Raw genomic sequence first — 70616 nt, 5'->3', positions numbered from 1 at the left:
GTTTTACAGTTACCTTTGAGAAGGACCCTTTACATCCGTGAATGCCTGCCTGAGGTGGCCTCTGCTTTAGGACTTTAAAGCTTAAAGAAATCCTATATACAGAAGAAATTCGTCCCTGTTACGGTGGCGAGGCCCTAGCAGAGGTTGCCCAGAGAAGCTGAGGCAGCCCCACCCGTGGAATTGTCCAAGGCCAGGTTGGATGGGGTTTGGAACAACCTGCTCTAGTGGAAGGTGTCCCTGCAGGGGATGGGATGAGAAAAGCTTTGGGGTCCCTTCCAACCCAAACCATTCTCTGATTCTACGATTGTACATGTTGAAAAAGGAGGCTGTGGCCTTATGTGCTTAGGTACAAACCTCCCACCGATTCTTCTGAACATACCTGTTTAGTCATTTATTCTTTCCTTTGTGCTTTCACAAGAAGCCCTTGTGCCCTTCAAAATCTCCGTAGGAGTTTGTGGTCAGTTTCCAGAATAAACAGGGATGGAAACCCGAGCAGTTTGGTGCATCCCTACTTGCTGCTGGAATGATTGTGCATTTGACTGACGGGGTTTTGTTCCTGAACAGAAGAAAAGTTTTATTCCAGTGCCACACTCAAGCGTAGCAGTGGGGCCGTGTGCGTGGCTGACCCAGCAGATGGGGCAGTGTCTTCATAAAGTAAATATATAGTAGCAGTCCTTAAGGATGTGGCCCTTCTGGGAGTGCTTGCATGTTTACGTATCAAAACCATTTACAGAGAGGGACCTTTTAATGCAGTCAAACTGCTACGGAAAAATTTTGGTTTCAAGACCATTTAATTAAGGTTAATGAAGTCTGGGACTTGGGCACTGTATCTCGTGCAGAAACGCACGTCTCTGTTCTTGATAGATGTCTTCCATTTGCAACAGTAGTTACATACTGGGGACTCAAATCCCCATTGTCCCCATGCCTTCAGAGTAGGGCAGGCTCTTGTCTTAATTTTACATTATAATCCTTTCCAAATGGAGACATAATGACATAATTCATTGTTGCATTTTGAAACAGTGTGGTCAGCGTGAGGATTTGATCGAGCAGTTCCACTCTTCCAAAAGTACTAAGGTGCTTGCAGATATTTGATATTGAGCTATTTTGGCTCTCAATTGCAATATGAATAGGTCAGGCAAGGCCTTTGAAAGGAACTTAATAGATACATCTCACAGTCACAGAGAAGCAGGAAACTCTTCTGCTAAAATGAGCCTGGGTTTGTGAAAGGTCGCAGTTAACCTTTTAAAGTAAGTTTTTGCAGGTCTGCAGAGCAAATACTGCATTTTTAATGGGTATGGGTAGAATCTCTGTTTTACTGATAATGCTCCAAGTTTTATTTTTTCTCCAAATTGTAACAGAGCTTCTTGTAAGCTAAGCAGCCAGCCTTAAGGCTTTTGCTTTATTGCTTCACAGTGAATTACTGAAATAGCAAGGCATTGAGCAGTAAGTACAAGAAGCAGCATAAGCTGCCAAAATAGCAGCAAAAGACTTTATTACTGTTGTTATTATTATTATTATTACTATTGGTGACTTTTAAGTGCTGTCATCATTTTTTCAGAGACTGTTGTGACACAAATAGCCACCCAAGTTGGCTTAACTTAAAAGTTCATTTTGTTTGCCTCTATAAGCACCAATCACTTAGAAATTTGGGGAAGGGTCTAAAAAGGACTTCATATAGATACCGGTGTAGGTGGGTGTACAGATGTCTGTACATATTTAGCTATCTATTTATCTATCTTTACATACAGATACATGAAACATTTATAATAACTATACTTTCCTCCATTCCTAAGCTGCTCCCAGAAGTGCTTTTCTGCTGAATTTGGTGTTGCACATGTGACAGGGGGGATGGGTTAGAAACCTCTGGTGGGGAGACAGGAGTTCAAATGCAGTCTTGGGCCTGGCATCTAAACCAAAACAAGCTTCTTCCAGGCTCCTAAAGCTTGCTCTGAGCCAACAGACACTTCTCTAGGCTACGTGGGCTGGGGTTCTCAGTAAATAAGTGACAGTGTCATTGCATCATATGGAAAGTTTAGATTGGGAAAGCTGAAATTGTCCTTGCTAAACGTTGGCATGTCCTTGTATTTGATAACATAGAGGCCCAGAGGATGTTTGTCATTGAGTGTCACAGCAGGAAGGAATGCAGGAAAAACCCCTCTTTGGTGGGGTCAGGACAGGATCTGCACCCTGTTATGCTCCTGCCCTGACAGAAGCTCAGCAAGCTCCTGTTGCTCCGTCAGGCCCCTGCAGGAAAGCTTTGAACAATGGTCAATGCAGGAGAGATGTCACAGGTGATGGAGCGTGTTTGTGCCAAGGCACAGTGCAGAAGTGAGCCCTGGCTCCAGTGAATGCCACGTATTTTATGAGTTTTCAGTGTGTTTTCAAAAGTATCCCTTGGAATGCAGAACTGAGGATTAAAACTAATAGCTGGCTGTGTCAATACTGAGTGGTTTTACTCTGTAATGGTAGAATTCAGCGGCCTCTTCACTTCAAAGGTGTCAACTGAAAGGTGTTGTGATGAAAAAGAGGTGGAGATGAACAGTGCTTTGAGAGAGCAGAAATGAAGGTTGCGGGCAATACTGAAGAAGAAGCAGATGCAGGTGGTGAGGGAGTTGGATTTTTGCGAGAAGAGAGTGTTTCTCAGGAGCAGAGAGCCAGCGGGCTCTCCGGGGACAGCAGTGCTGGGGATGAGGTGAGTCTGTGCCCTGCACAGTTCCCTGGCCCCGTGATGGAGAGTTGTCCCAGTGGCTGTAGCTTGGGGGCCGAGTCTCCATCCTCTCAGCTTACCATGGGAGCCTATCCCAGCCCAGCAGAGCTCCTGGAAATCTCCCTGTATTCCTGCTTAGACTCTGGTCTTTGGTTTGGTCTGGGCAGTGCCCGGTGCTTTGCTCAGGGACCGTCCAGGCTTGCCCTGTACTTGCACTGCTGACCCCAGCATTTGCCACACTCTTCCCCGGGCTTTGATTGTGTTTCTGGACTCAAAGCTGTGCTTCTGACACTCGGTTTCCTTTGGCCTCGCTATGTGTTAGCTCAGTCTTTTGCTACCAGCCTGCTTCCCTGCTCAAGATTTCAATTGCTGGAGAGATGTGCAGACTCCCTGTAGAGCGTAGATTGGAGAAGCTCAGAAGCCATCTGAGGGCCTCCCCCAGAAATAAGCCAAGGGTTTGGTGCCTGTTTAGCTTCTCCGTGTTTGGCAAGTTCAGCTGTGCAGCCTGCCCTACAAGCAGGCATTTAAGCTAGATCATACTCAGAAGTCTCTCTTAGGCAGAGATAAATAATTGCTTCTACACTCAAGTCTCCCACCTCAGCCTGGGAACACAAGATGTGGGGCAGAATCAGTGAGGAGGGACCCGACACCAACTGCCTGAAACGCACGATATACCCTCAGAGAATGCAGCTGCAGTGGCTGAGGGGATCTTTGAGGTCCAGGAAATGAAATGTCTTAGGAACAGGCTATCAGACTGTCCCTCTGGAATTGCAGCTAAATTTAGGTTGCAGATTATCAGAGCATCCATTTGCTCTCTCCCTGGCCATGGCAATGCCTGCACAATTCCACAGCACATTCAAGAGGATGTTAGCAACTTGCTCAGTCTGAGGATCATCTGTTTCCTACCGATGGGTCTTTGCCCACCCTCTCCTTGCTGGAGGGCATGAGGAGCCCTCAGTCTCAAGGAGCTCTTGCCTTTTTTGGCCCTGTGGAAACCACAGGAGAGAGTGGAGCTCTTGCTGAAATTGGATCCAGTATATTACAGGAGTGATGACTTCCAAAAGTGTCCTAAGGTGGTACAAGTCAGCATGCTGGCACCCTCAGTCTCTGCCCTCATTATTTCTGACAAACACTGTTCTGTTTCCTCAATTATTCTTGTATTTGGAGAAAAAGAGTGTTCACAGCCTTGTTCTAAGGACACGGTGCAGGGATAAAGATAAGTTTCAAACCATTACGTAAGAATATATAACATAACCCCAAACGTAAGAAACACAGTGGATCATATAGTGCCTCCACACACCTTCTTCCCTCAAGGAACTTTAAATGTTTTAAGAGTCATAAGCATATTTAATTACTGGGGAATGTTTAAGCACAGTTTCTTGCAAAGGAGGAAAGAAGAGGACTGCTAGGATCCTTCCCGCTGGAGGTTTTGCGTGGTTAGTGCCTTCTGCTCTGATGGAAGGCCTTGGTATAGAGGATTCCTCTGGCGGAATCCTCTGGTATGCTGGCAATTAATTAACTTTTCCTACCTTGCACACATGGAGATAGCGAACAAAAATCCTCCTCTATTTGTGTCAGAAGGTTATTGAGAGACTGGGTTCGAGAGAGTGACTGCCTAAGAGAAATTCTCCTAGCAGCCACCTCAGAAAGCCTCAAGAAGGAAGCAGCCTTGGCTTCAGTGTTCCCACTTGTCCAGCACAGGCACCTGGCGTGGGTTGGCTTCACCTTCTCACAGGCACGGTGAGGGGCACTGCCTGTCCTGGGGCGCTGGGGCACTGCAGCCCAGCACATCCAATTGGCTTTTACATTTCCAGCTCTTAGGAGTGAGTTCTTCAAAGTCACAGCTCTAGCAGCAGCAGGAGAAAAATCTCCTAGAGGCTTTCATGAGCAGCACTTAGGCTCTGCAGAAAACAGAGTCCAAGGCCACTTCACTAGGACTACTCTGGAGAAGGACAGAAAAGAGAAATTCAGCCTAGCCTCACCCCCACGACTTTGATTACCAGCTGAGGTAGGGTTAAATGAGTATTTAAAGAGGTTGGGTTCACTGACACCTGCTGGGATGCATTACCTCTTGTTAGGATGAACTAAGAGTTCTGCTGAGCTGAAGTAAAAGGCTTATATTTGTCCTCTTTGGGATGAAGGGGCTCTCAGTTGGCTTCAGTTCTTGTAAGTTGCCCTGATGATGCTGTAATGGAACAGGCTGACCTGTGGTTTAGAGCTTGCTGAATTAAATTAGTCACAGGTGACAAATGCAGTGTCCACAGAAGTCCCTCTCTGCCTGCTGAGCTGCAGCTCTACTTTGGAGGGTAATAAGTAAGGAATAAACACATTTTGACTTTCAGGGTTCGAGCTGCACTTCCAGCTTTTTTAATTAAATAAAACATTATAAACTCAGCAGGCTTGCTCTGAAGACCCTGAAAATCACAAAATCATTAAGGTTGAAAGGGACCCACCAGTGGAGTCATCTTGTACAATGTCCCTGCTCAAGCAGGAGGAAAATGTCTGAAATCAGAGTTCAGTTCCCTATTGCAACAGTGGTAGGGTGGAATTTTGTCTCTTTTTCGAGTTTATGTTAAAAGGTGTAGGCAGCTGTGATGGAAAATTGTAAAACTGGACGTCTTGCTGACCAAGCCCAGTGTTCCTTGACTTTAAATGCTGCACAGATATGAGACTACCTAAGTTTGTGATCCTCCTGCTAGTAATCCGAGTGCAAGTGTGTCAGGGATATGGAAGTCCTAGAGACCAAGCACTGAGTCATTACAAAGGAGAAATACATGTCAAAGAGAATCGTGCAGGTTCTTGCCAAAATGTATTTATTAAGAGATGGACCCTGAATTTTTCAAATCCTGCTGTAGGGCAGTGTCACTTGGGCTTTGCCCTAAGGTGGAATTCTGTGTATGCCAGGTATTCCTCTTTATTCCTCCCACTGTTAGGATAAACTGTGGCATTTTGTGTCCTAATCCAAGAATCAAAAGCTGTTCTTTCCCTGGCTGGGACGGGTTCCTCAGTCCTATGAGGGTAATACAGAGCAACAGACAGCACTCAAAGCTCCTGTCATATGGCACTGCAGGGTGCACATTGTGCAAGCAAAAGGAAGAACTGGAGACTATAGGAGATCAACCTAATGAACAGCTCCTGAGCTCTGCGGAGAAGTGATACAGCTCCCTGGAGCACTGCTGGAAGTAGCAGAATAATTGGCTGCAAATAATGCTGTCCAAATGGAGGGCTTTTCTGTCACAGAAATGGAGAAAATGACTTTCATTATTCAGTTAGCTCCTGGCACGCTGGTTTCAGTGGTGCTTTTGACGCAATCTGAGCCTCCAAGGTGTGGTACCAGAAGAGGTGTTGCCAGCTTCTCCTAAGGCCACCATACAGACATGTGAGTATGTGAAAGTAACTGATAGCTCTAGCTCTAGTTCTGGTTAGAGATGTAGGGAATGCCCCTTTACTATGATAATATGCTGTAAGAGCATCTTCAAAAGGAAGGTGTCAGAAATTCTTTAGTGTTATTTTTGTGCTGTGGTCTGCAGAGGTGTAGCTGTCATTCCAGAACTATTTTTGTTTTGATGGTTTGAGGCATTGTGGGTTTGAGTCAGGAATAATTTTTTGTTAAGTTTATTTGTGATATTTAAAAACCCAGCTCCACGTGGGCCTGGATGCTGATCCCTTTTGCTGGTCAGTGAGAGCATCTGGCAGCTCATATTTCCAAGTGCTTTATTTAACAGGAAGCTGGTTTGTTCCTTCTTGTGAGTAGGATCGTTGGCTTTGCATGGGCAAAGCCACTCCGGAATTTCAGGCTAAGAAAAGAGTTAGGGAACTCTTTTCAAACATAGTCCTGGAGAGGTAGCAAGCAGCTTGGCTTGGTGATCCTGTGGGGAAATAGAAGAATATCTGTTCTGATTTTTGTCTTCTCTTTCTTCCACAGCTGATTCTGTATCCCTGACTTCCCTTCACGTCAGGGACACGTGGCTTGGAGCACGGGAGCTGGATTTGTCACTTAGCTGCGGCAGGTTGGTGCAGGTAACGAATTACAGGTGACTTGGAAACTGGGGAACAAAGGGAAGGATCTGTTATGTCTCTTAGCAAAAAAATTGGCTCCATCAGGGCATTAATTCAGGGGACTGACACTTCACCTTTAACGTTCTGCCCTGCTCCATCCTCATTGCCGTGAGCCATGAGAGCCTCCTGAGCTGTTCTCCTATAGACCTACCTTGTCTGGTCAAAAAAAAAAAATCAGTATTTTATTACTGGGTGCAAACTCAGGGGGAAGATTTTATTCAACATCTCTCAGTGGGACGTTAAAGCTCCAATTTCCCTTTTCTGGAACACTTTGAGAGACAATATTACTTCTGTAATTTTTATTACAGGCATTTTTATCTTTTTGAAGAACCAAAAAGACTGCATGCGTGTGCCCTTCATATCCATCCTCTGCCTAATACAGGACAGGAGAAGAAGGCTGCAGAGCTTCCTACACTGGGGTGTAAGTAGCCAGTATGAATAGAAGACTGGGCTAGGGAATTAGGACGGTTTGCTTGGGTTTAAAAAGCTTGAATGGCACTTCAGGACATTTATGTCAGACATGGTTTGTTTTTATTACCCTTTTTTTAATTAAAAAAAAAAAAACAAACACACGCACACAAAAAAACCACAAACCAAACCAAAACAAAACCCTAATCCATCCCTGCTGCTGCGATGAGGGACCAAAACCCGCGTTCCCAGCGCTCGGAACAGGTGAGGGGTGGAACTAAAGCCCAAAGGATTTTCTGCTCAGTGACTGTAGCTGAGTTTTATTGGGAGCTCTCTGGGAAATCTGGCACATCGTTCGGGGATGTGGCCATGAGGGGAGCGGAGCCCAGCTGCAAACAGGCAGTGCCGGAGCGAGAACCTCTGCAATGCAAACCGGGCTTTCTTCCGTGGAATCCCGGCTGTGTGCTGCCCCAGGGCCTTTGTACAAATAGCGTCACCGGAGCTGCACGTTCCTTGTGATGTGGATGGGATTTTGCGGGGGTTCAATAAAAAGGAGATGCAAAATGAGGGAATTGCTTTTACGTGTAACTATTCTTGTCCTAGAGGAGCCATCAGCTCTGTCCCGAGAGCTGAGTTACGAGTGTGTGTGTTGAAAGAGCCGCAAGCCTTTAGGGGCTGCAGTTTGTGTGCCCTGTGCTGAGGTGCCCTGAGGAAATGTGTGAGCCGGAGGGAGCCGGGGCCGGGCGGAGGGAGCCGAGCTGTGGGAATGGGCGAATGGAGGCGGGTGCGGGCGGGACTAGGCGAGCGTGGGCGAAAGCGGCCGAAAGGGGCCGAGGAGGCGAGCGGAGCCGAGCTTTGCCGAGTTCAGCCGAGGCGAGCCGAGCTTTGCCGAAGAGCCGAATGGAGGCGAATGCGGCCGGAAATAGCCGAGCGTGGCCGACAGTAGCCGAAGCTGGCCGAGGAGCCGAGTGCAGCCGAACGGAGCCGAGCTCTGCCGAGCGCAGCAGCCCGGGCAGGGGGGGCGCCGGGGCGGAGCCGGGAGGATCCCCTCCTGTCCCTCTCTCTCCCGCTCCATCCTCCTGCCCGTATTCCCCTGAGTGTACCCTCTCTTTCCCCCGTTTCCGTGTCCCCCCCAAACCCGGCTCCTTCCTGTCCTGTCCTGTCCCTGCCCCGCTGCTCCGTTCCATTCCCCCTCTCTCCCTCCTCTGTGCCCCGTCCCTCTTGCTGCCCTGCCGGCCTTTCCCTTCCCCGCCCGCTTTCCTCCGCAGCCCGACCTCCCTCCCCGCCCTTTCGCATGTCCCGCTCTCCCTCCTCTCTTCCCGTCGCCCCTTCGCTTCTTTCCCCCGCAGCCGCGGGGCTCGGGGCGCCGGAGAATAAAGCCCCGAGGGCCGGAGCCCGGCGCCCCCCGGGCCTTGCGGGAGTCCCCGCACGGGCCCGGAGCTCTCGGCGGATCCCCCGCGCCGCTCGGACCCCGCCCCGGCGCTGCCGGACCTGCGGCTCCGCCGGCATCGCGCTGCGAGCGGCCCCCGCTCCGTGCCGTGCCGGCCGTGCCGCGTCCCCGCCGCCTCTGCCGCTCCCTCTTTCTGCCCCTGGCCCGCGACAGCGAGGCGGGGCGGGAGCTTCGAGCCTTCTGGGGGCTGCCCCCCTTTCTTGTTGCGGCGGAGTCCCTTTCTGGGGGATGGAGGTGTGGGAAGGGCTGGAAGGGAGTGCTGGGCTGCTGTCCGGGGCAGTTTGATTCGCCCTGTGCCTTCTTCGGGGGTCAGGGTTAGGGGCTGAAGACTCGGGGCTCTGATGGCATTTGGGGCACCCCAAGGTCCCCAGGAGAGGGACGCACACTGCGGTGGAGGAGCGGGTGGGTGGCGAATGAGGGGAGGGGGTCACGCTGGGTGCCGTCCCGCAGAGGGACCCAAAGCTGCCCCAAAATTCCCAGGGAGGGGTGTGTGTAGAATACCAAAACCTGGCAAGTGTTTCGTTTTTATAGCTATTGGTAAAGAACAGGAATCTATGGCTAAACTCATTTGGAAAGAAGCCCTCTCTCTATCCACTCATTTGTACCCACGAATGTAGGAAACTCTGACTGGGGACGGGCAGTAGTTTTGAAAATCATGCCCTAGCGTTTTTCTCTAGGAACGAACCAAGCGAGTGCCCTGAAACCAGCGGAGCAAGGGGCTGAAGGGAACAGAAAGGGCTCCCGGCACCTTTTGCCTCCGTTCTCAGCTATTCCCCAAAACGTGTCGCAGTCCTGGAAGAGGCGTTTGCCATGCAGCCTGCCAAAATAAAGACCTGTCAAATCCTAGCTCTGCCTTTTGTTTAACGTGTTCTTACTTCCTATTTATGTCATCACAGAAAGCAAGGAAGGAAGAAATGTGACTGGTTCCCACTATTGCTCCGTGCAGGCATTTTTAAAGGCTGCTGTACTTCTATCCTCTTTTTCCCCTCCAAGCTTGACTTTTCCCCTCCTTTTTCGAGGTCTGCTGCTTTGGGTGTCCCAAGGAGGGCTGAGTTCCTCGGCAGGGGTCTTAGGAATTGGTGCTGATTCTGCTTTTTGCGAAGGTGTATCAAAGTGTGCCAGCAAAAGGACTGTTTTCTCCAGGGGAAAGCTTTCTCTCAATGACCATCAATGCATGTACGTGCTTTAATCGTGTACCCAGATGGATTAAGAAAAGACAACACCCGTAGCAGATTTCCAATGGATCAGTGTCTGTGAGAAGTGGGCTGTGTGCTGGAGATGGAGAGACGCTGTTGGAGGGTGGCAACAGCGGCAGGTGTGAGCTGATGTGAGGATGATGAGGGCTCAGAGCAGCCCCAGGTGTGAGCTGTGAGGATGAGGAGGAGGGGCGGCTCCTGCCGGGGGGAGGTTATTTTAGGGCGAGGGTTTGTCTTTGCTGGCTTTTGCACGGAGCTGCTGGAGGAGAGGAGTTTTTGGGGGGCTCCCGGGGCTGTCTCCTGGAAGGACGGTGGGCGCTTCGGACAGGGTCCGGGGAATCCCCTGGATACACACTTGGGCACGTGAAGCATTGCTCAAAGGAGGAGCTGAGGGACAAACCTTTGTGCCGAGAAGCAGCAGCCGAGCAGGTGAGCCGGTGCGCTTTTATAACGGGGACTTTTCCCCTTTCCCTTTGAAATTTCGTCATCCTGAGGTTGAATTGGAGGGGGCAGTCCTGTTGTCCCCCCTTTTAAGGGGTTTGGACTGAGGTAAAAAGCCCCCTTTTGCCATGGTTTGAGGCAAGGCGCTTCTTTTCTTCTCTTCTAGAGGACGCGATTGAAGGGAAGCCTACGTTTCTGTGCCCTTGTTGGGGTGAGGTGAGCGCCGGAGCGTGGCGTCAGAGTCGGGGCTGCAGAGGAAGGGAGCTGCAGCCGTGGCAGCGCTGGCAGGGCGGGGGTCGGGCTGTGCCGCTGCATTCGGGGCGCTTCTTCTGCCCCCGGCCCGGCAGCGAAGGGTGCGGCGCGGAGCCCTGCCGGCAGTGCCGGGGCTGGCCGGGGCGGAAGGGGAGCTGGGCGCGGCTGGGCTGCCGCGGGCCCGCCGGAGCCGCGCCGGTGCGAGCCGTGCGGAGCCGAGCGGAGCTTTGGCCGGGCCGGCGGGCGGGGGAGGCGGCGCGGGCGGGGCCGGTGCCGGCCGGTGCCGCCGCTCCGTCCGCTCCGGGCGCGGGGCTCGGGCGCCGCCGGGGCCCCCCGGGCCCGGTGCCGGCCCCGCCGGGCCGGGGGCAGCGGGCGGGGGTCTGCCGGCGCGGCGCCGCCTCTGCCTGCCGGAGGAGCCGCTTTCCTGCCGGAGCCGCGCTGCGCCCGGGGCCGGGAGCGCGGCTCCGCATCTTCCAGCCTCCCTCGCTGCGCTGCTTTTGAGGCGCTCCTGAGGAGCTCCTGGGATCGGTGGCTTTTGATCGGCGTCGCTGTAGGAGAAGGGCCCCGGGCGCTTCTTGGTTGTTACCGTTCTTGCTTCGGCTGCTCATGGCAAGGTTTTTGTTTTTGGGTTGAGTGTTGTTGTTGGATTTATTTTTGATCGGTTCTTAGGTTTTTTAAGGATGCGTTTCTAAAGGTTTACACTGGTTTTTATGGGTCGGAGCATGGAGTAGAGGGTCGTTTTTCAATTCGGTTGTGGAGGCTTTTATTAGCGCGAGGGCGTAGTATTTGTTTTGGTGGGCTTGAGGGAGTGCCCTGGAGTTAATCGGTGAGGTTTTTTTTAATATTGATGAATGCATTCTTGTTTATTACACTATAGGGGTTTCATTCGTTTGGCTTATTTGATTGCCGTGTATGTTTCATTGTTGCAGAGAACTTGGGAGATATTGTTTGTGGTTACATATCTCTTTTGGCGACGTGTTTCTTTCTAGGTGGTATTTGTGTTTTGATGGTTTGAGGCAATTTTTGTTTCTTGAGTTAGGAATACTTATTTTGTTGTTGTTAATTTAATTTTTTTTTGTTGTTGTTTGATGTGTTTGGTTGTTGTTTTTATTGGTTTTATTTTTGGGAGCATGGGCATTTCCATGGTGGATCTCTTTAGGTGTTTATTTTATTTGGGGGGTGAATTTTTTGTTTCTTCGTGGTTCCCATATTTTTATATCTGTAATTATTTGGTGGGTTTTTTTAGTTAATTTTATAGAGCATTGTGTTCTCTTTATGAGTTAACATAGTGGTAGAGTTTTGGTTATTATTTTTTTTAGAATCGTTGGGAGTCTCTTGTATGGTTTGGAGTATGGTAAGTTAGTTGGCTTTTTTTTTTTTCCTTTAGAGTGGTTTTTGTGATTTGCTGTGTGGGTGTCTATAGGGTTTTTAAAATGTTTGTTTCGTTTTTGTGACGTGATAAGAGCTGCTAGTGAAAGGAGTGTAGTGCGGGTTTTTTTTTGCTGGTAGTTGTTTGGCTGGTGGAGCCTTTCTGAATTTTTTGGACGGTATTGGTGAGAATTTGATGCTGTTTGTTTTGGCATTTTATTTTTAGGAATTCGATTATAACTGCAGTGTTTTAACTATAACTCTGATGAAATAGAACACATGCATAAACATGATAATGGGAATATGAAACTTCAATTTTAAATGTAAATGGAAAACATATACATTAAACATGTAACATAAATAATGCTGTCCATTACAATTAGGTATAACCTTGTTTGATATGGAGTATTTTATATGTTTATATGCATATAAATATCGATTATAAACATAAATGTCCATACAGAAATGTATAATTAATACATGTGGATATATGAATATTACAAAACAATAGGAATCAATACAGTACCTAATGCGTATTTTACTGTATGTGTCTTATTATAACGCATTTCATGTCATAAATACTGTATATCGAAATATAGTACCTCAATATGTTGTGATAGAATAGATGAGTACTTGTAAAAATCAAAAATAGAAGTATAGAAATATTTAAATATAATTTAGAATAAAGGGGATTTTTATTTTCGATTTGGTAGTAGGTAGGGGTTTTATTATTAAAATTATGACTAGAAATAAAATAAAATTAGAAGTCTTTGTATAGAAATATATCCTAAATACGTTAAGATCTATATGAAAATTCAAAGGTAAGTAAATATAAGTATTAGCAGTGTGTACGAAATAGAATTTAAAAAATAATTTATCTATCTCGCTACCTTATTATATATATATATATAAAATATATTTATAAATACATCTATATAAAGTAGAAGTTCAAATGTGACTATAATGATGAAAAAAATATAAAAATATTCGAAAATCGTTTAAAGAAAGGGCTTTTTTTGTTTTTATTTGGTTGGAGGCAGGGCTTTAATGGAAAAGATATGAATATATATTTTAGTTTGATATCATTCTAAATATGGAAATATATAATCAATGTCTACAGGTGTATATATAAAAACATAAAAGTGAAATAAAAATTAGAATAGGAATAAATGTTAAGAAATTTAAAAAATACGATTATACGTCAATATCCATTACCAATCCGACTGTGAGTATAAATCTGAAAAATATAAAACCAAGCCTTGTTGAAATGCAGTTTAGGAGGAAAGCTTTTTTCTTTCGGTTCCTGTCGGGTCGCAGGCAGGCTTTTTGTTCCGTTCTTTCCCGCGCGGACGCTTTGGGGCGTTCGCTGCCGAGGCCGTGCCGGCGGGGACGGCGCGGTGCTGCCGCCGTGTGGGCAGAGAGCGGTACTGCAGCCCGCCGCCCGCGGCCGCCATCTTGGGAGTGGCGTGGCGCGGCCTCGCTTGACCTTCTCGAGAGGGCGCGAAAACGAGGACGTTGAAACTCGAGGACCCGTGTCTGTTTTTTACACTGCCTGAATTGCGCGCAACGCCGGCGCCCCCCGACGGGATTTTCCGCGGCGGTTCTGGTGCCGTGCACACGGGCTGTGGGGTCAGCAGCACCGCGAGCGTGCGGGTTTTTGGCGGGAGCCGACAGGCATGGGCGAAAAACGCCTCTCTCCGTCAAGGTCCCCACGGGCCGCCATCGTGTCGCGGACCCTCTGGACAAGTGCTGCCGCCTTGTGGGCACAGGGCGGTACTGCAGCCCCCCAGCCGGAGCCCGGCCGAAGCGGCGGGAGGGGCGAGGGGCGGGAGCGAGCGGCGAGCGGGGCGGTGTCTGTGAGTGAGGGGAGGGCTGGAGGCGGCTCCGCGGGCCGAGGGCGGCCGGGGCCGGTGCCGGCGGGCGGCGGAGGCGCGGTCGCAGCGCTCCCGGGCCGCGGCCGAGCGGCATCGGAGCAGGGCTGCGCCGCCTTTCCCGGCCCCGCGCCCCTCTCCAGACGCCGGGAGCGGCCGCGTGCCGGAAAATGCCGCCGGGGCGGCGGAGCGGGGCCCTGGCTCTGCCCGCCCCTCCTGCCGCCCTCCCTGGAATGGTTCGAGGCGTTATGGGTTTATTGAGGTAGAAACATTTATCTTGTTGTTACTAATTTAAGGGGTTTTTTTTTGTTGGTGTTTTTTTGTTGTTCTTTGGTTGGTTGGTTTTATCTTCGGTTTTGTTTTGTTTTGGGTTTTTTTGGGGGGGGAATCTAGAAAGATACCTTGTGTTCCTGGAATGTTGCATTCTACCTCTGTTGTTTTCCCAGTTAGTCTGGATCCTCTGCTTACGTTTTTCCCTTCACTTATTAGATTTCGTGGATATGCTGGCTGTTCTGATGGAGGGCAGTGATGGTTTAGATCAAGAAGTTGGGTTCTCTTTAAATGAAGATGTGATTATCCAAACAGTTCCCTGCAGTGCTGTTGCCCCTGCTGCATTAGCAGCCAGGAATATGCTGTTGCTTCAGTCTGAAAATGGAACAGGTACTGGGTTTTTTCTTATGTTTTGTGTCATTTCCAGCAATGGAGTGAAAGTAGGAGAAGGAGAAGATTTTAATTGCATTCATCCATACAGATGTCTTTTGTGGACCCATTTGGGCTAGTTGACTAAATCTGGCATAAAAGATAGCACAGAGATTTTAACTGTTGAAAAACTCTGAGCAGGAAGTGTTCCCACAGTGCAAGAATCCTTTGAGTCAGGGTGCTTTAATACTGTAATTCATAAGTTGTCTAGAGGAGGAATAGAAGAAAGTTAAACTAAGCTACCTTTTCAGGAAGAAGAACTAAACCTCATTAGAAGTCTGTATGGACACTCATTCTGCAAATTAAAGGAGCAGGAAGGAAGGCAATTGATGGTGCTTCAATTCTCCATCAGAGGCCTAAGACAAATGTCTCTTAACAGATTTCTTAATTCAGTTAGTGTATTTTCATTTCCCTGAATGACTCCAGGTAGACAAAGGCACAAGGGAATAGTGGGTTTTGAATAGCCCAGGATACTGCAGGTGGAGCTCCTCAGGAGGTGGCACGTGCTTTTTGGCTGTTGCCACAAACCATGGAGCTTTGAGCCATCCCAGGTGCCAGCAGCACCCTGAGCAGTGCTTACCAGCACCTGGCACTGGTAAACATTCCTGGCACAAAGGATTTTCTCTCTGTGGCCGAGCTGTGTCCGTGCAGGTAGCAGGGACAGCCATGCCATGGTCAGGGTTGCTGCTGCAGCACGTCCCATTGTGTCCTGGTAGGATTCGCTGAGCGCTAGTCACAAGAAGAGTGTCTAAAGTGATTTCTAAGAGAAAAGCTGCACGGGGTCAAACACGATCTTTCCTGTGGTTTTTGTAGCCAGATCACCGTCGGTTCCCAGCACTGAACCAGGGCAGGGTGTGCCGTAGCTTGGCTCGTCCCTGAACGGGTGCCACCGTGCCTCTCCCTTCTTTACTGCCCAAAGCTTTGTGTCCAGGCACAAGGGGAGTAGAGAAGCTTCCTGCCAGGAGATTGAGAGGCAGCCCGTGTGCTCATTCTTCTGTTCCATGAGCCTTTCCTGGCAGAGACGGGGCTGCATGGCGCTCCCTGCATTTGCAGCACTGGTACTTGCTGATAGCACAGCTTCTTCTCCCATCCTCTTGCTGGCTGCGAGGTCCTGTTACCTTCCCTCATGTTACCTTCTGGCTCTTTTCATCCCTAACTGAATTTAGTTTTCCCTTGGGAGTGATCCCTGGGCTTCTGGTGCTTGCCCGTTTCTCTCTGCATGCTATATAATTTTATTGTTCTGGGAAGACTTAAGTTTCCGCTTAAGCTAACAGGGTGATCAAAAAAATGTATATAAAATGTCTTAGCTTTGGCCTTCTCTGCCGCAGGTGCACTGAGAAGGGAAAGAATTGTGAAAGGTATGGAGCTGCCTTCTCTGGCGTACCACCAAGCCCCCATCCCCAGGCTTCTGCTCTCCTGCTCTCTGGTTTCCAGTGCAGAATCAGCTGCCCACGGGTGCAGCGTGGTGACAGTGCACTGGTGGCACAACTGCTCTGTGGTGTATTTCTTCCAGAAATAAAAAGGGCTAATTTCTTGTAATTTGCCAAAGAGAGGGGAATGATGGAATGAGTCTCTTGGAGGCATCTTTTCTCCCGTGGTCAGTAGACACTGTTACTTGCCTTCTGTCAGTAATTTCACAGTCTTACCCTTCATTTTGTTGCAGATGCAGAAGAAACAGCTATGTAACAAGGTGCTATGTGACGCGTGCTGTGAAATTCATTAACTTGCCGCTACCTGATTATTGCAAGCAATGGAAAGGTAAAGAGATAATGGTGTTAGTAGAGCAGGGCTCGGATCACATTATTTGATTTAAACCATTATCTGTTGTGAATCTTCTGTTACCAGTGAGCTACACGGCAGTGGCAGCAAAACTTGTGTAGCACACGGGTACGGTGATGTGCCAGATTGTGCCAGCTGTGTGGGCAGCTCTGCCCAGTGCCCCCAGTTGTGGCTTTGGCATGATCCCCAAGTGGCTGGCCATGGCTGTGCTTTGGCTGAGAATGGCCATCCACCAAGAAGAGGGTGGAAGCTGTGGCAGGTACCCAGAGAGGGAACGTGCTCTTGAGAGTGGCTCCAGAGGCCTCTGGTTTGAAGTCATTAGGCAGAGCCTTGTGCTTTGATGCTTTTCTGATCCACAGTCAAAGCAAAAAGCAAGGGTACTTCCTCTGACAAGAGGAAGAGCCATCATTTAGCCTGGCTGAAATCTGTCAGAAAAGTGCTTTGCAAAATGCGGTTGTACTTGGAGTGGCTATTGCATAAAACAGATGAAATTTTGCTTGAGGAAGAACTCAGAACTGTCAGCTGCTTGTGCTACTGGACACCAGATATCCCTAAGCCTCCTTCATTGCTAGACAAGAGTCTTCTTGCATGAGCACTGCATAAACACAGTGAAGGCATGGTCTCTGCACTACAGATTGTGCAGCCTGATACATGAGAGTAGATGTATCTGGATGGACAAACGGGGAATGGCAAGAAACAAGGAGAGAAATACCACAAAAGTGATTTTATGACTGTTAAAATAATAATATATCAATGACCTGAGTGGTCAGAAGTCCCCTAGAGGCTTCCTTGTTGTCTTGTCGGTTGATTGTTGGGCTCCAAGAAAAAAATACTTCCCTCATTCCTTCTGTATCACTCCTCAGCCTTGTTTAGGTGAAGAGAAGAAAGCCTTGGAACAAGCAGTGAGACATTTCTCTTGTTTCTCCTCTGAACACATGAGAGCAGACGTCCAGGCAGTATGAAGTTAATGCAGGTCTGCTAAAGCCCTTGTGCAGTAAAGATGGAATTGGGCAATAGTTGATGATTGGCTGTACAGCGTGTGCATCTGTCTCTTCAAAGGCAGATGGAGGACTGCAGATCTCCATCCAGAATGTGACCCACAGTGTAACCGGGAGCATATGCTGTGCCATTGGTGATGCATGTGGCAAGGACTAGTGGCCCATTTGTCTGCAGCTTGTCCCCATATGATTTCTTGCATGCCCCGTGGCAGGGCTGGTCTGTGTTACTCAGGTTCCAGAAGGCTGCGATGCAGTGAGAGTGGCATAACAAGTAGTTCTGACCTGTAAGGGCACTGGTTCCCAAATGCCTCCCAAGCAAGGCTGCTGCTCTCTCTTTGGCTATGCCAAGCAGCACATCTTGCTGCATATGTGGTCACCAGGGTGTGCAGATTGCACTGCACCAAAAGTCTCCGCCACCAGTGTTGGCTGAATAATGTATTTTCACAACAGATATTATTCTGCATCTGCCTTGTGACTTTTAATTTCCGTTTTCTCTGGCAGCTTTTGGGCAATGTTTGTTATCCAGTATGTGCCAGATTATCACCATTGCCTGAGTGTTTCTTTTTGTCAGATTGAGTTTTCCTTTTCTCCAAGGAATTTGCGGCTTTTAAGCAGAAAATAGTTACATTTCTTAGCTGTTTGCCTGTGTGGTTAAAACAGGGCAATGCATGAGGCCAGGACCTCGCTTTGCTTTCAGAACTGATCCTGTCAATGCTTCCTGGCAGTGTTTCCTTTCTCACAGCACCAGGTCAGGACTGTTTCAGCATTTTGCTGGTAGTCAAGGGTGAGTCCAGCCATCCAGGTTGCCCCTGCTGTCCCCATATGGAGGATGCTCCAGCAGACTGAGGTCAGAGTGTGTTATGTGGCCGTGAGCTGAGCCATACACAGTCACTTCTTGTCTCTGGGCAGAGGACTTTGCTCCTCTGTTCCATTAAGTTACCAAGAGTGATCGTAGCTGAAGTTAATTTGTTAAATAATCCAGAAGTTTGCCTTTTCCTCCTTTCTTTCCTGAGTTCAGAAGTTGGTAACCTAAGCACCCAGCCGTGCTGTGCATCCCTTAGTGCTGTGTCTGTTACTGGCAGGGCTTGGGGCTTGGGTCCGGAAGATCTGGTTTGTTTGTTCCCCTGGGTCTGGAGGAATACAGATTTTATTTATTTTGGTTTTTTTTTTTTTTTTTTTTCCTTTAAAAGCTATCCAGCAGTTTGTCGGTTGAAGCAGAAGACAATCCTTTGCACCGATACGTACTCATGTGCACATGCTGATCGGCTGAGGTGTTAATGCTCAAGGTGAGTGCTCCAGCATTTAATCAATGACCAGTCATTGATTTAGCACATCCACAAGTTTCAGGAAGTAGTTCCTCCATTGCATCCAGCTTTTAGAGTACCTTTAGACACTAGAGATACTTTTTAATGTGTGCCTAAAATTCTCTATCCTAATTCAGTCAGACTGCCCAATGATACGGGCCGAACTGTCAGCAGCCTAAATAGCATTTCATGGCTGTCATTGTGGTTGGGGAATTGCTTCATGTCTGGGTTTCTTGCCAGAGCCTGAGGAAAGGAAGTAGCCAAGACCAGGTGAGAAGCGGTGTAAGGTAGGCGATTAATTTCTGGATTCCTTTGCCACTCACAGAGCAGCTGCTAATGGGCTGGGCTTGGGGAGTCTGGTTTACAGGCACTTGGAAGTGCTGATACCATCTGGTGAAATGTTAGGTGTCTTTTTAAGAGAAAAAAATGAAAGTGTTTCTGTTACAACGCTGAATAAAGAGCCTGGGCGCAGCAGGGACTACCTAGTAGCAGAGGGGCAGAGGCTGCAGGCAGGTTTGTATCCTCCATGGAGTTGGAGCAATGGCAGGATTACTTGCCTGCACGTTCACTGCTTTGAGGGAGAAACAGGGTGGGAGAAATTAATGTAATAGGGAACAGAAGCACAGACTTGAGACTGTGCTTATTTCGTTGCCGTGGTGAAATAAAGCAGGGACATTTGATGATTTTTTTAAAATGTATTTATTTAAAGAAAAAAATGTGGCAAATCTTATCAGAAGAGTTTAGGTTTCTGGCAGCTTTACAAGTCTGGTACCCTGTGCCTACGTACAGTATTAATAATGGCTTTGCAGTATTTTTGGTTAAAATTTACGTTCATTAAAAATTCTTCAAAGCACTCCGTAATTGGTGGGCAGCATATGAAAGGTTTATGAACATTGAACATGTTTTACAGTTACCTTTGAGAAGGACCCTTTACATCCGTGAATGCCTGCCTGAGGTGGCCTCTGCTTTAGGACTTTAAAGCTTAAAGAAATCCTATATACAGAAGAAATTCGTCCCTGTTACGGTGGCGAGGCCCTAGCAGAGGTTGCCCAGAGAAGCTGAGGCAGCCCCACCCGTGGGATTGTCCAAGGCCAGGTTGGATGGGGTTTGGAACAACCTGCTCTAGTGGAAGGTGTCCCTGCAGGGGATGGGATGAGAAAAGCTTTGGGGTCCCTTCCAACCCAAACCATTCTCTGATTCTACGATTGTACATGTTGAAAAAGGAGGCTGTGGCCTTATGTGCTTAGGTACAAACCTCCCACCGATTCTTCTGAACATACCAGTTTAGTCATTTATTCTTTCCTTTGTGCTTTCACAAGAAGCCCTTGTGCCCTTCAAAATCTCCGTAGGAGTTTGTGGTCAGTTTCCAGAATAAACAGGGATGGAAACCCGAGCAGTTTGGTGCATCCCTACTTGCTGCTGGAATGATTGTGCATTTGACTGACGGGGTTTTGTTCCTAAACACAAGAAAAGTTTTATTCCAGTGCCACACTCAAGCGTAGCAGTGGGGCCGTGTGCGTGGCTGACCCAGCAGATGGGGCAGTGTCTTCATAAAGTAAATATATAGTAGCAGTCCTTAAGGATGTGGCCCTTCTGGGAGTGCTTGCATGTTTACGTATCAAAACCATTTACAGAGAGGGACCTTTTAATGCAGTCAAACTGCTACGGAAAAATTTTGGTTTCAAGACCATTTAATTAAGGTTAATGAAGTCTGGGACTTGGGCACTGTATCTCGTGCAGAAACGCACGTCTCTGTTCTTGATAGATGTCTTCCATTTGCAACAGTAGTTACATACTGGGGACTCAAATCCCCATTGTCCCCATGCCTTCAGAGTAGGGCAGGCTCTTGTCTTAATTTTACATTATAATCCTTTCCAAATGGAGACATAATGACATAATTCATTGTTGCATTTTGAAACAGTGTGGTCAGCGTGAGGATTTGATCGAGCAGTTCCACTCTTCCAAAAGTACTAAGGTGCTTGCAGATATTTGATATTGAGCTATTTTGGCTCTCAATTGCAATATGAATAGGTCAGGCAAGGCCTTTGAAAGGAACTTAATAGATACATCTCACAGTCACAGAGAAGCAGGAAACTCTTCTGCTAAAATGAGCCTGGGTTTGTGAAAGGTCGCAGTTAACCTTTTAAAGTAAGTTTTTGCAGGTCTGCAGAGCAAATACTGCATTTTTAATGGGTATGGGTAGAATCTCTGTTTTACTGATAATGCTCCAAGTTTTATTTTTTCTCCAAATTGTAACAGAGCTTCTTGTAAGCTAAGCAGCCAGCCTTAAGGCTTTTGCTTTATTGCTTCACAGTGAATTACTGAAATAGCAAGGCATTGAGCAGTAAGTACAAGAAGCAGCATAAGCTGCCAAAATAGCAGCAAAATACTTTATTACTGTTGTTATTATTATTATTATTATTACTATTGGTGACTTTTAAGTGCTGTCATCATTTTTTCAGAGACTGTTGTGACACAAATAGCCACCCAAGTTGGCTTAACTTAAAAGTTCATTTTGTTTGCCTCTATAAGCACCAATCACTTAGAAATTTGGGGAAGGGTCTAAAAAGGACTTCATATAGATACCGGTGTAGGTGGGTGTACAGATGTCTGTACATATTTAGCTATCTACTTATCTATCTTTACATACAGATACATGAAACATTTATAATAACTATACTTTCCTCCATTCCTAAGCTGCTCCCAGAAGTGCTTTTCTGCTGAATTTGGTGTTGCACATGTGACACGGGGGATGGGTTAGAAACCTCTGGTGGGGAGACAGGAGTTCAAATGCAGTCTTGGGCCTGGCATCTAAACCAAAACAAACTTCTTCCAGGCTCCTAAAGCTTGCTCTGAGCCAACAGACACTTCTCTAGGCTACGTGGGCTGGGGTTCTCAGTAAATAAGTGACAGTGTCATTGCATCATATGGAAAGTTTAGATTGGGAAAGCTGAAATTGTCCTCGCTAAACGTTGGCATGTCCTTGTATTTGATAACATAGAGGCCCAGAGGATGTTTGTCATTGAGTGTCACAGCAGGAAGGAATGCAGGAAAAACCCCTCTTTGGTGGGGTCAGGACAGGATCTGCACCCTGTTATGCTCCTGCCCTGACAGAAGCTCAGCAAGCTCCTGTTGCTCCGTCAGGCCCCTGCAGGAAAGCTTTGAACAATGGTCAATGCAGGAGAGATGTCACAGGTGATGGAGCGTGTTTGTGCCAAGGCACAGTGCAGAAGTGAGCCCTGGCTCCAGTGAATGCCACGTATTTTTATGAGTTTTCAGTGTGTTTTCAAAAGTATCCCTTGGAATGCAGAACTGAGGATTAAAACTAATAGCTGGCTGTGTCAATACTGAGTGGTTTTACTCTGTAATGGTAGAATTCAGCGGCCTCTTCACTTCAAAGGTGTCAACTGAAAGGTGTTGTGATGAAAAAGAGGTGGAGATGAACAGTGCTTTGAGAGAGCAGAAATGAAGGTTGCGGGCAATACTGAAGAAGAAGCAGATGCAGGTGGTGAGGGAGTTGGATTTTTGCGAGAAGAGAGTGTTTCTCAGGAGCAGAGAGCCAGCGGGCTCTCCGGGGACAGCAGTGCTGGGGATGAGGTGAGTCTGTGCCCTGCACAGCTCCCTGGCCCCGTGATGGAGAGTTGTCCCAGTGGCTGTAGCTTGGGGGCCGAGTCTCCATCCTCTCAGCTTACCATGGGAGCCTATCCCAGCCCAGCAGAGCTCCTGGAAATCTCCCTGTATTCCTGCTTAGACTCTGGTCTTTGGTTTGGTCTGGGCAGTGCCCGGTGCTTTGCTCAGGGACCGTCCAGCCTTGCCCTGTACTTGCACTGCTGACCCCAGCATTTGCCACACTCTTCCCCGGGCTTTGATTGTGTTTCTGGACTCAAAGCTGTGCTTCTGACACTCGGTTTCCTTTGGCCTCGCTATGTGTTAGCTCAGTCTTTTGCTACCAGCCTGCTTCCCTGCTCAAGATTTCAATTGCTGGAGAGATGTGCAGACTCCCTGTAGAGCGTAGATTGGAGAAGCTCAGAAGCCATCTGAGGGCCTCCCCCAGAAATAAGCCAAGGGTTTGGTGCCTGTTTAGCTTCTCCGTGTTTGGCAAGTTCAGCTGTGCAGCCTGCCCTACAAGCAGGCATTTAAGCTAGATCATACTCAGAAGTCTCTCTTAGGCAGAGATAAATAATTGCTTCTACACTCAAGTCTCCCACCTCAGCCTGGGAACACAAGATGTGGGGCAGAATCAGTGAGGAGGGACCCGACACCAACTGCCTGAAACGCACGATATACCCTCAGAGAATGCAGCTGCAGTGGCTGAGGGGATCTTTGAGGTCCAGGAAATGAAATGTCTTAGGAACAGGCTATCAGACTGTCCCTCTGGAATTGCAGCTAAATTTAGGTTGCAGATTATCAGAGCATCCATTTGCTCTCTCCCTGGCCATGGCAATGCCTGCACAATTCCACAGCACATTCAAGAGGATGTTAGCAACTTGCTCAGTCTGAGGATCATCTGTTTCCTACCGATGGGTCTTTGCCCACCCTCTCCTTGCTGGAGGGCATGAGGAGCCCTCAGTCTCAAGGAGCTCTTGCCTTTTTTGGCCCTGTGGAAACCACAGGAGAGAGTGGAGCTCTTGCTGAAATTGGATCCAGTATATTACAGGAGTGATGACTTCCAAAAGTGTCCTAAGGTGGTACAAGTCAGCATGCTGGCACCCTCAGTCTCTGCCCTCATTATTTCTGACAAACACTGTTCTGTTTCCTCAATTATTCTTGTATTTGGAGAAAAAGAGTGTTCACAGCCTTGTTCTAAGGACACGGTGCAGGGATAAAGATAAGTTTCAAACCATTACGTAAGAATATATAACATAACCCCAAACGTAAGAAACACAGTGGATCATATAGTGCCTCCACACACCTTCTTCCCTCAAGGAACTTTAAATGTTTTAAGAGTCATAAGCATATTTAATTACTGGGGAATGTTTAAGCACAGTTTCTTGCAAAGGAGGAAAGAAGAGGACTGCTAGGATCCTTCCCGCTGGAGGTTTTGCGTGGTTAGTGCCTTCTGCTCTGATGGAAGGCCTTGGTATAGAGGATTCCTCTGGCGGAATCCTCTGGTATGCTGGCAATTAATTAACTTTTCCTACCTTGCACACATGGAGATAGCGAACAAAAATCCTCCTCTATTTGTGTCAGAAGGTTATTGAGAGACTGGGTTTGAGAGAGTGACTGCCTAAGAGAAATTCTCCTAGCAGCCACCTCAGAAAGCCTCAAGAAGGAAGCAGCCTTGGCTTCAGTGTTCCCACTTGTCCAGCACAGGCACCTGGCGTGGGTTGGCTTCACCTTCTCACAGGCACGGTGAGGGGCACTGCCTGTCCTGGGGCGCTGGGGCACTGCAGCCCAGCACATCCAATTGGCTTTTACATTTCCAGCTCTTAGGAGTGAGTTCTTCAAAGTCACAGCTCTAGCAGCAGCAGGAGAAAAATCTCCTAGAGGCTTTCATGAGCAGCACTTAGGCTCTGCAGAAAACAGAGTCCAAGGCCACTTCACTAGGACTACTCTGGAGAAGGACAGAAAAGAGAAATTCAGCCTAGCCTCACCCCCACGACTTTGATTACCAGCTGAGGTAGGGTTAAATGAGTATTTAAAGAGGTTGGGTTCACTGACACCTGCTGGGATGCATTACCTCTTGTTAGGATGAACTAAGAGTTCTGCTGAGCTGAAGTAAAAGGCTTATATTTGTCCTCTTTGGGATGAAGGGGCTCTCAGTTGGCTTCAGTTCTTGTAAGTTGCCCTGATGATGCTGTAATGGAACAGGCTGACCTGTGGTTTAGAGCTTGCTGAATTAAATTAGTCACAGGTGACAAATGCAGTGTCCACAGAAGTCCCTCTCTGCCTGCTGAGCTGCAGCTCTACTTTGGAGGGTAATGAGTAAGTAAGGAATAAACGCATTTTGACTTTCAGGGTTCGAGCTGCACTTCCAGCTTTTTTAATTAAATAAAACATTATAAACTCAGCAGGCTTGCTCTGAAGACCCTGAAAATCACAAAATCATTAAGGTTGAAAGGGACCCACCAGTGGAGTCATCTTGTACAATGTCCCTGCTCAAGCAGGAGGAAAATGTCTGAAATCAGAGTTCAGTTCCCTATTGCAACAGTGGTAGGGTGGAATTTTGTCTCTTTTTCGAGTTTATGTTAAAAGGTGTAGGCAGCTGTGATGGAAAATTGTAAAACTGGACGTCTTGCTGACCAAGCCCAGTGTTCCTTGACTTTAAATGCTGCACAGATATGAGACTACCTAAGTTTGTGATCCTCCTGCTAGTAATCCGAGTGCAAGTGTGTCAGGGATATGGAAGTCCTAGAGACCAAGCACTGAGTCATTACAAAGGAGAAATACATGTCAAAGAGAATCGTGCAGGTTCTTGCCAAAATGTATTTATTAAGAGATGGACCCTGAATTTTTCAAATCCTGCTGTAGGGCAGTGTCACTTGGGCTTTGCCCTAAGGTGGAATTCTGTGTATGCCAGGTATTCCTCTTTATTCCTCCCACTGTTAGGATAAACTGTGGCATTTTGTGTCCTAATCCAAGAATCAAAAGCTGTTCTTTCCCTGGCTGGGACGGGTTCCTCAGTCCTATGAGGGTAATACAGAGCAACAGACAGCACTCAAAGCTCCTGTCATATGGCACTGCAGGGTGCACATTGTGCAAGCAAAAGGAAGAACTGGAGACTATAGGAGATCAACCTAATGAACAGCTCCTGAGCTCTGCGGAGAAGTGATACAGCTCCCTGGAGCACTGCTGGAAGTAGCAGAATAATTGGCTGCAAATAATGCTGTCCAAATGGAGGGCTTTTCTGTCACAGAAATGGAGAAAATGACTTTCATTATTCAGTTAGCTCCTGGCACGCTGGTTTCAGTGGTGCTTTTGACGCAATCTGAGCCTCCAAGGTGTGGTACCAGAAGAGGTGTTGCCAGCTTCTCCTAAGGCCACCATACAGACATGTGAGTATGTGAAAGTAACTGATAGCTCTAGCTCTAGTTCTGGTTAGAGATGTAGGGAATGCCCCTTTACTATGATAATATGCTGTAAGAGCATCTTCAAAAGGAAGGTGTCAGAAATTCTTTAGTGTTATTTTTGTGCTGTGGTCTGCAGAGGTGTAGCTGTCATTCCAGAACTATTTTTGTTTTGATGGTTTGAGGCATTGTGGGTTTGAGTCAGGAATAATTTTTTGTTAAGTTTATTTGTGATATTTAAAAACCCAGCTCCACGTGGGCCTGGATGCTGATCCCTTTTGCTGGTCAGTGAGAGCATCTGGCAGCTCATATTTCCAAGTGCTTTATTTAACAGGAAGCTGGTTTGTTCCTTCTTGTGAGTAGGATCGTTGGCTTTGCATGGGCAAAGCCACTCCGGAATTTCAGGCTAAGAAAAGAGTTAGGGAACTCTTTTCAAACATAGTCCTGGAGAGGTAGCAAGCAGCTTGGCTTGGTGATCCTGTGGGGAAATAGAAGAATATCTGTTCTGATTTTTGTCTTCTCTTTCTTCCACAGCTGATTCTGTATCCCTGACTTCCCTTCACGTCAGGGACACGTGGCTTGGAGCACAGGAGCTGGATTTGTCACTTAGCTGCGGCAGGTTGGTGCAGGTAACGAATTACAGGTGACTTGGAAACTGGGGAACAAAGGGAAGGATCTGTTATGTCTCTTAGCAAAAAAATTGGCTCCATCAGGGCATTAATTCAGGGGACTGACACTTCACCTTTAACGTTCTGTCCTGCTCCATCCTCATTGCCGTGAGCCATGAGAGCCTCCTGAGCTGTTCTCCTATAGACCTACCTTGTCTGGTCAAAAAAAAAAAATCAGTATTTTATTACTGGGTGCAAACTCAGGGGGAAGATTTTATTCAACATCTCTCAGTGGGACGTTAAAGCTCCAATTTCCCTTTTCTGGAACACTTTGAGAGACAATATTACTTCTGTAATTTTTATTACAGGCATTTTTATCTTTTTGAAGAACCAAAAAGACTGCATGCGTGTGCCCTTCATATCCATCCTCTGCCTAATACAGGACAGGAGAAGAAGGCTGCAGAGCTTCCTACACTGGGGTGTAAGTAGCCAGTATGAATAGAAGACTGGGCTAGGGAATTAGGACGGTTTGCTTGGGTTTAAAAAGCTTGAATGGCACTTCAGGACATTTATGTCAGACATGGTTTGTTTTTATTACCCTTTTTTTAATTAAAAAAAAAAAACAAACACACGCACACAAAAAAACCACAAACCAAACCAAAACAAAACCCTAATCCATCCCTGCTGCTGCGATGAGGGACCAAAACCCGCGTTCCCTGCGCTCGGAACAGGTGAGGGGTGGAACTAAAGCCCAAAGGATTTTCTGCTCAGTGACTGTAGCTGAGTTTTATTGGGAGCTCTCTGGGAAATCTGGCACATCGTTCGGGGATGTGGCCATGAGGGGAGCGGAGCCCAGCTGCAAACAGGCAGTGCCGGAGCGAGAACCTCTGCAATGCAAACCGGGCTTTCTTCCGTGGAATCCCGGCTGTGTGCTGCCCCAGGGCCTTTGTACAAATAGCGTCACCGGAGCTGCACGTTCCTTGTGATGTGGATGGGATTTTGGGGGGGGTCAATAAAAAGGAGATTTAAAATGAGGGAATTGCTTTTACGTGTAACTATTCTTGTCCTAGAGGAGCCATCAGCTCTGTCCCGAGAGCTGAGTTACGAGTGTGTGTGTTGAAAGAGCCGCAAGCCTTTAGGGGCTGCAGTTTGTGTGCCCTGTGCTGAGGTGCCCTGAGGAAATGTGTGAGCCGGAGGGAGCCGGGGCCGGGCGGAGGGAGCCGAGCTGTGGGAATGGGCGAATGGAGGCGGGCGCGGGCGGGACTAGGCGAGCGTGGGCGAAAGCGGCCGAAAGGGGCCGAGGAGGCGAGCGGAGCCGAGCTTTGCCGAGTTCAGCCGAGGCGAGCCGAGCTTTGCCGAAGAGGCGAATGGAGGCGAATGCGGCCGGAAATAGCCGAGCGTGGCCGAAAGTAGCCGAAGCTGGGCGAGGAGCCGAGTGCAGCCGAACGGAGCCGAGCTCTGCCGAGCGCAGCAGCCCGGGCAGGGGGGGCGCCGGGGCGCTGGGAGGGATCCCCCTCCTGTCCCTCTCTCTCCCGCTCCATCCTCCTACCCGTATTCCCCTGAGTGTACCCTCTCTTTCCCCCGTTTCCGTGTCCCCCCCAAACCCGGCTCCTTCCTGTCCTGTCCTGTCCCTGCCCCGCTGCTCCGTTCCATTCCCCCTCTCTCCCTCCTCTGTGCCCCGTCCCTCTTGCTGCCCTGCCGGCCTTTCCCTTCCCCGCCCGCTTTCCTCCGCAGCCCGACCTCCCTCCCCGCCCTTTCGCATGTCCCGCTCTCCCTCCTCTCTTCCCGTCGCCCCTTCGCTTCTTTCCCCCGCAGCCGCGGGGCTCGGGGCGCCGGAGAATAAAGCCCCGAGGGCCGGAGCCCGGCGCCCCCCGGGCCTTGCGGGAGTCCCCGCACGGGGCCGGAGCTCTCGGCGGATCCCCCGCGCCGCTCGGACCCCGCCCCGGCGCTGCCGGACCTGCGGCTCCGCCGGCATCGCGCTGCGAGCGGCCCCCGCTCCGTGCCGTGCCGGCCGTGCCGCGTCCCCGCCGCCTCTGCCGCTCCCTCTTTCTGCCCCTGGCCCGCGACAGCGAGGCGGGGCAGGAGCTTCGAGCCTTCTGGGGGCTGCCCCCCTTTCTTGTTGCGGCGGAGTCCCTTTCTGGGGGATGGAGGTGTGGGAAGGGCTGGAAGGGAGTGCTGGGCTGCTGTCCGGGGCAGTTTGATTCGCCCTGTGCCTTCTTCGGGGGTCAGGGTTAGGGGCTGAAGACTCGGGGCTCTGATGGCATTTGGGGCACCCCAAGGTCCCCAGGAGAGGGACGCACACTGCGGTGGAGGAGCGGGTGGGTGGCGAATGAGGGGAGGGGGTCACGCTGGGTGCCGTCCCGCAGAGGGACCCAAAGCTGCCCCAAAATTCCCAGGGAGGGGTGTGTGTAGAATACCAAAACCTGGCAAGTGTTTCGTTTTTATAGCTATTGGTAAAGAACAGGAATCTATGGCTAAACTCATTTGGAAAGAAGCCCTCTCTCTATCCACTCATTTGTACCCACGAATGTAGGAAACTCTGACTGGGGACGGGCAGTAGTTTTGAAAATCATGCCCTAGCGTTTTTCTCTAGGAACGAACCAAGCGAGTGCCCTGAAACCAGCGGAGCAAGGGGCTGAAGGGAACAGAAAGGGCTCCCGGCACCTTTTGCCTCCGTTCTCAGCTATTCCCCAAAACGTGTCGCAGTCCTGGAAGAGGCGTTTGCCATGCAGCCTGCCAAAATAAAGACCTGTCAAATCCTAGCTCTGCCTTTTGTTTAACGTGTTCTTACTTCCTATTTATGTCATCACAGAAAGCAAGGAAGGAAGAAATGTGACTGGTTCCCACTATTGCTCCGTGCAGGCATTTTTAAAGGCTGCTGTACTTCTATCCTCTTTTTCCCCTCCAAGCTTGACTTTTCCCCTCCTTTTTCGAGGTCTGCTGCTTTGGGTGTCCCAAGGAGGGCTGAGTTCCTCGGCAGGGGTCTTAGGAATTGGTGCTGATTCTGCTTTTTGCGAAGGTGTATCAAAGTGTGCCAGCAAAAGGACTGTTTTCTCCAGGGGAAAGCTTTCTCTCAATGACCATCAATGCATGTACGTGCTTTAATCGTGTACCCAGATGGATTAAGAAAAGACAACACCCGTAGCAGATTTCCAATGGATCAGTGTCTGTGAGAAGTGGGCTGTGTGCTGGAGATGGAGAGACGCTGTTGGAGGGTGGCAACAGCGGCAGGTGTGAGCTGATGTGAGGATGATGAGGGCTCAGAGCAGCCCCAGGTGTGAGCTGTGAGGATGAGGAGGAGGGGCGGCTCCTGCCGGGGGGAGGTTATTTTAGGGCGAGGGTTTGTCTTTGCTGGCTTTTGCACGGAGCTGCTGGAGGAGAGGAGTTTTTGGGGGGCTCCCGGGGCTGTCTCCTGGAAGGACGGTGGGCGCTTCGGACAGGGTCCGGGGAATCCCCTGGATACACACTTGGGCACGTGAAGCATTGCTCAAAGGAGGAGCTGAGGGACAAACCTTTGTGCCGAGAAGCAGCAGCCGAGCAGGTGAGCCGGTGCGCTTTTATAACGGGGACTTTTCCCCTTTCCCTTTGAAATTTCGTCATCCTGAGGTTGAATTGGAGGGGGCAGTCCTGTTGTCCCCCCTTTTAAGGGGTTTGGACTGAGGTAAAAAGCCCCCTTTTGCCATGGTTTGAGGCAAGGCGCTTCTTTTCTTCTCTTCTAGAGGACGCGATTGAAGGGAAGCCTACGTTTCTTTTCCCTTGTTGGGGTGAGGTGAGCGCCGGAGCGTGGCGTCAGAGTCGGGGCTGCAGAGGAAGGGAGCTGCAGCCGTGGCAGCGCTGGCAGGGCGGGGGTCGGGCTGTGCCGCTGCATTCGGGGCGCTTCTTCTGCCCCCGGCCCGGCAGCGAAGGGTGCGGCGCGGAGCCCTGCCGGCAGTGCCGGGGCTGGCCGGGGCGGAAGGGGAGCTGGGCGCGGCTGGGCTGCCGCGGGCCCGCCGGAGCCGCGCCGGTGCGAGCCGTGCGGAGCCGAGCGGAGCTTTGGCCGGGCCGGCGGGCGGGGGAGGCGGCGCGGGCGGGGCCGGTGCCGGCCGGTGCCGCCGCTCCGTCCGCTCCGGGCGCGGGGCTCGGGCGCCGCCGGGGCCCCCCGGGCCCGGTGCCGGCCCCGCCGGGCCGGGGGCAGCGGGCGGGGGTCTGCCGGCGCGGCGCCGCCTCTGCTGCCAGAGGAGCCGCTTTCCTGCCGGAGCCGCGCTGCGCCCGGGGCCGGGAGCGCGGCTCCGCATCTTCCAGCCTCCCTCGCTGCGCTGCTTTTGAGGCGCTCCTGAGGAGCTCCTGGGATCGGTGGCTTTTGATCGGCGTCGCTGTAGGAGAAGGGCCCCGGGCACTTCTTGGTTGTTACCGTTCTTGCTTCGGCTGCTCATGGCAAGGTTTTTGTTTTTGGGTTGAGTGTTGTTGTTGGATTTATTTTTGATCGGTTCTTAGGTTTTTTAAGGATGCGTTTCTAAAGGTTTACACTGGTTTTTATGGGTCGGAGCATGGAGTAGAGGGTCGTTTTTCAATTCGGTTGTGGAGGCTTTTATTAGCGCGAGGGCGTAGTATTTGTTTTGCTGGGCTTGAGGGAGTGCCCTGGAGTTAATCGGTGAGGTTTTTTTTAATATTGATGAATGCATTCTTGTTTATTACACTATAGGGGTTTCATTCGTTTGGCTTATTTGATTGCCGTGTATGTTTCATTGTTGCAGAGAACTTGGGAGATATTGTTTGTGGTTACATATCTCTTTTGGCGACGTGTTTCTTTCTAGGTGGTATTTGTGTTTTGATGGTTTGAGGCAATTTTTGTTTCTTGAGTTAGGAATACTTATTTTGTTGTTGTTAATTTAATTTTTTTTTTTGTTGTTGTTTGATGTGTTTGGTTGTTGTTTTTATTGGTTTTATTTTTGGGAGCATGGGCATTTCCATGGTGGATCTCTTTAGGTGTTTATTTTATTTGGGGGGTGAATTTTTTGTTTCTTCGTGGTTCCCATATTTTTATATCTGTAATTATTTGGTGGTTTTTTTTAGTTAATTTTATAGAGCATTGGGTTCTCTTTATGAGTTAAAGTAGTGGTAGAGTTTTGGTTATTATTTTTTTTAGAATCGTTGGGAGTCTCTTGTATGGTTTGGAGTATGGTAAGTTAGTTGGCTTTTTTTTTTTTCCTTTAGAGTGGTTTTTGTGATTTGCTGTGTGGGTGTCTATAGGGTTTTTAAAATGTTTGTTTCGTTTTTGTGACGTGATAAGAGCTGCTAGTGAAAGGAGTGTAGTGCGGGTTTTTTTTTGCTGGTAGTTGGTTGGCTGGTGGAGCCTTTCTGAATTTTTTGGACGGTATTGGTGGGAATTTGATGCTGTTTGTTTTGGCATTTTATTTTTAGGAATTCGATTATAACTGCAGTGTTTTAACTATAACTCTGATGAAATAGAACACATGCATAAACATGATAATGGGAATATGAAACTTCAATTTTAAATGTAAATGGAAAACATATACATTAAACATGTAACATAAATAATGCTGTCCATTACAATTAGGTATAACCTTGTTTGATATGGAGTATTTTATATGTTTATATGCATATAAATATCGATTATAAACATAAATGTCCATACAGAAATGTATAATTAATACATGTGGATATATGAATATTACAAAACAATAGGAATCAATACAGTACCTAATGCGTATTTTACTGTATGTGTCTTATTATAACGCATTTCATGTCATAAATACTGTATATCGAAATATAGTACCTCAATATGTTGTGATAGAATAGATGAGTACTTGTAAAAATCAAAAATAGAAGTATAGAAATATTTAAATATAATTTAGAATAAAGGGGATTTTTATTTTCGATTTGGTAGTAGGTAGGGGTTTTATTATTAAAATTATGACTAGAAATAAAATAAAATTAGAAGTCTTTGTATAGAAATATATCCTAAATACGTTAAGATCTATATGAAAATTCAAAGGTAAGTAAATATAAGTATTAGCAGTGTGTACGAAATAGAATTTAAAAAATAATTTATCTATCTCGCTACCTTATTATATATATATAAAATATATTTATAAATACATCTATATAAAGTAGAAGTTCAAATGTGACTATAATGATGAAAAAAATATAAAAATATTCGAAAATCGTTTAAAGAAAGGGCTTTTTTTGTTTTTATTTGGTTGGAGGCAGGGCTTTAATGGAAAAGATATGAATATATATTTTAGTTTGATATCATTCTAAATATGGAAATATATAATCAATGTCTACAGGTGTATATATAGAAATATAAAATAGAAATAAAAATGAGTATTAGGAAGAGAGAGACTATAGATAGCATCATACTTCAATCTACATTTAAAATATACATTTGAATATAAATGCGAAAAATAGAGATACATTTAAATGGAGTTTAAATAAAAGGTTTTGTTTAAAAGATTTTTACTTGGATAGAGGCAGGGTTTTTTTTTAAGCAATACAAACCTTTTAGAAATCTAAATCTAACTATAGAAATATGTAAGCAATCTAATAAGATATGTATAAAAAATAAAATGTAATAAAATAGAATAGGAATAAATCTAAGAAATGATAAAAATACAATTTTCCATCAGTATCCATTACCAATCCGACTGTGAGTATAAATCTGAAAAATATAAAAACAAGCTTTGTTGAAATGCAGTTTAGGAGGAAAGCTTTTTTCTTTCGGTTCCTGTCGGGTCGCAGGCAGGCTTTTTGTTCCGTTCTTTCCCGCGCGGACGCTTTGGGGCGTTCGCTGCCGAGGCCGTGCCGGCGGGGACGGCGCGGTGCTGCCGCCGTGTGGGCAGAGAGCGGTACTGCAGCCCGCCGCCCGCGGCCGCCATCGTGGGAGTGGCGTGGCGCGGCCTCGCTTGACCTTCTCGAGAGGGCGCGAAAACGAGGACGTTGAAACTCGAGGACCCGTGTCTGTTTTTTACACTGCCTGAATTGCGCGCAACGCCGGCGCCCCCCGACGGGATTTTCCGCGGCGGTTCTGGTGCCGTGCACACGGGCTGTGGGGTCAGCAGCACCGCGAGCGTGCGGGTTTTTGGCGGGAGCCGACAGGCATGGGCGAAAAACGCCTCTCTCCGTCAAGGTCCCCACGGGCCGCCATCGTGTCGCGGACCCTCTGGACAAGTGCTGCCGCCTTGTGGGCACAGGGCGGTACTGCAGCCCCCCAGCCGGAGCCCGGCCGAAGCGGCGGGAGGGGCGAGGGGCGGGAGCGAGCGGCGAGCGGGGCGGTGTCTGTGAGTGAGGGGAGGGCTGGAGGCGGCTCCGCGGGCCGAGGGCGGCCGGGGCCGGTGCCGGCCGGTGCCGCCGCTCCGTCCGCTCCGGGCGCGGGGCTCGGGCGCCGCCGGGGCCCCCCGGGCCCGGTGCCGGCCCCGCCGGGCCGGGGGCAGCGGGCGGGGGTCTGCCGGCGCGGCGCCGCCTCTGCCTGCCGGAGGAGCCGCTTTCCTGCCGGAGCCGCGCTGCGCCCGGGGCCGGGAGCGCGGCTCCGCATCTTCCAGCCTCCCTCGCTGCGCTGCTTTTGAGGCGCTCCTGAGGAGCTCCTGGGATCGGTGGCTTTTGATCGGCGTCGCTGTAGGAGAAGGGCCCCGGGCGCTTCTTGGTTGTTACGGTTCTTGCTTCGGGTGCTCGTGGCACGGTTTTTGTTTTTGGGTGGAGTGTTGTTGGATTTCTTTTTGATCGGTTCATATGTTTTTAAAGGATGTGTTTTTAAAGGCTTCCAATGTTTTTTCTGGGTCGTAGCATGTAGTAGAGGGTAGGTTTTTAATACGGTTGTGGAGGCTTTTATTCGAGCGAGTGCGTAGTATTTGTTTTGGTGGGCTTGAGGGAGTGCCCTGGAGTTAATCGGTGAGGTTTTTTTAATATTGATGATTGCATTCTTGTTTATTATATTATAGGGATTTCGTTCATTTGGCTTATTTGGTTGCCGTGTATGTTTTATTGTTGGAGAGAATTTGGGAAATATTGTTTGTGGTTACATTGCTCTTTTGGCGACATGTTTTTTTTTTCTAGGTGGTATTTGTGTTTTGATGGTTTGAGGCAATTTTTGTTTCTTGAGTTAGGAATACCTATTTTGTTGTTGTTAATTTAATTTTTTTTTTTTGTAGTTTGATGTATTTGGTTGTTGGTTTTATTGGTTTTATTTTTGGGAGCATGGGCATTTCCATGGTGGATCTCTTTAGGTATTTATTTTATTGGGTGGTGATTTTTTTGTTTCTTCGTGGTTCCGATTTTTTAATATCTGTAATGATTTGGTGGGGTTTTTTAGTTAATTTTATAGAGCATTGGGTTCTCTTTAGGAGTTAGCGTAGTGGTAGAGTTTTGGTTATTATTTTTTTTAGAAACGTTGGGGGTCTCTTGTATGGTTTTGGAGTATGGTAAGTTAGTTGGCGTTTTCTTTTCTTTTTAGTGGTTTTTGTGATTTGCTGTGTGGGTTTCTATCTGTCTTTTTTAAAATGTTTGTTTCGTTTTTGTGACGTGATAAGAGCTGCTAGTAAAAGGAGTGTAGTGCGGGTTTTTTTGCTGGTAGTTGGCTGGCTGGTGGAGCCTTTCTGAATTTGTTGGACGGTACTGGTGGGAATTTGATGCTGTTTGTTTTGGCATTTTATTTTTAGGAATTCGATTATAACTGCAGTGTTTTAACTAGAACTCTAATGAAACAAAACAAATGCATAAACATGAAAATGGGAATATAAAACTTCAATTTTAAATATAAACGGCAAACCTATAAATTAAACATGTAACATAAATAATGCTATCCATTACTATTAGGTATTATATTGTTTGCTGTAGAGTATTTTATATGTTTATATAATATAAATATCCATCTAGAAATGTATAATTAATATGTGTGGATATATGAATACTACAAAACAATAGGAATCAATACAGTACGTAATGCGTATTTTACTGTATGTGTCTTATTATAACACATTACGTGTCATAAATACTATATATCGAAATATAGTACCTCAATATGTTGTGATAGATAAGTACTTGTAAAAATCAAAAATAGAAATATAGAAATAATTAAATATAGTTTAGAATAAAGGGGATTTTTATTTTCTATTTGGTAGTAGGTAGGGGTTTTATTATAAAAATTATACTATACAAAGCAGTTAAAAGTAAGTTGTACCATATCGAAATACTTGTGCTGCAAAAAGCTGATCTATGAATGTGAACGTCAATATTATTGTCCCCTCTATAGCATCCGACGACTGTGTCGGGAGAAAGAGGGTGAGCAGCGGGCTCGCAACAGGCGGAGGGCGGGCAGGGGGACGCGGGCACTTCACTGTTTTTGCGCGCCCTCCCCACTCCCCGCCACCGAGCCGCCTCCCCGCCGCGTCGCCGCCGCTCCCCGGTCCGAGCTGCTAGCGCGGAGTCCGCCTTTGCCGCCCGGAACCAATGCCGGGCTGCGCCTCTCCCCTGCCCCGAGTGCCGACGGGCGGCTGCAGTTCGGGCTCTGCGGGGCCCTTTTCGCCGGGAGCCGGGCACGAGCACGGGCCGAGAAGGGGACAGGGGGTCTCCGAGCGGGACCCGGGGCGCCCGCGGGCCCTTCGAGCAGCGCGGGCTCCGCCCCATGCTGCCACGGGCCCGGCCGCGCAGCTCCCGAGCCCCGCCAATCCCGGCCCGCCTTTCTCCGCCCTGTCCAATCCCGGCCGCCCTTCCAATCCGGGCGCGGTTCCTGCGATTTCGGCCCGCTCAGTCGCGGCCCGACTCCTCAGCCTGGCCCCGCTCCCCCGTGCGCTTGAGGCGCCGCTCCCGGCGCCGCTTTGGGAGCCGGCGGAGCGCTATCCCTGCTGCCGCAACCTCGGCAGGCGCTGGGGCCGGGAAGGGCGGGCGGGAGCTCCCCGTCAGGCGCCGGCCGGGATTTCTCCCAGGGAAACGGGCTGACGGCGGGGAGCGGGCGGACCCGGCCCCTGCAATGGCGGCGGCGGGAGCGGCGCGTGAGGGGAGCGCGGGGTGGTCGCGAGCCGAGCGCGGCGGGAATGGGCGGGCTCGGATTGGTGGGGCCGGCGCTGCCTCGGGTTGTGATTGGCTGGCTGGCCCGGCTCTGAGGCATAAGTAGCGCGCGTGGGGGAGGCGGGGGCGTCAGTTCGGCGGCGGGGCTGGAGGCGACGGGAGCTGCGGAAGCGCGTTCCGAGGAGGAGCGCCGCTGCGCCGGGACGGGTCCCCCGCGGCTGCCGATCCGAGGAGCGCTGGTGAGCACGCACGCGACTCCCGCGTCTGCCTGCGGCGGCGTCCGGGGGCCGGCGGTGTCCAGTTGTTTGCGCCGCGCCCTGCCCGGCTCGGGCGGCCAGAGGCTGGTGCGGGGCCTGGCGTGGCGCAGGGGGGACCGGCTGCTGTCACTGGGGAGTAGCCCTTTCGCGCTTTCTGGATTTAAAGTAACATTGAGAATACTGGGAATAAAGCCGGTTGTTTGCTTTCTTACTATTTGATTTTGATTTTACTTAATAATTTTATCTATATTGCATTACTTCATTGTTTTGTTCGTTTTATTAAGTTTAATTTGTTTCTGTTTGTTTTCTTTTTCCGATTTTGATTTAGTAAGGGTTGTGCGGCTGGGGCTGAATCACGGGTTGTGAGGTCACCGGAGACATAAAGGCTCAGGGTGTGGAATAAGGACTTTGGCACGAGTCAAGCCCAAAACAATGTGGAGCAGTGGAAATGCTGGGGCTGGAGTTGGATAAATGCCCTGGGAGAGGGGCATGGAGCTGCAGTGCAGGGCCTGCAGGAGATGCCTGGGGGTTCCCAGCTCCTGCCCCGTGGTACCAAGCAGAGGCTGAGGATGTGGGGGCTCGGAGGGTTCCAGGGCCCACGCAGCAGCACAAGGGCACCTATTGGGATGTGGGAGCAGGGGCCCGGTGGCTATTCCCAGCCCCTGGGGCTGCCTGGGGGAGGTGAGGGGGCCTTTGGGGAGGTGCTCGGCTGAAACCCAGGCTGTGGGGGAAGGTAGATGTTTGGCTTCAGGGCTCAAGGGTCCCTAAAGTTGGGATCCCATTAGGGTGGGTGGGATAGCTGCAAGAGGCATTGACATTATGACAGTAACTGATTTCTGCCCTTATCAACAGCTCCAAGCAGCAGTGAGAAGCAGGAGCAGCTTTTAGATGCAGGCAGTAGGAAGCTGAGGAGCTGGAGCTGAGGCAGCAGAGCCGGAGGACACAGAAATGTGGTAGGGTTCGGGGTAAAACCCCTGTGCAGCTGGGATAGGGAATATGGAGCTGGGATGGGAATTGCATGGCTGGAGCTGAAATTGCTTCAAGGGCTCTGATAGAGAGTGTAGAGCAGTTACTGGGGGAGGGATGGTTAGGATGGGGCAGGAATATGGGCTCAAGAGCTGAACTGAAACCATACAGAGCTAAAGCAAAAGCAAAGATCCTGCCCTGAGAGCCAGAAGCAGTGTTACGTAGCACTGCTGGGAAGGTGTTGAGGAGGAAGTGAAACGGAAGAGATGGCAGTGAAATAAAGCTTGTGGGTGAAGAGCTGAAATCACTGGGGCTGGGAAAGGGGATTTGTAGGGCGGCTGCTGTAATCACTGCAGGGCTGGGAAAGGGGGCTGCACACTCCATAGGATCCGAAGGGCTGGCACAGGGACTGTGGGGTTCTTGCTGCCACATCCCTTTTATGCCTCTGACATGGATGCTGGGGCTGGGCTTGTGACTGAAACTAGAACAGGATGTGTAGTGCGCACGTGGGGGCTCTAACATTGCGCCTGAAAATCCCGGCAATGCAGTGATATGTTCTCGGTCTGCGACGGCACCTGTGGGGCTGGGGGCAAAGTCACTGTGGGGCTGGGGGCAAAGTCACTGTGGGGCTGGGATTGTGTCTGAAAATTGTAAAAGAACTCTATTGCTGAGAGCGGGGTTCTGGGCTTTGAATTGAAATAATACAGGGTAGGCACAGTGGCTGGGCATTTTTGGGTAGGAGCTGAAATCACTGCAGGACTGGGATATTGATTCTGGGGTGGGCTTAGACACCCTGGGGCACGAGCTGAAGTGTGCAGAGCTGGAGCCAAGGCCAAGATCCTGCACGCTGAAGATGGAGAAAGGCACAGCTGGAGCTAACGAAGAGAGCTGGCAGTTAAATAAAGCTTGTGGGTGAAGAGCTGAAATCACTGGGGCTGGGAAAGGGGATTTGTAGGGCGGCTGCTGTAATCACTGCAGGGCTGGGAAAGGGGGCTGCACACTCCATAGGATCCGAAGGGCTGGCACAGGGACTGTGGGGTTCTTGCTGCCACATCCCTTTTATGCCTCTGACATGGATGCTGGGGCTGGGCTTGTGACTGAAACTAGAACAGGATGTGTAGTGCGCACGTGGGGGCTCTAAGATTGCGCCTGAAAATCCCGGCAATGCAGGGATATGTTCTCGGTCTGCGACGGCACCTGTGGGGCTGGGGGCAAAGTCACTGTGAGGCTGGGATTGTGTCTGAAAATGGAAAAAGAATTCTATTGCTGAGAGCGGGGTTCTGGGCTTTGAATTGAAATAATATAGGCTAGGCACAGTGGCTGGGCATTGGTGGGTGGCAGCTGAAATCACTTCGGAACTGGGATATTGATGGTGGGGTGGGCTTAGACACCCTGGGGCACGAGCTGAAGTGTTGCAGAGGTGCAGCCAAGGCCAAGATCCTGCACGCTGAAGATGGAGAAAGGCACAGCTGGAGCTAACGAAGAGAGCTGGCAGTTAAATAAAGCTTGTGGGTGAAGAGCTGAAATCACTGGGGCTGGGAAAGGGGATTTGTAGGGTGGCTGCTGTAATCACTGCAGGGCTGGGAAAGGGGGCTGCACACTCCATAGGATCCGAAGGGCTGGCACAGGGACTGTGGGGTTCTTGCTGCCACATCCCTTTTATGCCTCTGACATGGATGCTGGGGCTGGGCTTGTGACTGAAACTAGAACAGGATGTGTAGTGCGCACGTGGGGGCTCTAACATTGCGCCTGAAAATCCTGGCAATGCAGTGATATGTTCTCGGTCTGCGACGGCACCTGTGGGGCTGGGGGCAAAGTCACTGTGGGGCTGGGGGCAAAGTCACTGTGAGGCTGGGATTGTGTCTGAAAATGGAAAAAGAATTCTATTGCTGAGAGCGGGGTTCTGGGCTTTGAATTGAAATAATACAGCGTAGGCACAGTGGGTGGGCATTTTTGGGTAGGAGCTGAAATCACTGCAGGACTGGGATATTGATTCTGGGGTGGGCTTAGACACCCTGGGGCACGAGCTGAAGTGTTGCAGAGCTGCAGCCAAGGCCAAGATCCTGCACGCTGAAGATGGAGAAAGGCACAGCTGGAGCTAACGAAGAGAGCTGGCAGTTAAATAAAGCTTGTGGGTGAAGAGCTGAAATCACTGGGGCTGGGAAAGGGGATTTGTAGGGTGGCTGCTGTAATCACTGCAGGGCTGGGAAAGGGGGCTGCACACTCCATAGGATCCGAAGGGCTGGCACAGGGACTGTGGGGTTCTTGCTGCCACATCCCTTTATGCCTGTGACATGGATGCTGGGGCTGGGCTTGTGACTGAAACTAGAACAGGATGTGTAGTGCGCACGTGGGGGCTCTAAGATTGCGCCTGAAAATCCCGGCAATGCAGTGATATGTTCTCGGTCTGCGACGGCACCTGTGGGGCTGGGGGCAAAGTCACTGTGGGGCTGGCAAATGGACTGTGGGGCTGGGATTGTGTCTGAAAATTGTAAAAGAACTCTATTGCTGAGAGCGGGGTTCTGGGCTTTGAATTGAAATAATACAGGGTAGGCACAGTGGCTGGGCATTTTTGGGTAGGAGCTGAAATCACTGCAGGACTGGGATATTGATTCTGGGGTGGGCTTAGACACCCTGGGGCACGAGCTGAAGTGTTGCAGAGCTGCAGCCAAGGCCAAGATCCTGCACGCTGAAGATGGAGAAAGGCACAGCTGGAGCTAACGAAGAGAGCTGGCAGTTAAATAAAGCTTGTGGGTGAAGAGCTGAAATCACTGGGGCTGGGAAAGGGGATTTGTAGGGCGGCTGCTGTAATCACTGCAGGGCTGCGAAAGGGGGCTGCACACTCCATAGGATCCGAAGGGCTGGCACAGGGACTGTGGGGTTCTTGCTGCCACATCCCTTTTATGCCTCTGACATGGATGCTGGGGCTGGGCTTGTGACTGAAACTAGAACAGGATGTGTAGTGCGCACGTGGGGGCTCTAAGATTGCGCCTGAAAATCCCGGCAATGCAGGGATATGTTCTCGGTCTGCGACGGCACCTGTGGGGCTGGGGGCAAAGTCACTGTGGGGCTGGCAAATGGACTGTGGGGCTGGGATTGTGTCTGAAAATTGTAAAAGAACTCTATTGCTGAGAGCAGGGTTCTGGGCTTTGAATTGAAATAATACAGGGTAGGCACAGTGGCTGGGCATTTTTGGGTAGGAGCTGAAATCACTGCAGGACTGGGATATTGATTCTGGGGTGGGCTTAGACACCCTGGGGCACGAGCTGAAGTGTTGCAGAGCTGCAGCCAAGGCCAAGATCCTGCACGCTGAAGATGGAGAAAGGCACAGCTGGAGCTAACGAAGAGAGCTGGCAGTTAAATAAAGCTTGTGGGTGAAGAGCTGAAATCACTGGGGCTGGGAAAGGGGATTTGTAGGGTGGCTGCTGTAATCACTGCAGGGCTGGGAAAGGGGGCTGCATACTCCATAGGATCCAAAGGGCTGGCACAGGGACTGTGGGGTTCTTGCTGCCACATCCCTTTATGCCTGTGACATGGATGCTGGGGCTGGGCTTGTGACTGAAACTAGAACAGGATGTGTAGTGCGCACGTGGGGGCTCTAAGATTGCGCCTGAAAATCCCGGCAATGCAGGGATATGTTCTCGGTCTGCGACGGCACCTGTGGGGCTGGGGGCAAAGTCACTGTGAGGCTGGGATTGTGTCTGAAAATGGAAAAAGAATTCTATTGCTGAGAGCGGGGTTCTGGGCTTTGAATTGAAATAATACAGCATAGGCACAGTGGCTGGGCATTGGTGGGTGGCAGCTGAAATCACTTCGGAACTGGGATATTGATGGTGGGGTGGGCTTAGACACCCTGGGGCACGAGCTGAAGTGTTGCAGAGCTGCAGCCAAGGCCAAGATCCTGCACGCTGAAGATGGAGAAAGGCACAGCTGGAGCTAACGAAGAGAGCTGGCAGTTAAATAAAGCTTGTGGGTGAAGAGCTGAAATCACTGGGGCTGGGAAAGGGGATTTGTAGGGCGGCTGCTGTAATCACTGCAGGGCTGCGAAAGGGGGCTGCACACTCCATAGGATCCGAAGGGCTGGCACAGGGACTGTGGGGTTCTTGCCGCCACATCCCTTTTATGCCTCTGACATGGATGCTGGGACTGGGCTTGTGACTGAAACTGGAACAGGATATTTGGTATATATGTTTTTTAATTGTGTAACCATATGGATTAATATAAGCGGACACCCGTAGCAGATTTCTGTTGGATCTGTGTCTGTGAGAATTGGGATGCGTGCTGGAGATGGAGAGACGCTGTTGGAGGGTGGCAACAGCGGCAGGTGTGAGCTGATGTGAGGATGATGAGGGCTCAGAGCAGCCCCAGGTGTGAGCTGTGAGGATGAGGAGGAGGGGCGGCTCCTGCCGGGGGGAGGTTATTTTAGGGCGAGGGTTTGTATTTGCTGGCTTTTGCACGGAGCTGCTGGAGGAGAGGAGTTTTTGGGGGGCTCCCGGGGCTGTCTCCTGGAAGGACGGTGGGCGCTTCGGACAGGGTCCGGGGAATCCCCTGGATACACACTTGGGCACGTGAAGCATTGCTCAAAGGAGGAGCTGAGGGACAAACCTTTGTGCCGAGAAGCAGCAGCCGAGCAGGTGAGCCGGTGCGCTTTTATAACGGGGACTTTTCCCCTTTCCCTTTGAAATTTCGTCATCCTGAGGTTGAATTGGAGGGGGCAGTCCTGTTGTCCCCCCTTTTAAGGGGTTTGGACTGAGGTAAAAAGCCCCCTTTTGCCATGGTTTGAGGCAAGGCGCTTCTTTTCTTCTCTTCTAGAGGACGCGATTGAAGGGAAGCCTACGTTTCTTTTCCCTTGTTGGGGTGAGGTGAGCGCCGGAGCGTGGCGTCAGAGTCGGGGCTGCAGAGGAAGGGAGCTGCAGCCGTGGCAGCGCTGGCAGGGCGGGGGTCGGGCTGTGCCGCTGCATTCGGGGCGCTTCTTCTGCCCCCGGCCCGGCAGCGAAGGGTGCGGCGCGGAGCCCTGCCGGCAGTGCCGGGGCTGGCCGGGGCGGAAGGGGAGCTGGGCGCGGCTGGGCTGCCGCGGGCCCGCCGGAGCCGCGCCGGTGCGAGCCGTGCGGAGCCGAGCGGAGCTTTGGCCGGGCCGGCGGGCGGGGGAGGCGGCGCGGGCGGGGCCGGTGCCGGCCGGTGCCGCCGCTCCGTCCGCTCCGGGCGCGGGGCTCGGGCGCCGCCGGGGCCCCCCGGGCCCGGTGCCGGCCCCGCCGGGCCGGGGGCAGCGGGCGGGGGTCTGCCGGCGCGGCGCCGCCTCTGCCTGCCGGAGGAGCCGCTTTCCTGCCGGAGCCGCGCTGCGCCCGGGGCCGGGAGCGCGGCTCCGCATCTTCCAGCCTCCCTCGCTGCGCTGCTTTTGAGGCGCTCCTGAGGAGCTCCTGGGATCGGTGGCTTTTGATCAGAGTCGCTGTAGCAGAAGGGCCTCGGGCACTTCTTGGTTGTTACCGTTCTTGCTTCGGCTGCTCATGGCAAGGTTTTTGTTTTTGGGTTGAGTGTTGTTGTTGGATTTATTTTTGATCGGTTCTTAGGTTTTTTAAGGATGCGTTTCTAAAGGTTTACACTGGTTTTTATGGGTCGGAGCATGGAGTAGAGGGTCGTTTTTCAATTCGGTTGTGGAGGCTTTTATTAGCGCGAGGGCGTAGTATTTGTTTTGCTGGGCTTGAGGGAGTGCCCTGGAGTTAATCGGTGAGGTTTTTTTTAATATTGATGAATGCATTCTTGTTTATTACACTATAGGGGTTTCATTCGTTTGGCTTATTTGATTGCCGTGTATGTTTCATTGTTGCAGAGAACTTGGGAGATATTGTTTGTGGTTACATATCTCTTTTGGCGACGTGTTTCTTTCTAGGTGGTATTTGTGTTTTGATGGTTTGAGGCAATTTTTGTTTCTTGAGTTAGGAATACTTATTTTGTTGTTGTTAATTTAATTTTTTTTTGTTGTTGTTTGATGTGTTTGGTTGTTGTTTTTATTGGTTTTATTTTTGGGAGCATGGGCATTTCCATGGTGGATCTCTTTAGGTGTTTATTTTATTTGGGGGGTGAATTTTTTGTTTCTTCGTGGTTCCCATATTTTTATATCTGTAATTATTTGGTGGGTTTTTTTAGTTAATTTTATAGAGCGTTGGGTTCTCTTTATGAGTTAACGTAGTGGTAGAGTTTTGGTTATTATTTTTTTTAGAATCGTTGGGAGTCTCTTGTATGGTTTGGAGTATGGTAAGTTAGTTGGCTTTTTTTTTTTTCCTTTAGAGTGGTTTTTGTGATTTGCTGTGTGGGTGTCTATAGGGTTTTTAAAATGTTTGTTTCGTTTTTGTGACGTGATAAGAGCTGCTAGTGAAAGGAGTGTAGTGCGGGTTTTTTTTTGCTGGTAGTTGGTTGGCTGGTGGAGCCTTTCTGAATTTTTTGGACGGTATTGGTGGGAATTTGATGCTGTTTGTTTTGGCATTTTATTTTTAGGAATTAGATTATAACTGCAGTGTTTTAACTATAACTCTAATGAAATAGAACACATGCATAAACATGATAATGGGAATATGAAACTTCAATTTTAAATGTAAATGGAAAACATATACATTAAACATGTAACATAAATAATGCTGTCCATTACAATTAGGTATAACCTTGTTTGATATGGAGTATTTTATATGTTTATATGCATATAAATATCGATTATAAACATAAATGTCCATACAGAAATGTATAATTAATACATGTGGATATATGAATATTACAAAACAATAGGAATCAATACAGTACCTAATGCGTATTTTACTCTATGTGTCTTATTATAACGCATTTCATGTCATAAATACTGTATATCGAAATATAGTACCTCAATATGTTGTGATAGAATAGATGAGTACTTGTAAAAATCAAAAATAGAAGTATAGAAATATTTAAATATAATTTAGAATAAAGGGGATTTTTATTTTCGATTTGGTAGTAGGTAGGGGTTTTATTATTAAAATTATGACTAGAAATAAAATAAAATTAGAAGTCTTTGTAGAGAAATATATCCTAAATACGTTAAGATCTATATGAAAATTCAAAGGTAAGTAAATATAAGTATTAGCAGTGTGTACGAAATAGAATTTAAAAAATAATTTATCTATCTCGCTACCTTATTATATATATATAAAATATATTTATAAATACGTCTATATAAAGTAGAAGTTCAAATGTGACTATAATGATGAAAAAAATATAAAAATATTCGAAAATCGTTTAAAAAAAGGGCTTTTTTTGTTTTTATTTGGTTGTTGGCAGGGCTTTAATGGAAAAGATATGAATATACATTTTAGTTTGATATCATTCTAAATATGGAAATATATAATCAATGTCTACAGGTGTATATATAAAAACATAAAAGTGAAATAAAAATTAGAATAGGAATAAATGTTAAGAAATTTAAAAAATACGATTATACGTCAATATCCATTACCAATCCGACTGTGAGTATAAATCTGAAAAATATAAAACCAAGCCTTGTTGAAATGCAGTTTAGGAGGAAAGCTTTTTTCTTTCGGTTCCTGTCGGGTCGCAGGCAGGCTTTTTGTTCCGTTCTTTCCCGCGCGGACGCTTTGGGGCGTTCGCTGCCGAGGCCGTGCCGGCGGGGACGGCGCGGTGCTGCCGCCGTGTGGGCAGAGAGCGGTACTGCAGCCCGCCGCCCGCGGCCGCCATCTTGGGAGTGGCGTGGCGCGGCCTCGCTTGACCTTCTCGAGAGGGCGCGAAAACGAGGACGTTGAAACTCGAGGACCCGTGTCTGTTTTTTACACTGCCTGAATTGCGCGCAACGCCGGCGCCCCCCGACGGGATTTTCCGCGGCGGTTCTGGTGCCGTGCACACGGGCTGTGGGGTCAGCAGCACCGCGAGCGTGCGGGTTTTTGGCGGGAGCCGACAGGCATGGGCGAAAAACGCCTCTCTCCGTCAAGGTCCCCACGGGCCGCCATCGTGTCGCGGACCCCCTGGACAAGTGCTGCCGCCTTGTGGGCACAGGGCGGTACTGCAGGCCCCCAGCCGGAGCCCGGCCGAAGCGGCGGGAGGGGCGAGGGGCGGGAGCGAGCGGCGAGCGGGGCGGTGTCTGTGAGTGAGGGGAGGGCTGGAGGCGGCTCCGCGGGCCGAGGGCGGCCGGGGCCGGTGCCGGCGGGCGGCGGAGGCGCGGTCGCAGCGCTCCCGGGCCGCGGCCGAGCGGCATCGGAGCAGGGCTGCGCCGCCTTTCCCGGCCCCGCGCCCCTCTCCAGACGCCGGGAGCGGCCGCGTGCCGGAAAATGCCGCCGGGGCGGCGGAGCGGGGCCCTGGCTCTGCCCGCCCCTCCTGCCGCCCTCCCTGGAATGGTTCGAGGCGTTATGAGTTTATTGAGGTAGAAACATTTATCTTGTTGTTACTAATTTAAGGTTTTTTTTTTTTGTTGGTGTTTTTTTGTTGTTGTTTGTTTGGTTGGTTTTATCTTCGGTTTTGTTTTGTTTTGGGTTTTTTTGGGGGGGGAATCTAGAAAGATACCTTGTGTTCCTGGAATGTTGCATTCTACCTCTGTTGTTTTCCCAGTTAGTCTGGATCCTCTGCTTACGTTTTTCCCTTCACTTATTAGATTTCGTGGATATGCTGGCTGTTCTGATGGAGGGCAGTGATGGCTTAGATCAAGAAGTTGGGTTCTCTTTAAATGAAGATGTGATTATCCAAACAGTTCCCTGCAGTGCTGTTGCCCCTGCTGCATTAGCAGCCAGGAATATGCTGTTGCTTCAGTCTGAAAATGGAACAGGTACTGGGTTTTTTCTTATGTTTTGTGTCATTTCCAGCAATGGAGTGAAAGTAGGAGAAGGAGAAGATTTTAATTGCATTCATCCATACAGATGTCTTTTGTGGACCCATTTGGGCTAGTTGACTAAATCTGGCATAAAAGATAGCACAGAGATTTTAACTGTTGAAAAACTCTGAGCAGGAAGTGTTCCCACAGTGCAAGAATCCTTTGAGTCAGGGTGCTTTAATACTGTAATTCATAAGTTGTCTAGAGGAGGAATAGAAGAAAGTTAAACTAAGCTACCTTTTCAGGAAGAAGAACTAAACCTCATTAGAAGTCTGTATGGACACTCATTCTGCAAATTAAAGGAGCAGGAAGGAAGGCAATTGATGGTGCTTCAATTCTCCATCAGAGGCCTAAGACAAATGTCTCTTAACAGATTTCTTAATTCAGTTAGTGTATTTTCATTTCCCTGAATGACTCCAGGTAGACAAAGGCACAAGGGAATAGTGGGTTTTGAATAGCCCAGGATACTGCAGGTGGAGGTCCTCAGGAGGTGGCACGTGCTTTTTGGCTGTTGCCACAAACCATGGAGCTTTGAGCCATCCCAGGTGCCAGCAGCACCCTGAGCAGTGCTTACCAGCACCTGGCACTGGTAAACATTCCTGGCACAAAGGATTTTCTCTCTGTGGCCGAGCTGTGTCCGTGCAGGTAGCAGGGACAGCCATGCCATGGTCAGGGTTGCTGCTGCAGCACGTCCCATTGTGTCCTGGTAGGATTCGCTGAGCGCTAGTCACAAGAAGAGTGTCTAAAGTGATTTCTAAGAGAAAAGCTGCACGGGGTCAAACACGATCTTTCCTGTGGTTTTTGTAGCCAGATCACCGTCGGTTCCCAGCACTGAACCAGGGCAGGGTGTGCCGTAGCTTGGCTCGTCCCTGAACGGGTGCCACCGTGCCTCTCCCTTCTTTACTGCCCAAAGCTTTGTGTCCAGGCACAAGGGGAGTAGAGAAGCTTCCTGCCAGGAGATTGAGAGGCAGCCCGTGTGCTCATTCTTCTGTTCCATGAGCCTTTCCTGGCAGAGACGGGGCTGCATGGCGCTCCCTGCATTTGCAGCACTGGTACTTGCTGATAGCACAGCTTCTTCTCCCATCCTCTTGCTGGCTGCGAGGTCCTGTTACCTTCCCTCATGTTACTTTCTGGCTCTTTTCATCCCTAACTGAATTTAGTTTTCCCTTGGGAGTGATCCCTGGGCTTCTGGTGCTTGCCCGTTTCTCTCTGCATGCTATATAATTTTATTGTTCTGGGAAGACTTAAGTTTCCGCTTAAGCTAACAGGGTGATCAAAAAAATGTATATAAAATGTCTTAGCTTTGGCCTTCTCTGCCGCAGGTGCACTGAGAAGGGAAAGAATTGTGAAAGGTATGGAGCTGCCTTCTCTGGCGTACCACCAAGCCCCCATCCCCAGGCTTCTGCTCTCCTGCTCTCTGGTTTCCAGTGCAGAATCAGCTGCCCACGGGTGCAGCGTGGTGACAGTGCACTGGTGGCACAACTGCTGTGTGGTGTATTTCTTCCAGAAATAAAAAGGGCTAATTTCTTGTAATTTGCCAAAGAGAGGGGAATGATGGAATGAGTCTCTTGGAGGCATCTTTTCTCCCGTGGTCAGTAGACACTGTTACTTGCCTTCTGTCAGTAATTTCACAGTCTTACCCTTCATTTTGTTGCAGATGCAGAAGAAACAGCTATGTAACAAGGTGCTATGTGACGCGTGCTGTGAAATTCATTAACTTGCCGCTACCTGATTATTGCAAGCAATGGAAAGGTAAAGAGATAATGGTGTTAGTAGAGCAGGGCTCGGATCACATTATTTGATTTAAACCATTATCTGTTGTGAATCTTCTGTTACCAGTGAGCTACACGGCAGTGGCAGCAAAACTTGTGTAGCACACGGGTACGGTGATGTGCCAGATTGTGCCAGCTGTGTGGGCAGCTCTGCCCAGTGCCCCCAGTTGTGGCTTTGGCATGATCCCAAAGTGGCTGGCCATGGCTGTGCTTTGGCTGAGAATGGCCATCCACCAAGAAGAGGGTGGAAGCTGTGGCAGGTACCCAGAGAGGGAACGTGCTCTTGAGAGTGGCTCCAGAGGCCTCTGGTTTGAAGTCATTAGGCAGAGCCTTGTGCTTTGATGCTTTTCTGATCCACAGTCAAAGCAAAAAGCAAGGGTACTTCCTCTGACAAGAGGAAGAGCCATCATTTAGCCTGGCTGAAATCTGTCAGAAAAGTGCTTTGCAAAATGCGGTTGTACTTGGAGTGGCTATTGCATAAAACAGATGAAATTTTGCTTGAGGAAGAACTCAGAACTGTCAGCTGCTTGTGCTACTGGACACCAGATATCCCTAAGCCTCCTTCATTGCTAGACAAGAGTCTTCTTGCATGAGCACTGCATAAACACAGTGAAGGCATGGTCTCTGCACTACAGATTGTGCAGCCTGATACATGAGAGTAGATGTATCTGGATGGACAAACAGGGAATGGCAAGAAACAAGGAGAGAAATATCACAAAAGTGATTTTATGACTGTTAAAATAATAATATATCAATGACCTGAGTGGTCAGAAGTCCCCTAGAGGCTTCCTTGTTGTCTTGTCGGTTGATTGCTGGGCTCCAAGAAAAAAATACTTCCCTCATTCCTTCTGTATCACTCATGAGCCTTGTTTAGGTGAAGAGAAGAAAGCCTTGGAACAAGCAGTGAGACATTTCTCTTGTTTCTCCTCTGAACACATGAGAGCAGACGTCCAGGCAGTATGAAGTTAATGCAGGTCTGCTAAAGCCCTTGTGCAGTAAAGATGGAATTGGGCAATAGTTGATGATTGGCTGTACAGCATGTGCATCTGTCTCTTCAAAGGCAGATGGAGGACTGCAGATCTCCATCCAGAATGTGACCCACAGTGTAACCGGGAGCATATGCTGTGCCATTGGTGATGCATGTGGCAAGGACTAGTAGCCCATTTGTCTGCAGCTTGTCCCCATATGATTTCTTGCATGCCCCGTGGCAGGGCTGGTCTGTGTTACTCAGGTTCCAGAAGGCTGCGATGCAGTGAGAGTGGCATAACAAGTAGTTCTGACCTGTAAGGGCACTGGTTCCCAAATGCCTCCCAAGCAAGGCTGCTGCTCTCTCTTTGGCTATGCCAAGCAGCACATCTTGCTGCACATGTGGTCACCAGGGTGTGCAGATTGCACTGCACCAAAAGTCTCCGCCACCAGTGTTGGCTGAATAATGTATTTTCACAACAGATATTATTCTGCATCTGCCTTGTGACTTTTAATTTCCGTTTTCTCTGGCAGCTTTTGGGCAATGTTTGTTATCCAGTATGTGCCAGATTATCACCATTGCCTGAGTGTTTCTTTTTGTCAGATTGAGTTTTCCTTTTCTCCAAGGAATTTGCGGCTTTTAAGCAGAAAATAGTTACATTTCTTAGCTGTTTGCCTGTGTGGTTAAAACAGGGCAATGCATGAGGCCAGGACCTCGCTTTGCTTTCAGAACTGATCCTGTCAATGCTTCCTGGCAGTGTTTCCTTTCTCACAGCACCAGGTCAGGACTGTTTCAGCATTTTGCTGGTAGTCAAGGGTGAGTCCAGCCATCCAGGTTGCCCCTGCTGTCCCCATATGGAGGATGCTCCAGCAGACTGAGGTCAGAGTGTGTTATGTGGCCGTGAGCTAAGCCATACACAGTCACTTCTTGTCTCTGGGCAGAGGACTTTGCTCCTCTGTTCCATTAAGTTACCAAGAGTGATCGTAGCTGAAGTTAATTTGTTAAATAATCCAGAAGTTTGCCTTTTCCTCCTTTCTTTCCTGAGTTCAGAAGTTGGTAACCTAAGCACCCAGCCGTGCTGTGCATCCCTTAGTGCTGAGTCTGTTACTGGCAGGGCTTGGGGCTTGGGTCCGGAAGATCTGGTTTGTTTGTTCCCCTGGGTCTGGAGGAATACAGATTTTATTTATTTTGGGGTTTTTTTTTTTTTTTTCCTTTAAAAGCTATCCAGCAGTTTGTCGGTTGAAGCAGAAGACAATCCTTTGCACCGATACGTACTCATGTGCACATGCTGATCAGCTGAGGTGTTAATGCTCAAGGTGAGTGCTCCAGCCTTTAATCAGTGACCAGTCATTGATTTAGCACATCCACAAGTTTCAGGAAGTAGTTCCTCCATTGCATCCAGCTTTTAGAGTACCTTTAGACACTAGAGATACTTTTTAATGTGTGCCTAAAATTCTCTATCCTAATTCAGTCAGACTGCCCAATGATACGGGCCGAACTGTCAGCAGCCTAAATAGCATTTCATGGCTGTCATTGTGGTTGGGGAATTGCTTCATGTCTGGGTTTCTTGCCAGAGCCTGAGGAAAGGAAGTAGCCAAGACCAGGTGAGAAGCGGTGTAAGGTAGGCGATTAATTTCTGGATTCCTTTGCCACTCACAGAGCAGCTGCTAATGGGCTGGGCTTGGGGAGTCTGGTTTACAGGCACTTGGAAGTGCTGATATCATCTGGTGAAATGTTAGGTGTCTTTTTAAGAGAAAAAAATGAAAGTGTTTCTGTTACAACGCTGAATAAAGAGCCTGGGCGCAGCAGTGACTGCCTAGTAGCAGAGGGGCAGAGGCTGCAGGCAGGTTTGTATCCTCCATGGAGTTGGAGCAATGGCAGGATTACTTGCCTGCACGTTCACTGCTTTGAGGGAGAAACAGGGTGGGAGAAATTAATGTAATAGGGAACAGAAGCACAGACTTGAGACTGTGCTTATTTCGTTGCCGTGGTGAAATAAAGCAGGGACATTTGATGATTTTTTTAAAATGTATTTATTTAAAGAAAAAAATGTGGCAAATCTTATCAGAAGAGTTTAGGTTTCTGGCAGCTTTACAAGTCTGGTACCCTGTGCCTACGTACAGTATTAATAATGGCTTTGCAGTATTTTTGGTTAAAATTTACGTTCATTAAAAATTCTTCAAAGCACTCCGTAATTGGTGGGCAGCATATGAAAGGTTTATGAACATTGAACATGTTTTACAGTTACCTTTGAGAAGGACCCTTTACATCCGTGAATGCCTGCCTGAGGTGGCCTCTGCTTTAGGACTTTAAAGCTTAAAGAAATCCTATATACAGAAGAAATTCGTCCCTGTTACGGTGGCGAGGCCCTAGCAGAGGTTGCCCAGAGAAGCTGAGGCAGCCCCACCCGTGGAATTGTCCAAGGCCAGGTTGGATGGGGTTTGGAACAACCTGCTCTAGTGGAAGGTGTCCCTGCAGGGGATGGGATGAGAAAAGCTTTGGGGTCCCTTCCAACCCAAACCATTCTCTGATTCTACGATTGTACATGTTGAAAAAGGAGGCTGTGGCCTTATGTGCTTAGGTACAAACCTCCCACCGATTCTTCTGAACATACCTGTTTAGTCATTTATTCTTTCCTTTGTGCTTTCACAAGAAGCCCTTGTGCCCTTCAAAATCTCCGTAGGAGTTTGTGGTCAGTTTCCAGAATAAACAGGGATGGAAACCCGAGCAGTTTGGTGCATCCCTACTTGCTGCTGGAATGATTGTGCATTTGACTGACGGGGTTTTGTTCCTGAACAGAAGAAAAGTTTTATTCCAGTGCCACACTCAAGCGTAGCAGTGGGGCCGTGTGCGTGGCTGACCCAGCAGATGGGGCAGTGTCTTCATAAAGTAAATATATAGTAGCAGTCCTTAAGGATGTGGCCCTTCTGGGAGTGCTTGCATGTTTACGTATCAAAACCATTTACAGAGAGGGACCTTTTAATGCAGTCAAACTGCTACGGAAAAATTTTGGTTTCAAGACCATTTAATTAAGGTTAATGAAGTCTGGGACTTGGGCACTGTATCTCGTGCAGAAACGCACGTCTCTGTTCTTGATAGATGTCTTCCATTTGCAACAGTAGTTACATACTGGGGACTCAAATCCCCATTGTCCCCATGCCTTCAGAGTAGGGCAGGCTCTTGTCTTAATTTTACATTATAATCCTTTCCAAATGGAGACATAATGACATAATTCATTGTTGCATTTTGAAACAGTGTGGTCAGCGTGAGGATTTGATCGAGCAGTTCCACTCTTCCAAAAGTACTAAGGTGCTTGCAGATATTTGATATTGAGCTATTTTGGCTCTCAATTGCAATATGAATAGGTCAGGCAAGGCCTTTGAAAGGAACTTAATAGATACATCTCACAGTCACAGAGAAGCAGGAAACTCTTCTGCTAAAATGAGCCTGGGTTTGTGAAAGGTCGCAGTTAACCTTTTAAAGTAAGTTTTTGCAGGTCTGCAGAGCAAATACTGCATTTTTAATGGGTATGGGTAGAATCTCTGTTTTACTGATAATGCTCCAAGTTTTATTTTTTCTCCAAATTGTAACAGAGCTTCTTGTAAGCTAAGCAGCCAGCCTTAAGGCTTTTGCTTTATTGCTTCACAGTGAATTACTGAAATAGCAAGGCATTGAGCAGTAAGTACAAGAAGCAGCATAAGCTGCCAAAATAGCAGCAAAATACTTTATTACTGTTGTTATTATTATTATTATTACTATTGGTGACTTTTAAGTGCTGTCATCATTTTTTCAGAGACTGTTGTGACACAAATAGCCACCCAAGTTGGCTTAACTTAAAAGTTCATTTTGTTTGCCTCTATAAGCACCAATCACTTAGAAATTTGGGGAAGGGTCTAAAAAGGACTTCATATAGATACCGGTGTAGGTGGGTGTACAGATGTCTGTACATATTTAGCTATCTATTTATCTATCTTTACATACAGATACATGAAACATTTATAATAACTATACTTTCCTCCATTCCTAAGCTGCTCCCAGAAGTGCTTTTCTGCTGAATTTGGTGTTGCACATGTGACACGGGGGATGGGTTAGAAACCTCTGGTGGGGAGACAGGAGTTCAAATGCAGTCTTGGGCCTGGCATCTAAACCAAAACAAGCTTCTTCCAGGCTCCTAAAGCTTGCTCTGAGCCAACAGACACTTCTCTAGGCTACGTGGGCTGGGGTTCTCAGTAAATAAGTGACAGTGTCATTGCATCATATGGAAAGTTTAGATTGGGAAAGCTGAAATTGTCCTTGCTAAACGTTGGCATGTCCTTGTATTTGATAACATAGAGGCCCAGAGGATGTTTGTCATTGAGTGTCACAGCAGGAAGGAATGCAGGAAAAACCCCTCTTTGGTGGGGTCAGGACAGGATCTGCACCCTGTTATGCTCCTGCCCTGACAGAAGCTCAGCAAGCTCCTGTTGCTCCGTCAGGCCCCTGCAGGAAAGCTTTGAACAATGGTCAATGCAGGAGAGATGTCACAGGTGATGGAGCGTGTTTGTGCCAAGGCACAGTGCAGAAGTGAGCCCTGGCTCCAGTGAATGCCACGTATTTTTATGAGTTTTCAGTGTGTTTTCAAAAGTATCCCTTGGAATGCAGAACTGAGGATTAAAACTAATAGCTGGCTGTGTCAATACTGAGTGGTTTTACTCTGTAATGGTAGAATTCAGTGGCCTCTTCACTTCAAAGGTGTCAACTGAAAGGTGTTGTGATGAAAAAGAGGTGGAGATGAACAGTGCTTTGAGAGAGCAGAAATGAAGGTTGCGGGCAATACTGAAGAAGAAGCAGATGCAGGTGGTGAGGGAGTTGGATTTTTGCGAGAAGAGAGTGTTTCTCAGGAGCAGAGAGCCAGCGGGCTCTCCGGGGACAGCAGTGCTGGGGATGAGGTGAGTCTGTGCCCTGCACAGTTCCCTGGCCCCGTGATGGAGAGTTGTCCCAGTGGCTGTAGCTTGGGGGCCGAGTCTCCATCCTCTCAGCTTACCATGGGAGCCTATCCCAGCCCAGCAGAGCTCCTGGAAATCTCCCTGTATTCCTGCTTAGACTCTGGTCTTTGGTTTGGTCTGGGCAGTGCCCGGTGCTTTGCTCAGGGACCGTCCAGCCTTGCCCTGTACTTGCACTGCTGACCCCAGCATTTGCCACACTCTTCCCCAGGCTTTGATTGTGTTTCTGGACTCAAAGCTGTGCTTCTGACACTCGGTTTCCTTTGGCCTCGCTATGTGTTAGCTCAGTCTTTTGCTACCAGCCTGCTTCCCTGCTCAAGATTTCAATTGCTGGAGAGATGTGCAGACTCCCTGTAGAGCGTAGATTGGAGAAGCTCAGAAGCCATCTGAGGGCCTCCCCCAGAAATAAGCCAAGGGTTTGGTGCCTGTTTAGCTTCTCCGTGTTTGGCAAGTTCAGCTGTGCAGCCTGCCCTACAAGCAGGCATTTAAGCTAGATCATACTCAGAAGTCTCTCTTAGGCAGAGATAAATAATTGCTTCTACACTCAAGTCTCCCACCTCAGCCTGGGAACACAAGATGTGGGGCAGAATCAGTGAGGAGGGACCCGACACCAACTGCCTGAAACGCACGATATACCCTCAGAGAATGCAGCTGCAGTGGCTGAGGGGATCTTTGAGGTCCAGGAAATGAAATGTCTTAGGAACAGGCTATCAGACTGTCCCTCTGGAATTGCAGCTAAATTTAGGTTGCAGATTATCAGAGCATCCATTTGCTCTCTCCCTGGCCATGGCAATGCCTGCACAATTCCACAGCACATTCAAGAGGATGTTAGCAACTTGCTCAGTCTGAGGATCATCTGTTTCCTACCGATGGGTCTTTGCCCACCCTCTCCTTGCTGGAGGGCATGAGGAGCCCTCAGTCTCAAGGAGCTCTTGCCTTTTTTGGCCCTGTGGAAACCACAGGAGAGAGTGGAGCTCTTGCTGAAATTGGATCCAGTATATTACAGGAGTGATGACTTCCAAAAGTGTCCTAAGGTGGTACAAGTCAGCATGCTGGCACCCTCAGTCTCTGCCCTCATTATTTCTGACAAACACTGTTCTGTTTCCTCAATTATTCTTGTATTTGGAGAAAAAGAGTGTTCACAGCCTTGTTCTAAGGACACGGTGCAGGGATAAAGATAAGTTTCAAACCATTACGTAAGAATATATAACATAACCCCAAACGTAAGAAACACAGTGGATCATATAGTGCCTCCACACACCTTCTTCCCTCAAGGAACTTTAAATGTTTTAAGAGTCATAAGCATATTTAATTACTGGGGAATGTTTAAGCACAGTTTCTTGCAAAGGAGGAAAGAAGAGGACTGCTAGGATCCTTCCCGCTGGAGGTTTTGCGTGGTTAGTGCCTTCTGCTCTGATGGAAGGCCTTGGTATAGAGGATTCCTCTGGCGGAATCCTCTGGTATGCTGGCAATTAATTAACTTTTCCTACCTTGCACACATGGAGATAGCGAACAAAAATCCTCCTCTATTTGTGTCAGAAGGTTATTGAGAGACTGGGTTCGAGAGAGTGACTGCCTAAGAGAAATTCTCCTAGCAGCCACCTCAGAAAGCCTCAAGAAGGAAGCAGCCTTGGCTTCAGTGTTCCCACTTGTCCAGCACAGGCACCTGGCGTGGGTTGGCTTCACCTTCTCACAGGCACGGTGAGGGGCACTGCCTGTCCTGGGGCGCTGGGGCACTGCAGCCCAGCACATCCAATTGACTTTTACATTTCCAGCTCTTAGGAGTGAGTTCTTCAAAGTCACAGCTCTAGCAGCAGCAGGAGAAAAATCTCCTAGAGGCTTTCATGAGCAGCACTTAGGCTCTGCAGAAAACAGAGTCCAAGGCCACTTCACTAGGACTACTCTGGAGAAGGACAGAAAAGAGAAATTCAGCCTAGCCTCACCCCCACGACTTTGATTACCAGCTGAGGTAGGGTTAAATGAGTATTTAAAGAGGTTGGGTTCACTGACACCTGCTGGGATGCATTACCTCTTGTTAGGATGAACTAAGAGTTCTGCTGAGCTGAAGTAAAAGGCTTATATTTGTCCTCTTTGGGATGAAGGGGCTCTCAGTTGGCTTCAGTTCTTGTAAGTTGCCCTGATGATGCTGTAATGGAACAGGCTGACCTGTGGTTTAGAGCTTGCTGAATTAAATTAGTCACAGGTGACAAATGCAGTGTCCACAGAAGTCCCTCTCTGCCTGCTGAGCTGCAGCTCTACTTTGGAGGGTAATAAGTAAGGAATAAACACATTTTGACTTTCAGGGTTCGAGCTGCACTTCCAGCTTTTTTAATTAAATAAAACATTATAAACTCAGCAGGCTTGCTCTGAAGACCCTGAAAATCACAAAATCATTAAGGTTGAAAGGGACCCACCAGTGGAGTCATCTTGTACAATGTCCCTGCTCAAGCAGGAGGAAAATGTCTGAAATCAGAGTTCAGTTCCCTATTGCAACAGTGGTAGGGTGGAATTTTGTCTCTTTTTCGAGTTTATGTTAAAAGGTGTAGGCAGCTGTGATGGAAAATTGTAAAACTGGACGTCTTGCTGACCAAGCCCAGTGTTCCTTGACTTTAAATGCTGCACAGATATGAGACTACCTAAGTTTGTGATCCTCCTGCTAGTAATCCGAGTGCAAGTGTGTCAGGGATATGGAAGTCCTAGAGACCAAGCACTGAGTCATTACAAAGGAGAAATACATGTCAAAGAGAATCGTGCAGGTTCTTGCCAAAATGTATTTATTAAGAGATGGACCCTGAATTTTTCAAATCCTGCTGTAGGGCAGTGTCACTTGGGCTTTGCCCTAAGGTGGAATTCTGTGTATGCCAGGTATTCCTCTTTATTCCTCCCACTGTTAGGATAAACTGTGGCATTTTGTGTCCTAATCCAAGAATCAAAAGCTGTTCTTTCCCTGGCTGGGACGGGTTCCTCAGTCCTATGAGGGTAATACAGAGCAACAGACAGCACTCAAAGCTCCTGTCATATGGCACTGCAGGGTGCACATTGTGCAAGCAAAAGGAAGAACTGGAGACTATAGGAGATCAACCTAATGAACAGCTCCTGAGCTCTGCGGAGAAGTGATACAGCTCCCTGGAGCACTGCTGGAAGTAGCAGAATAATTGGCTGCAAATAATGCTGTCCAAATGGAGGGCTTTTCTGTCACAGAAATGGAGAAAATGACTTTCATTATTCAGTTAGCTCCTGGCACGCTGGTTTCAGTGGTGCTTTTGACGCAATCTGAGCCTCCAAGGTGTGGTACCAGAAGAGGTGTTGCCAGCTTCTCCTAAGGCCACCATACAGACATGCAAGTATGTGAAAGTAACTGATAGCTCTAGCTCTAGTTCTGGTTAGAGATGTAGGGAATGCCCCTTTACTATGATAATATGCTGTAAGAGCATCTTCAAAAGGAAGGTGTCAGAAATTCTTTAGTGTTATTTTTGTGCTGTGGTCTGCAGAGGTGTAGCTGTCATTCCAGAACTACTTTTGTTTTGATGGTTTGAGGCATTGTGGGTTTGAGTCAGGAATAATTTTTTGTTAAGTTTATTTGTGATATTTAAAAACCCAGCTCCACGTGGGCCTGGATGCTGATCCCTTTTGCTGGTCAGTGAGAGCATCTGGCAGCTCATATTTCCAAGTGCTTTATTTAACAGGAAGCTGGTTTGTTCCTTCTTGTGAGTAGGATCGTTGGCTTTGCATGGGCAAAGCCACTCCGGAATTTCAGGCTAAGAAAAGAGTTAGGGAACTCTTTTCAAACATAGTCCTGGAGAGGTAGCAAGCAGCTTGGCTTGGTGATCCTGTGGGGAAATAGAAGAATATCTGTTCTGATTTTTGTCTTCTCTTTCTTCCACAGCTGATTCTGTATCCCTGACTTCCCTTCACGTCAGGGACACGTGGCTTGGAGCACAGGAGCTGGATTTGTCACTTAGCTGCGGCAGGTTGGTGCAGGTAACGAATTACAGGTGACTTGGAAACTGGGGAACAAAGGGAAGGATCTGTTATGTCTCTTAGCAAAAAAATTGGCTCCATCAGGGCATTAATTCAGGGGACTGACACTTCACCTTTAACGTTCTGCCCTGCTCCATCCTCATCGCCGTGAGCCATGAGAGCCTCCTGAGCTGTTCTCCTATAGACCTACCTTGCCTGGTCAAAAAACAAATCAGTATTTTATTACTGGGTGCAAACTCAGGGGGAAGATTTTATTCAACATCTCTCAGTGGGACCTTAAAGCTCCAAATTCCCTTTTCTGGAACACTTTGAGAAACAATATTACTTCTGTAATTTTTATTACAGGCATTTTTATCTTTTTGAAGAACCAAAAAGACTGCATGCGTGTGCCCTTCATATCCATCCTCTGTCTAATACAGGACAGGAGAAGAAGGCTGCAGAGCTTCCTACACTGGGGTGTAAGTAGCCAGTATGAATAGAAGACTGGGCTAGGGAATTAGGACGGTTTGCTTGGGTTTAAAAAGCTTGAATGGCACTTCAAGACATTTATGTCAGACATGGTTTGTTTTTATTACCCTTTTTTTAATTAAAAAAAAAAACCCACACACACAAAAAAACCACAAACCAAACCAAAACAAAACCCTAATCCATCCCTGCTGCTGCGATGAGGGACCAAAACCCGCGTTCCCTGCGCTCGGAACAGGTGAGGGGTGGAACTAAAGCCCAAAGGATTTTCTGCTCAGTGACTGTAGCTGAGTTTTATTGGGAGCTCTCTGGGAAATCTGGCACATCGTTCGGGGATGTGGCCATGAGGGGAGCGGAGCCCAGCTGCAAACAGGCAGTGCCGGAGCGAGAACCTCTGCAATGCAAACCGGGCTTTCTTCCGTGGAATCCCGGCTGTGTGCTGCCCCAGGGCCTTTGTACAAATAGCGTCACCGGAGCTGCACGTTCCTTGTGATGTGGATGGGATTTTGCGGGGGTTCAATAAAAAGGAGATGCAAAATGAGGGAATTGCTTTTACGTGTAACTATTCTTGTCCTAGAGGAGCCATCAGCTCTGTCCCGAGAGCTGAGTTACGAGTGTGTGTGTTGAAAGAGCCGCAAGCCTTTAGGGGCTGCAGTTTGTGTGCCCTGTGCTGAGGTGCCCTGAGGAAATGTGTGAGCCGGAGGGAGCCGGGGCCGGGCGGAGGGAGCCGAGCTGTGGGAATGGGCGAATGGAGGCGGGTGCGGGCGGGACTAGGCGAGCGTGGGCGAAAGCGGCCGAAAGGGGCCGAGGAGGCGAGCGGAGCCGAGCTTTGCCGAGTTCAGCCGAGGCGAGCCGAGCTTTGCCGAAGAGCCGAATGGAGGCGAATGCGGCCGGAAATAGCCGAGCGTGGCCGACAGTAGCCGAAGCTGGCCGAGGAGCCGAGTGCAGCCGAACGGAGCCGAGCTCTGCCGAGCGCAGCAGCCCGGGCAGGGGGGGCGCCGGGGCGGAGCCGGGAGGATCCCCTCCTGTCCCTCTCTCTCCCGCTCCATCCTCCTGCCCGTATTCCCCTGAGTGTACCCTCTCTTTCCCCCGTTTCCGTGTCCCCCCCAAACCCGGCTCCTTCCTGTCCTGTCCTGTCCCTGCCCCGCTGCTCCGTTCCATTCCCCCTCTCTCCCTCCTCTGTGCCCCGTCCCTCTTGCTGCCCTGCCGGCCTTTCCCTTCCCCGCCCGCTTTCCTCCGCAGCCCGACCTCCCTCCCCGCCCTTTCGCATGTCCCGCTCTCCCTCCTCTCTTCCCGTCGCCCCTTCGCTTCTTTCCCCCGCAGCCGCGGGGCTCGGGGCGCCGGAGAATAAAGCCCCGAGGGCCGGAGCCCGGCGCCCCCCGGGCCTTGCGGGAGTCCCCGCACGGGCCCGGAGCTCTCGGCGGATCCCCCGCGCCGCTCGGACCCCGCCCCGGCGCTGCCGGACCTGCGGCTCCGCCGGCATCGCGCTGCGAGCGGCCCCCGCTCCGTGCCGTGCCGGCCGTGCCGCGTCCCCGCCGCCTCTGCCGCTCCCTCTTTCTGCCCCTGGCCCGCGACAGCGAGGCGGGGCAGGAGCTTCGAGCCTTCTGGGGGCTGCCCCCCTTTCTTGTTGCGGCGGAGTCCCTTTCTGGGGGATGGAGGTGTGGGAAGGGCTGGAAGGGAGTGCTGGGCTGCTGTCCGGGGCAGTTTGATTCGCCCTGTGCCTTCTTCGGGGGTCAGGGTTAGGGGCTGAAGACTCGGGGCTCTGATGGCATTTGGGGCACCCCAAGGTCCCCAGGAGAGGGACGCACACTGCGGTGGAGGAGCGGGTGGGTGGCGAATGAGGGGAGGGGGTCACGCTGGGTGCCGTCCCGCAGAGGGACCCAAAGCTGCCCCAAAATTCCCAGGGAGGGGTGTGTGTAGAATACCAAAACCTGGCAAGTGTTTCGTTTTTATAGCTATTGGTAAAGAACAGGAATCTATGGCTAAACTCATTTGGAAAGAAGCCCTCTCTCTATCCACTCATTTGTACCCACGAATGTAGGAAACTCTGACTGGGGACGGGCAGTAGTTTTGAAAATCATGCCCTAGCGTTTTTCTCTAGGAACGAACCAAGCGAGTGCCCTGAAACCAGCGGAGCAAGGGGCTGAAGGGAACAGAAAGGGCTCCCGGCACCTTTTGCCTCCGTTCTCAGCTATTCCCCAAAACGTGTCGCAGTCCTGGAAGAGGCGTTTGCCATGCAGCCTGCCAAAATAAAGACCTGTCAAATCCTAGCTCTGCCTTTTGTTTAACGTGTTCTTACTTCCTATTTATGTCATCACAGAAAGCAAGGAAGGAAGAAATGTGACTGGTTCCCACTATTGCTCCGTGCAGGCATTTTTAAAGGCTGCTGTACTTCTATCCTCTTTTTCCCCTCCAAGCTTGACTTTTCCCCTCCTTTTTCGAGGTCTGCTGCTTTGGGTGTCCCAAGGAGGGCTGAGTTCCTCGGCAGGGGTCTTAGGAATTGGTGCTGATTCTGCTTTTTGCGAAGGTGTATCAAAGTGTGCCAGCAAAAGGACTGTTTTCTCCAGGGGAAAGCTTTCTCTCAATGACCATCAATGCATGTACGTGCTTTAATCGTGTACCCAGATGGATTAAGAAAAGACAACACCCGTAGCAGATTTCCAATGGATCAGTGTCTGTGAGAAGTGGGCTGTGTGCTGGAGATGGAGAGACGCTGTTGGAGGGTGGCAACAGCGGCAGGTGTGAGCTGATGTGAGGATGATGAGGGCTCAGAGCAGCCCCAGGTGTGAGCTGTGAGGATGAGGAGGAGGGGCGGCTCCTGCCGGGGGGAGGTTATTTTAGGGCGAGGGTTTGTCTTTGCTGGCTTTTGCACGGAGCTGCTGGAGGAGAGGAGTTTTTGGGGGGCTCCCGGGGCTGTCTCCTGGAAGGACGGTGGGCGCTTCGGACAGGGTCCGGGGAATCCCCTGGATACACACTTGGGCACGTGAAGCATTGCTCAAAGGAGGAGCTGAGGGACAAACCTTTGTGCCGAGAAGCAGCAGCCGAGCAGGTGAGCCGGTGCGCTTTTATAACGGGGACTTTTCCCCTTTCCCTTTGAAATTTCGTCATCCTGAGGTTGAATTGGAGGGGGCAGTCCTGTTGTCCCCCCTTTTAAGGGGTTTGGACTGAGGTAAAAAGCCCCCTTTTGCCATGGTTTGAGGCAAGGCGCTTCTTTTCTTCTCTTCTAGAGGACGCGATTGAAGGGAAGCCTACGTTTCTTTTCCCTTGTTGGGGTGAGGTGAGCGCCGGAGCGTGGCGTCAGAGTCGGGGCTGCAGAGGAAGGGAGCTGCAGCCGTGGCAGCGCTGGCAGGGCGGGGGTCGGGCTGTGCCGCTGCATTCGGGGCGCTTCTTCTGCCCCCGGCCCGGCAGCGAAGGGTGCGGCGCGGAGCCCTGCCGGCAGTGCCGGGGCTGGCCGGGGCGGAAGGGGAGCTGGGCGCGGCTGGGCTGCCGCGGGCCCGCCGGAGCCGCGCCGGTGCGAGCCGTGCGGAGCCGAGCGGAGCTTTGGCCGGGCCGGCGGGCGGGGGAGGCGGCGCGGGCGGGGCCGGTGCCGGCCGGTGCCGCCGCTCCGTCCGCTCCGGGCGCGGGGCTCGGGCGCCGCCGGGGCCCCCCGGGCCCGGTGCCGGCCCCGCCGGGCCGGGGGCAGCGGGCGGGGGTCTGCCGGCGCGGCGCCGCCTCTGCTGCCAGAGGAGCCGCTTTCCTGCCGGAGCCGCGCTGCGCCCGGGGCCGGGAGCGCGGCTCCGCATCTTCCAGCCTCCCTCGCTGCGCTGCTTTTGAGGCGCTCCTGAGGAGCTCCTGGGATCGGTGGCTTTTGATCAGAGTCGCTGTAGCAGAAGGGCCTCGGGCACTTCTTGGTTGTTACCGTTCTTGCTTCGGCTGCTCATGGCAAGGTTTTTGTTTTTGGGTTGAGTGTTGTTGTTGGATTTATTTTTGATCGGTTCTTAGGTTTTTTAAGGATGCGTTTCTAAAGGTTTACACTGGTTTTTATGGGTCGGAGCATGGAATAGAGGGTCGTTTTTCAATTCGGTTGTGGAGGCTTTTATTAGCGCGAGGGCGTAGTATTTGTTTTGCTGGGCTTGAGGGAGTGCCCTGGAGTTAATCGGTGAGGTTTTTTTTAATATTGATGAATGCATTCTTGTTTATTACACTATAGGGGTTTCATTCGTTTGGCTTATTTGATTGCCGTGTATGTTTCATTGTTGCAGAGAACTTGGGAGATATTGTTTGTGGTTACATATCTCTTTTGGCGACGTGTTTCTTTCTAGGTGGTATTTGTGTTTTGATGGTTTGAGGCAATTTTTGTTTCTTGAGTTAGGAATACTTATTTTGTTGTTGTTAATTTAATTTTTTTTTTGTTGTTGTTTGATGTGTTTGGTTGTTGTTTTTATTGGTTTTATTTTTGGGAGCATGGGCATTTCCATGGTGGATCTCTTTAGGTGTTTATTTTATTTGGGGGGTGAATTTTTTGTTTCTTCGTGGTTCCCATATTTTTATATCTGTAATTATTTGGTGGTTTTTTTTAGTTAATTTTATAGAGCGTTGGGTTCTCTTTATGAGTTAAAGTAGTGGTAGAGTTTTGGTTATTATTTTTTTTAGAATCGTTGGGAGTCTCTTGTATGGTTTGGAGTATGGTAAGTTAGTTGGCTTTTTTTTTTTTCCTTTAGAGTGGTTTTTGTGATTTGCTGTGTGGGTGTCTATAGGGTTTTTAAAATGTTTGTTTCGTTTTTGTGACGTGATAAGAGCTGCTAGTGAAAGGAGTGTAGTGCGGGTTTTTTTTTGCTGGTAGTTGGTTGGCTGGTGGAGCCTTTCTGAATTTTTTGGACGGTATTGGTGGGAATTTGATGCTGTTTGTTTTGGCATTTTATTTTTAGGAATTAGATTATAACTGCAGTGTTTTAACTATAACTCTGATGAAATAGAACACATGCATAAACATGATAATGGGAATATGAAACTTCAATTTTAAATGTAAATGGAAAACATATACATTAAACATGTAACATAAATAATGCTGTCCATTACAATTAGGTATAACCTTGTTTGATATGGAGTATTTTATATGTTTATATGCATATAAATATCGATTATAAACATAAATGTCCATACAGAAATGTATAATTAATACATGTGGATATATGAATATTACAAAACAATAGGAATCAATACAGTACCTAATGCGTATTTTACTCTATGTGTCTTATTATAACGCATTTCATGTCATAAATACTGTATATCGAAATATAGTACCTCAATATGTTGTGATAGAATAGATGAGTACTTGTAAAAATCAAAAATAGAAGTATAGAAATATTTAAATATAATTTAGAATAAAGGGGATTTTTATTTTCGATTTGGTAGTAGGTAGGGGTTTTATTATTAAAATTATGACTAGAAATAAAATAAAATTAGAAGTCTTTGTATAGAAATATATCCTAAATACGTTAAGATCTATATGAAAATTCAAAGGTAAGTAAATATAAGTATTAGCAGTGTGTACGAAATAGAATTTAAAAAATAATTTATCTATCTCGCTACCTTATTATATATATATAAAATATATTTATAAATACGTCTATATAAAGTAGAAGTTCAAATGTGACTATAATGATGAAAAAAATATAAAAATATTCGAAAATCGTTTAAAAAAAGGGCTTTTTTTGTTTTTATTTGGTTGTTGGCAGGGCTTTAATGGAAAAGATATGAATATACATTTTAGTTTGATATCATTCTAAATATGGAAATATATAATCAATGTCTACAGGTGTATATATAAAAACATAAAAGTGAAATAAAAATTAGAATAGGAATAAATGTTAAGAAATTTAAAAAATACGATTATACGTCAATATCCATTACCAATCCGACTGTGAGTATAAATCTGAAAAATATAAAACCAAGCCTTGTTGAAATGCAGTTTAGGAGGAAAGCTTTTTTCTTTCGGTTCCTGTCGGGTCGCAGGCAGGCTTTTTGTTCCGTTCTTTCCCGCGCGGACGCTTTGGGGCGTTCGCTGCCGAGGCCGTGCCGGCGGGGACGGCGCGGTGCTGCCGCCGTGTGGGCAGAGAGCGGTACTGCAGCCCGCCGCCCGCGGCCGCCATCTTGGGAGTGGCGTGGCGCGGCCTCGCTTGACCTTCTCGAGAGGGCGCGAAAACGAGGACGTTGAAACTCGAGGACCCGTGTCTGTTTTTTACACTGCCTGAATTGCGCGCAACGCCGGCGCCCCCCGACGGGATTTTCCGCGGCGGTTCTGGTGCCGTGCACACGGGCTGTGGGGTCAGCAGCACCGCGAGCGTGCGGGTTTTTGGCGGGAGCCGACAGGCATGGGCGAAAAACGCCTCTCTCCGTCAAGGTCCCCACGGGCCGCCATCGTGTCGCGGACCCCCTGGACAAGTGCTGCCGCCTTGTGGGCACAGGGCGGTACTGCAGCCCCCCAGCCGGAGCCCGGCCGAAGCGGCGGGAGGGGCGAGGGGCGGGAGCGAGCGGCGAGCGGGGCGGTGTCTGTGAGTGAGGGGAGGGCTGGAGGCGGCTCCGCGGGCCGAGGGCGGCCGGGGCCGGTGCCGGCGGGCGGCGGAGGCGCGGTCGCAGCGCTCCCGGGCCGCGGCCGAGCGGCATCGGAGCAGGGCTGCGCCGCCTTTCCCGGCCCCGCGCCCCTCTCCAGACGCCGGGAGCGGCCGCGTGCCGGAAAATGCCGCCGGGGCGGCGGAGCGGGGCCCTGGCTCTGCCCGCCCCTCCTGCCGCCCTCCCTGGAATGGTTCGAGGCGTTATGAGTTTATTGAGGTAGAAACATTTATCTTGTTGTTACTAATTTAAGGTTTTTTTTTTTTGTTGGTGTTTTTTTGTTGTTGTTTGTTTGTTTGGTTTTATCTTCGGTTTTGTTTTGTTTTGGGTTTTTTTGGGGGGGGAATCTAGAAAGATACCTTGTGTTCCTGGAATGTTGCATTCTACCTCTGTTGTTTTCCCAGTTAGTCTGGATCCTCTGCTTACGTTTTTCCCTTCACTTATTAGATTTCGTGGATATGCTGGCTGTTCTGATGGAGGGCAGTGATGGCTTAGATCAAGAAGTTGGGTTCTCTTTAAATGAAGATGTGATTATCCAAACAGTTCCCTGCAGTGCTGTTGCCCCTGCTGCATTAGCAGCCAGGAATATGCTGTTGCTTCAGTCTGAAAATGGAACAGGTACTGGGTTTTTTCTTATGTTTTGTGTCATTTCCAGCAATGGAGTGAAAGTAGGAGAAGGAGAAGATTTTAATTGCATTCATCCATACAGATGTCTTTTGTGGACCCATTTGGGCTAGTTGACTAAATCTGGCATAAAAGATAGCACAGAGATTTTAACTGTTGAAAAACTCTGAGCAGGAAGTGTTCCCACAGTGCAAGAATCCTTTGAGTCAGGGTGCTTTAATACTGTAATTCATAAGTTGTCTAGAGGAGGAATAGAAGAAAGTTAAACTAAGCTACCTTTTCAGGAAGAAGAACTAAACCTCATTAGAAGTCTGTATGGACACTCATTCTGCAAATTAAAGGAGCAGGAAGGAAGGCAATTGATGGTGCTTCAATTCTCCATCAGAGGCCTAAGACAAATGTCTCTTAACAGATTTCTTAATTCAGTTAGTGTATTTTCATTTCCCTGAATGACTCCAGGTAGACAAAGGCACAAGGGAATAGTGGGTTTTGAATAGCCCAGGATACTGCAGGTGGAGGTCCTCAGGAGGTGGCACGTGCTTTTTGGCTGTTGCCACAAACCATGGAGCTTTGAGCCATCCCAGGTGCCAGCAGCACCCTGAGCAGTGCTTACCAGCACCTGGCACTGGTAAACATTCCTGGCACAAAGGATTTTCTCTCTGTGGCCGAGCTGTGTCCGTGCAGGTAGCAGGGACAGCCATGCCATGGTCAGGGTTGCTGCTGCAGCACGTCCCATTCTGTCCTGGTAGGATTCGCTGAGCGCTAGTCACAAGAAGAGTGTCTAAAGTGATTTCTAAGAGAAAAGCTGCACGGGGTCAAACACGATCTTTCCTGTGGTTTTTGTAGCCAGATCACCGTCGGTTCCCAGCACTGAACCAGGGCAGGGTGTGCCGTAGCTTGGCTCGTCCCTGAACGGGTGCCACCGTGCCTCTCCCTTCTTTACTGCCCAAAGCTTTGTGTCCAGGCACAAGGGGAGTAGAGAAGCTTCCTGCCAGGAGATTGAGAGGCAGCCCGTGTGCTCATTCTTCTGTTCCATGAGCCTTTCCTGGCAGAGACGGGGCTGCATGGCGCTCCCTGCATTTGCAGCACTGGTACTTGCTGATAGCACAGCTTCTTCTCCCATCCTCTTGCTGGCTGCGAGGTCCTGTTACCTTCCCTCATGTTACTTTCTGGCTCTTTTCATCCCTAACTGAATTTAGTTTTCCCTTGGGAGTGATCCCTGGGCTTCTGGTGCTTGCCCGTTTCTCTCTGCATGCTATATAATTTTATTGTTCTGGGAAGACTTAAGTTTCCGCTTAAGCTAACAGGGTGATCAAAAAAATGTATATAAAATGTCTTAGCTTTGGCCTTCTCTGCCGCAGGTGCACTGAGAAGGGAAAGAATTGTGAAAGGTATGGAGCTGCCTTCTCTGGCGTACCACCAAGCCCCCATCCCCAGGCTTCTGCTCTCCTGCTCTCTGGTTTCCAGTGCAGAATCAGCTGCCCACGGGTGCAGCGTGGTGACAGTGCACTGGTGGCACAACTGCTCTGTGGTGTATTTCTTCCAGAAATAAAAAGGGCTAATTTCTTGTAATTTGCCAAAGAGAGGGGAATGATGGAATGAGTCTCTTGGAGGCATCTTTTCTCCCGTGGTCAGTAGACACTGTTACTTGCCTTCTGTCAGTAATTTCACAGTCTTACCCTTCATTTTGTTGCAGATGCAGAAGAAACAGCTATGTAACAAGGTGCTATGTGATGCGTGCTGTGAAATTCATTAACTTGCCGCTACCTGATTATTGCAAGCAATGGAAAGGTAAAGAGATAATGGTGTTAGTAGAGCAGGGCTCGGATCACATTATTTGATTTAAACCATTATCTGTTGTGAATCTTCTGTTACCAGTGAGCTACACGGCAGTGGCAGCAAAACTTGTGTAGCACACGGGTACGGTGATGTGCCAGATTGTGCCAGCTGTGTGGGCAGCTCTGCCCAGTGCCCCCAGTTGTGGCTTTGGCATGATCCCAAAGTGGCTGGCCATGGCTGTGCTTTGGCTGAGAATGGCCATCCACCAAGAAGAGGGTGGAAGCTGTGGCAGGTACCCAGAGAGGGAACGTGCTCTTGAGAGTGGCTCCAGAGGCCTCTGGTTTGAAGTCATTAGGCAGAGCCTTGTGCTTTGATGCTTTTCTGATCCACAGTCAAAGCAAAAAGCAAGGGTACTTCCTCTGACAAGAGGAAGAGCCATCATTTAGCCTGGCTGAAATCTGTCAGAAAAGTGCTTTGCAAAATGCGGTTGTACTTGGAGTGGCTATTGCATAAAACAGATGAAATTTTGCTTGAGGAAGAACTCAGAACTGTCAGCTGCTTGTGCTACTGGACACCAGATATCCCTAAGCCTCCTTCATTGCTAGACAAGAGTCTTCTTGCATGAGCACTGCATAAACACAGTGAAGGCATGGTCTCTGCACTACAGATTGTGCAGCCTGATACATGAGAGTAGATGTATCTGGATGGACAAACAGGGAATGGCAAGAAACAAGGAGAGAAATATCACAAAAGTGATTTTATGACTGTTAAAATAATAATATATCAATGACCTGAGTGGTCAGAAGTCCCCTAGAGGCTTCCTTGTTGTCTTGTCGGTTGATTGCTGGGCTCCAAGAAAAAAATACTTCCCTCATTCCTTCTGTATCACTCATGAGCCTTGTTTAGGTGAAGAGAAGAAAGCCTTGGAACAAGCAGTGAGACATTTCTCTTGTTTCTCCTCTGAACACATGAGAGCAGACGTCCAGGCAGTATGAAGTTAATGCAGGTCTGCTAAAGCCCTTGTGCAGTAAAGATGGAATTGGGCAATAGTTGATGATTGGCTGTACAGCGTGTGCATCTGTCTCTTCAAAGGCAGATGGAGGACTGCAGATCTCCATCCAGAATGTGACCCACAGTGTAACCGGGAGCATATGCTGTGCCATTGGTGATGCATGTGGCAAGGACTAGTAGCCCATTTGTCTGCAGCTTGTCCCCATATGATTTCTTGCATGCCCCGTGGCAGGGCTGGTCTGTGTTACTCAGGTTCCAGAAGGCTGCGATGCAGTGAGAGTGGCATAACAAGTAGTTCTGACCTGTAAGGGCACTGGTTCCCAAATGCCTCCCAAGCAAGGCTGCTGCTCTCTCTTTGGCTATGCCAAGCAGCACATCTTGCTGCACATGTGGTCACCAGGGTGTGCAGATTGCACTGCACCAAAAGTCTCCGCCACCAGTGTTGGCTGAATAATGTATTTTCACAACAGATATTATTCTGCATCTGCCTTGTGACTTTTAATTTCCGTTTTCTCTGGCAGCTTTTGGGCAATGTTTGTTATCCAGTATGTGCCAGATTATCACCATTGCCTGAGTGTTTCTTTTTGTCAGATTGAGTTTTCCTTTTCTCCAAGGAATTTGCGGCTTTTAAGCAGAAAATAGTTACATTTCTTAGCTGTTTGCCTGTGTGGTTAAAACAGGGCAATGCATGAGGCCAGGACCTCGCTTTGCTTTCAGAACTGATCCTGTCAATGCTTCCTGGCAGTGTTTCCTTTCTCACAGCACCAGGTCAGGACTGTTTCAGCATTTTGCTGGTAGTCAAGGGTGAGTCCAGCCATCCAGGTTGCCCCTGCTGTCCCCATATGGAGGATGCTCCAGCAGACTGAGGTCAGAGTGTGTTATGTGGCCGTGAGCTGAGCCATACACAGTCACTTCTTGTCTCTGGGCAGAGGACTTTGCTCCTCTGTTCCATTAAGTTACCAAGAGTGATCGTAGCTGAAGTTAATTTGTTAAATAATCCAGAAGTTTGCCTTTTCCTCCTTTCTTTCCTGAGTTCAGAAGTTGGTAACCTAAGCACCCAGCCGTGCTGTGCATCCCTTAGTGCTGTGTCTGTTACTGGCAGGGCTTGAGGCTTGGGTCCGGAAGATCTGGTTTGTTTGTTCCCCTGGGTCTGGAGGAATACAGATTTTATTTATTTTGGGGTTTTTTTTTTTTTTTCCTTTAAAAGCTATCCAGCAGTTTGTCGGTTGAAGCAGAAGACAATCCTTTGCACCGATACGTACTCATGTGCACATGCTGATCAGCTGAGGTGTTAATGCTCAAGGTGAGTGCTCCAGCCTTTAATCAGTGACCAGTCATTGATTTAGCACATCCACAAGTTTCAGGAAGTAGTTCCTCCATTGCATCCAGCTTTTAGAGTACCTTTAGACACTAGAGATACTTTTTAATGTGTGCCTAAAATTCTCTATCCTAATTCAGTCAGACTGCCCAATGATACGGGCCGAACTGTCAGCAGCCTAAATAGCATTTCATGGCTGTCATTGTGGTTGGGGAATTGCTTCATGTCTGGGTTTCTTGCCAGAGCCTGAGGAAAGGAAGTAGCCAAGACCAGGTGAGAAGCGGTGTAAGGTAGGCGATTAATTTCTGGATTCCTTTGCCACTCACAGAGCAGCTGCTAATGGGCTGGGCTTGGGGAGTCTGGTTTACAGGCACTTGGAAGTGCTGATACCATCTGGTGAAATGTTAGGTGTCTTTTTAAGAGAAAAAAATGAAAGTGTTTCTGTTACAACGCTGAATAAAGAGCCTGGGCGCAGCAGGGACTGCCTAGTAGCAGAGGGGCAGAGGCTGCAGGCAGGTTTGTATCCTCCATGGAGTTGGAGCAATGGCAGGATTACTTGCCTGCACGTTCACTGCTTTGAGGGAGAAACAGGGTGGGAGAAATTAATGTAATAGGGAACAGAAGCACAGACTTGAGACTGTGCTTATTTCGTTGCCGTGGTGAAATAAAGCAGGGACATTTGATGATTTTTTTAAAATGTATTTATTTAAAGAAAAAAATGTGGCAAATCTTATCAGAAGAGTTTAGGTTTCTGGCAGCTTTACAAGTCTGGTACCCTGTGCCTACGTACAGTATTAATAATGGCTTTGCAGTATTTTTGGTTAAAATTTACGTTCATTAAAAATTCTTCAAAGCACTCCGTAATTGGTGGGCAGCATATGAAAGGTTTATGAACATTGAACATGTTTTACAGTT

At 48.8% G+C, this 70616-nt stretch overlaps 1 long non-coding RNA gene across 1 annotated transcript; it reads left to right on the top strand.

Annotated features, from left to right (window-relative positions):
* Positions 1 to 57834: 57834 nt before the first annotated feature.
* Positions 57835 to 58928, top strand: LOC146768555 (uncharacterized). Its single transcript, XR_014950118.1, has 2 exons — positions 57835 to 57913; positions 58259 to 58928. It is a non-coding gene; the product is annotated as an uncharacterized LOC146768555 (long non-coding RNA).
* The last annotated feature ends 11688 nt before the right edge of the window (positions 58929 to 70616 follow it).

Source organism: Lonchura striata, chromosome 1 (genome assembly GCF_050655825.1).
Source record: "Lonchura striata isolate lonStrDom1 chromosome 1, ASM5065582v1, whole genome shotgun sequence".
In the NCBI taxonomy this organism is placed as follows: Eukaryota; Metazoa; Chordata; class Aves; order Passeriformes; family Estrildidae; genus Lonchura; species Lonchura striata.
This window is presented reverse-complemented; position numbering and strand designations above follow the sequence as displayed.